The 72,089-nt window shown below is 37.3% G+C and overlaps 3 protein-coding genes and 3 long non-coding RNA genes across 6 annotated transcripts in view; 3 read left to right on the top strand and 3 right to left on the bottom strand.

Annotated features, from left to right (window-relative positions):
• Positions 1–12,693: 12,693 nt before the first annotated feature.
• Positions 12,694–20,674, bottom strand: LOC140171039 (uncharacterized). The gene is given in 5 exon segments (XM_072194219.1): positions 12,694–13,009; positions 13,042–13,222; positions 13,225–13,572; positions 16,648–16,901; positions 20,540–20,674. Coding segments are annotated over 4 exon segments (1,098 nt in total). The 5' UTR covers position 16,901; positions 20,540–20,674.
• Positions 17,523–18,536, bottom strand: LOC140171038 (uncharacterized). Its single transcript, XM_072194218.1, has one exon. It carries the CDS (start codon positions 18,534–18,536, stop codon positions 17,523–17,525), a length of 1,014 nt encoding a protein of 337 aa, XP_072050319.1.
• Positions 18,635–20,072, bottom strand: LOC140171036 (uncharacterized). Its single transcript, XM_072194217.1, is given in 3 exon segments — positions 18,635–19,267; positions 19,270–19,716; positions 19,749–20,072. Coding segments are annotated over 3 exon segments (1,404 nt in total).
• Positions 20,675–25,437: 4,763 nt separating the features above from the next.
• LOC140171834 (uncharacterized) lies at positions 25,438–35,346 on the top strand. Its single transcript, XR_011861647.1, has 3 exons — positions 25,438–25,565; positions 26,930–26,997; positions 34,210–35,346. It is a non-coding gene; the product is annotated as an uncharacterized lncRNA (long non-coding RNA).
• Positions 35,347–45,083: 9,737 nt separating this feature from the next.
• Positions 45,084–59,652, top strand: LOC140171836 (uncharacterized). The gene is made up of 4 exons (XR_011861649.1): positions 45,084–45,514; positions 50,661–50,723; positions 53,597–53,658; positions 58,087–59,652. It is a non-coding gene; the product is annotated as an uncharacterized lncRNA (long non-coding RNA).
• A 10,630-nt stretch (positions 59,653–70,282) lies between these two features.
• Positions 70,283–72,089, top strand: part of LOC140171835 (uncharacterized) — a 5,944-nt gene continuing 4,137 nt past the window's right edge. Inside the window, exon 1 of the long non-coding RNA XR_011861648.1 lies at positions 70,283–70,368. This is a non-coding gene — a long non-coding RNA (uncharacterized lncRNA). The remainder of the gene's footprint in view (positions 70,369–72,089) is intronic.

The following is a 72,089-nucleotide window of genomic DNA, read 5'->3' as shown; positions in this document are numbered from 1 at the left end:
TGGCAGTTGTGCTCGAACTTGTTGTGTGATGAGCAATTGCGTTAACTTGCCAAGGTCACTATTGGCTGGATCCCTTTGTTGTAAACTCTCATTGTTTACATTCTGTGTTGCCATGGTAGGCACTGTCATACTCGTAGGTTGACCCATGCTTGCATTCATGAATACGGATGAATTTGTTGGCTGTTGTTGCATGTCATTGTCATGACGTGTCTTGAATTGTCCAGCTGGAGTTAATTTTAATCTCTTTTGACTGATCTCTGTCTGTATCCACCGGTGCTGCTATGGCTGACAATAGACCTGTGTCATATTGTGGTGGTATACTGATTAGCAATGGACTACTAATTGACAACTTTCCCACATTCACGGCGCTGCTGATGACGGCATTTCACTGGCATCATTTTGTGGTGTGATGTTGGTTTGTACTTGACTACTAGTAGACAATATTCCCATATCCACCGCCGCTGGTGTAGACAGCAATTGACTGGTGTCATTTTGTGGTGGGGTGCCAACTTGCACTTGACTACTAGCTGCCAATTAACATTCCCATATCCAATTGACCGGCGTTGTCATTTTGTGGTAGCGTGCGATTTGCACTGGACTAATAGTTGACCACTTTCTCATATTCACTGGCATTGCTGTTAACGGCAATTGACCGACAACATTTTGAGGTGAGGTGTCAATTTGCGCTAGACTACTGGTAGACAACTGTTTCTTTGGTTGCTGTACGTCACTGTGCGTCTCAGAGATCATGTTAATTTGCGTTTGTGCAATTTCTTGCTTTGTTGTTTTGTCACATGGACTTTCCCATGGATTTGGGCCTGTAGCGCCTTGAATTTCTTTGGTATCTTCTAACCAACGACTCACGGAAACTTTATCATCGATTAAAATTTGTGGAAGCCCTTCTGATAACGACCTGCTTCGTCTGCTCTTTGACTCGTCATCGTATTTCTCTAATGTAGCTATTTTTACTTCCTCAACATTTATTTCCGTCTCCATGTCTAGCAGCTCCCTCTTTTGTTGCAAGTCTTTTGCTCTAGTCTGTAACTCAAACTCTTCTTTTTCCAGAGCTTGCTTTAGGTATCTTGCTTTAGCCTGCAGCTCAAACTCTTCCTTTTCCAGAGATTGTTTTAATTTGAGTGCCTCGGCGCGGCATTGTAGCTCCGCTTTTCGGGTGGCCGCTTCAAGGAGGGCATACTCTGTGCTTTTCGATAGTGAAGTTCTGGATGACCTTTTACTCCTGGGAGCAGAGCTTGTACTTTTGTTACTCATTTTATTACTCTCCTTTGTGTCTCAACTTTATTTCACAATCTATTTGTTGGATGAAGGGAGCCCTCAATTGTAGCTTTTTCACACAAGTTTGCGATATGTGTGGCTTATTATGCAATGTTTGTTTACACACAATTTCGACACGAATTTATTTTCGCTAAAGCACGCTAGTATTTTTGCCGAAAAGCCTTGATTTATTCTGAAATCAAGAAAGAGTATGTCATGCATGTATATTGACCTTGATTCGAGTTCACCCTTAAATCAAGAAAGGGGTAAGTATTGCATGTAAGTATGCCTTGATTCGAATATCGCCCTTAAATCAAGAAAGGGGTATTATAACTATTGCATGCACCCTAAATCGAGTATATATTTTGTATGCGTGTATGTATGCCTTGATTCGTTACCGCCCTAAAATCAAGAAAGGGACGCGTCTTATTGTTACGCGCAAATTTGCGGCGTGCTATGCTGATGCAATATAATAGGCCTATGCGAAAAGCACCAAAAACTTAATTTTGCTTAAATAAGCTCCTCAATTGTACAATTTGTATCTTTGATACACATGCGATGGGCGTGGCTTATAATGCTGTGTTTGTTTACACACGATTTTATGCGATTTCTTGTTCAGTCTGTACCGAATCCTACCGATGTAGGCCTATTTTCGCCAAAGCACGCTTATATTTTTAGCCGAAAAGCCTTGATTTATGCTCGAAATCAAGAAAGCGTCTGTCGTGCGTGTATATTTGCCTTAAAATCCTAAAATCAATAGGAGTATGTCTGCACGTATGTATGCTTTGTTACGCGCAAATTTGCGGCGTGCTACGCAGATGCGGTATGCGAGATGCACACCGAATCTCAATTTTTGTTTAATTTATAAGCTTGCTCGAATAATTATTTGCTATATACAGAGTTTACGCACACAAAACACTGTAGAGCCTCATACTTTCTGAACAGACACGAGATGCACTGTAGAGCTTTGATTTTCATTTAAATATGCTTGCCGAACAGACATGAGAAACACGGTCACATGACTGTTTTAGCCCTGACTTATTTATTTTAGCATGTATGCTATACTGATGTACATGCACTGTCATGTGAATAGCCCTGAAATAACTTTTTAGCTTGTTTACAGACGTACTGTATTTCTATAAGCTTATTTGCTATACACATACATGTACCGATTGCTGTACAGCCCTGATTGATATCACAGAAAAGCTTGCAATACAGTATGTACACACACAGGCGTACTGCACTGTGTGTTGTCACTCGACACTGCACTGCACTATTATAAATAGAACCTTGTTTATTTGCCATAAATCTCGCCAATTTGCGACTCTACGGCATTTTATGACAATGGTTCAACTTATGAACCTTATAGCATGTCATAAACCTTTGATTTGCTTTAGAACATTTATCGTTTGTTCTACTTAATATAGGGGTTTTACCAAAACTTCGCCCTGACCAACGAACTCTTGGCCCATTTGAGACAGATCGTTCCCTACTATGCAGAAATATACCTGGGATTAGTTGAACATACGCACCAAACACAGTTTTCACTTACAAACCAATTCTTTAATATCTCTTTAATACTCGTTGATAATTCACAATACTGTTAGATAGCTATTTAGTCTGATTTTAGTGATTTAGTGTGCTTCAATGGTAGAACAAATTGTAATTACCACGGGTTAATATCCGCCATTTTGTCTGTCTGATTGTTTACACGACTTCTGCGCAAGTCCAGAGATGAGCTAAATTTAGATCGCTTATTGAATTAAGGGCGCACCACACAAACAAATGTTTAAAAGCCTAAATTGGCACCAACACATATATCAAAAGGGTTTTGCACTAAATTATTAATAATAATAAATAATAATAATGTGAATTTCTAATGCGCACATCTCCACCAAATCAATGGCGCTCAAGGCGCGATACAAAGATTAACTTAAACTACAAAATAAAAATTAATTTTCATTACAACTTAATCTACACATGAACAACAATCAATAGGTGAACAAAATATGGTGATGCACATCAGTAAAATGCTTCTTTCATTAAGTGAGTTTTTAAAGAACTTTTAAACTGTGTTAAAGATGTGCTTAGTTTAATGTGGGTTGGCTAGAGTATTCCAGAGACGTGGTGAAGCAATTGAAAAAGCCCTATCCCCCCATGAATGTTTTGAACGGGGTTCGCAGAGAAGCGATTTGTCACTAGAACGGAGCATACGAGGAGGGTTATATGGTTGGAGGAGACATTTGATATATTCTGGTGCAAGATCATTTAGTGATTTAAAAACAATGAGCAACAGTTTGTAAACAATTCTGTAACCAACCGGCAGCCAATGTAACTCTCTTAAAACTGGAGTGATGTGAGATCTCTTTCTAGTTAAAGTGACCAAGCGCGCAGCAGTGTTCTGAATACGCTGTAGACGTGCAATCTGATCTTGAGGAAGGCCAAACAAGAGGGAGTTGCCCATATCAAGCCGGGAGGTTACAAAACTGTGAACAATTTGTTCAGTAGCATGAGGACTTAAGTACTTTCTTATTCTACCAATGTTTCTGATATGGAATGATGCTGAACGTACAAAACTTGATACATGAGTATTAAGAGACATTGACGAGTCCAAAATAACACCTAGATTACGTGCACTCAATGAAGGAGTGATGTCAGAATCTCCTATTGTAATATGTGGGACATTAACTTTTGACAGCTGTTGTCGAGAACCAATTAAAACAAATTCAGTCTTTTCATCGTTCAATTTTAAAATTCTCCTGCATCCACTTACGGATCTCACAAATGCATGATTCAATACACTCAATGGTTTGATCAGCACATTCTTGGGTTGGTTTGAAAGACATGTACAACTGCGTATCGTCAGCATATACATGATACTGTAATTTGTATTTGAGGATTATCTTATGAACTGGATAGGTATAAATGGTGAACCATTGGGGTCCAAGGACTGACCCTTGCGGGACTGCATAATCATGAACAACTGGAGTGGAGGAGGAGTTCCCAACGCGAACATACTCTGGCCTGTTACTCAGATATGATTGACACCATGCAAGCGCATTACCTCTCAAGCCAATAAAATCACGAAGTCTGCTTAGCAAAATGTTGTGGTCCACGGTATCGAATGCCGCGCTTAAATCTAAAAGGATGAGAGCGGTTACGTTTCCCTCATCCATAGCAGCCAAAATATCATTTTCAACGCCGCAATAGAGCGGTCTCAATGCTGTGTTTTGGCCTGTAAGCACTCTGAAACCCATCGGAAAGATTATTTTCATTTATAACCAAACTCAGTCTAGCCGATACAACACGCTCGATTGTCTTTCCTAAGAACTCCAGATTGGCAACAGGCCTATAATTTTTCAGGACTTCCTTGTCCAAACCAGTTTTCTTTAACAGGGGTCTAATGTATGCAGTCTTGAGAGTGGTTGGAAAAATACCTTCAGCAAAAGATTTATTTACGATGTAGGTAATGTGAGGAACAAAGTCATCAATACAATCTTTGACCAGTGATGTTGGGACAGGGTCCAACTCACAGGTTTTACATGGCGACTTACAAATAATATCCCGGACTTCAACTTCACTGGCAGGTTTAAAGCTAGTAAGATAAACAGTGGTGTTTGATTCATTCTCACATGAAAATGGATCAGTACATTTGCTAGGAAAAGTATTACGTATATCCACTATCTTTTTACTGAAGAACTCAGAGAATTGCTCGGCAAGAGCATCATCAGACTCACACTGTGGAAGCACAGGTTTTGTGCTTTTTTGCAACAAATCATTTACAACCTTATACAACTGTTTTTGATCACCTGCTTTCTCATTGATTTGACCTGAGTAGTACTCTATTTTAGCCTGTTCAATTAACTTATTTACAGTGTTCTTTTGTTCACAGTACATTTGTAAATCAACTTCAAGCTTTGTACTTCTCCACTTGCGCTCAAGCCGTCTCCTTTTTGTTTAAGCTATCCGGATGCCCTCATGAAACCATGGACTATTTGGTCTCAACCTAACAGTTCGCGGTCGCGATGGGGCATGTTTGTCCAGGAGGCCACTAAGGGCAAGACTGTAATTTTCAACACAAGATTCTATATCCATAGTTGCAAAATCAATCTCAGCTAAGGACGAACTTAAGTCAGCGCTTGAAAGGCATTGATGTCAATTGCTTTGAGACGACGTGTGGTGATAGACACAGAAGGAGCTTGAGGTCTTTGAAGATTTAATGTACACATAATTGCATAATGCCATGACAAACCAGGATGAAGATAAATATCGGATACTAATTGTGCATTTTCACGAGTAATAAGCAAATCAAGACAATGGCCTTGCCTATGTGTGGGCTCTGTGATGTGCTGAAAAAGACCATTCGAGGACAACAGAGACTTAAACCGATTTGCTTCACTGTCAGTCAAATCATCAACATGTATGTTAAAGTCACCAGTAAATATTAACTCTGATGGTTGCAACAGGTAATCATCAATCAGGCTCTCAAACTCACTGAGGAATAGCCCAAAATTCCACCTACGTCCTGTACTATCATTTTCAGGGCGATATATGATTACAATGTGCACGGATGTTGAGTTGCTACTTATTTCTGCATGACATGATTCAAATGTTGAGTAAGAATTGACATCACTTTTGATTTTTACAGTTAAGTTGGATTTGTACAAAATTCCAACACCACCACCACGCCTATTTAATCTTGGGATGTGTTGAAATGTATAACCAGTCGGGGTGAGTTCAGAAATTGCTATCTCATCACCAGATGGGTATAGCCAGGTTTCGGTTATTGCAACAATATCAAGATTGTTCTCCAGTACAAGGTCACTAAATTCTGATGTTTTGTTTCTAAGAGATTGTACATTCTCTCTCTCTCTCTCTGTGTCAGGTGGCGCTGTGTAGCGCTGCTGTGGTCTTCACAAGAGTACGCCATCTCACTCGATCCGATGCCAAGTGTGTTGCACCTTGCATTCCCTGGTTAGAAACCAGCTTCACGTCATTAGTCCAAGATGTTGGTGGACGTCCTCTTCCTCGTTGCCTTCCATGGCCCCTTGCAAAATCTGTTTTCTACACCTCCATGTTTCCTGACAATATGGCCAAAGTACTTCAGCTTTCTCTCCATTATGCCGCTTCTGATGGTTAGACTTGTACCAATCTTGTCAAGGATCCAGGAATTTGTTCTCCTGTCTTTCCATGTCACTCGTAGAAGCCTCCTGTAACACCACATCTCAAAAGCATCTACTCTTTTCCTATCATTCTTGGTCATAGCCCAAGACTCGCATCCATAAGTGGCAATGGAAAACACAGTTGCACGTAAGTAGGCGTACCTTGAGGTCAATGGATAGGCCTCTGCTTTTCCATATGCTTGACATGCCCTGCACAGTTGTCCTTGCAATAGCCAGTCTTCTCTTAATTTCAGTTGTGCTGTCACCACTGTTGTTAATCATTGAACCCAGATATTCAAATTGCTTCACCTCCTCAATCTGTTGTCCATCTATCACAAACTCATCACTTTTTCTCTCTCTGTCTACAACCATTATTTTTGTCTTCTTTGTGTTCAGGAGGTGTTTTTCTTCACTGGCCTCTTTGATGCGCTTCAAAAGATCAATCAGCTCTACTCTGCTGCTACAAATAAGAGTGGTATCATCGGCGTACCTCAGGTTAGTAATTCTTGTACCGCCAAACTTCACTCCACCTTCAAACCCCTCCAAAGCTGTTCTCATTATGTCTTCAGAGTAGATGTTAAATAGGTTTGGTGATAGCACACAGCCCTGTCGTAAGCCTCTTCCAATCTTGAACCAATCTGTGTCTCCACTACTTGTTCTGACTGCCGATTCTTGGTCTTCATATAAGCAGCTGATCAGATCCACAAGATGACTTGGAAAACCCATCTTTTCATAGTTTCCCACATCTGAGGGTGGCTAACACAGTCAAAAGCTTTACTGTAATCTATGAAGCACATGTAAAGAGGAAGTCTATGCTCTCTGCATTTCTCAATCACATTCCTGATATTGACAATTTGGTCCCTAGTACCCCTTCCTTCACGAAATCCTGCCTGCTCATCAGATATTTCCTGCTCCATTTTGTTCTTCATTCTCTTGATGATGATCTTCAGAAGCACTTTACTTGCATGACAAATCAGGCTGATGGTCCGGTGATTGGCACACTCTTTCAAATTTCCCTTCTTTGGCAGTGGAATAAATACTGCCCTGCACCAGTCTCTCGGCCATTTCTTCTTTTTCCAGATGATACCACATAGACGCCACATTAGGTCTATCCCTTCTTTCCCAGTTGCCTTCCACAACTCAGAAGCTACATTATCAATGCCAGGTGACTTAGCATTTTTCATTTGTTCCATGGCAAGCTCAACTTCAGATCTCAATGGTGGAGGTTCTTCCTCACTGTTTCACACTGTACATACACCTTGTCATCTTGTGCCTCAAACAGCTGGGAACTATACTGAACCCATCGCCTTTTGATGTCTACACTTTCGGTAAGAGTGTTACCTTTCTCATCATTTATAACATCCATCCTGGGGTCCACTTCTTGGTAAGTTCTTTGGCAATACCAAAAGCTATTTTTGAGTCACCCTTACATCTTTCCATTTCCACACACTTCCTTTCGATGTAGTTTCTTTTGTCCTCCTTAACACTTTTGGAGACCTCTTTGTTTAAGCGTGCCCATTCTTCCTTTCCTCCATCTGCCTTTGCTCTCTTCCTGTCATCAGCTAGGTTTAAGGTCTGCTGAGAGATCCACGGCTGTTTCCGTTTCATCTTTCTAGGGATGTACTTCTTTGCTGTGCTCTGGACTGCTTCTTTCATGTCTTCCCACAATTCATTTGGGGTCTGCTCCTCTTCATTAACTTTCAGTAACTCATCAAACCTGTTCTTCACATCTACTGAATATTGAGTGGGAATGTTGTCAACATCATACCTGGTAGGTGGTGCATTGTCTCTCTTAGCTCTCAGTTTTAGTTTTACTTTGGCTACAAGTAGCTGATGGTCACTACCACAGTCAGCGCCTGGTCGTGTCCTGACATTTTGGAGTGATGTTCTCCACCTCTTCCTGACCATGATGTAATCGATCTGGTTTCTTGTTCTATCTCCTGGGCTCATCCAAGTCCACAGTCTCCGTGGATGATGCTGAAATAACGTGTTCCCAATGACTAGGTTATTAGCTTCACAAAATTCCTCCAGTCTGTCTCCACGTTCATTTCTGATCCCAAGTCCATATTGGCCTATACACCCAGTTTTCTCCTTCATTTTGCCAATCTTAGCATTCCAATCCCCCAGTACGATGAGTAAGTCTCTTCTAGGTATACTATCCATAACTCCTTGTACCATCTCATAGAAGTCTGTCATCTCACTCTCTGATGCATCTGATGTTGGTGCATACACTTGTATGATAGATATATTTAAAGGATGTCCTTGCAGTCTTACAGTCATCACTCTTTCATTTATTGGATTATATCCCAAAACAAGTTGGATTTGTACAAAATTCCAACACCACCACCACGCCTAAATCCGTCCTGTATGGGCACTGTGATTGTCCATGATCATGATGATTAGAGGGAGGTATTTCACATAAGTTGTCAAGATTCTGCCCTGTATGGGAACTAGGATTACCAACAGTTACCTCTGTGTGTCTCTGATTTACTATAACTGAAATAGGCCTTTGCTTATCCCTTCCAGCTCTACATCCTCTTCTAGTTGGACATACAGAACAAATATTCAAGTCCACCAAGGTATTATACACATCACTGGGTAGTCGTATTCTACCAGGATTCATGTTCAACAGCTCTCCTCTTGAATAGGAGATACCAGTCATTGCAGCCATGACCATATAGATCAATAGGAGCACAACAAAAGGATATAATAGTAGTTTAGCCATATGTGTGTGGGAGTCCAGTCAAGTAGAAAACAATCAATATATCCACTCCAACTGTGTGTTATCAGTATAGGCCAAAATGTAGCATCATACACAAAAATATGATCACAAAATACACCAAAAATGCAGAATCATCCGACATCAGAGTTGATAAGGTTGATCTAGGAGCTTAGCTCTGCACACTGATATAACTTTGGTGACCAAAAATTACTGTTAAGACATATAAATCATCAAAACTTAAGAGGACATAACCAGTGCAGCCACACAGGGCGCACAATCAATTTATACCTAAATAAAAATACCTTATAACGAAAGGTATTTAAGTTGAAACTTATGCACTACATGGATTTTTCATATTAGTTTATTTTGAAGGACTGTATAATTTTAACATTTTTGACCTACTGTGGACTAACCACTCTACAAATTATGATTTTCCCACTAGTTACAGGCCCATACACATCAACTGACACTGATTGATGATCACATGATTCAGGTGTTTCTGTTTAATGTTAAGGTTGGATTCAGGTACAGCAATTTGTCCATTTGAACTGTTGTTGAAATCTATACAGCAGATTTGCCAATAATAAAATGAATATTTTAACTTGTTTCCAGCATTACTAAATACTATTAAAAAAAATATCATCAGACATTGGAAGCAATCAAAATATGCACATTATTTAGTTTTCATCATTGTTATTATAATTAAAAAGCTACAAGGGCTACAATAGTACATGTACAATGAAACCAGTAATGAATGACACATTATTTGAATTCCTATGATCATTTTACATAAAACTCCTCAAATCTATTATAAAAGTTTCAAAATTATTGCAAAAGTTTCAAATAAATTGTGAAATAGCTTCTTGCACCCTCAGTTCATCCAATCCATAATGTGTTGGGCGGTACAAAATGTTAATAATGAAAAACACATCACACAACACCTCAAAGCAAATGAAGCAGAGAAATAAACATCCTTATATATAATCTTACCTCTGAATAAATTCCAATGTTGCTCCGATATTCTCAGGGTACTCGAAGTTAAAGACGGAGAATGTAGAGAACCACAGGGCCAATGCTGACAGCTGGTTGGTGATGAGATCAATGACTACCTTCCCATTTATTGTCAGTGAGAACTTGTTAGTGTCAAATGGTGAATCTCCTATTTAAAGTAAAGAAAGATAAAATGCATTGCATACACACAATGAAAGGAATGCCAGTTAAAGGGACAGTCAGTGATTGTACAGAGATTCAACATCCCTTTTAATGTTATGTATAGGTAGATATACCAAAGATCACTTTAATTCCAAACTTTTAGCCAAGTCTGACCTTCCGTTTAGAAGTTATGCAATATTGTGTGCATTGCATTGTTCCATAGGCTCTATGGCGAATTTCTGATGCCAGCAAGCATCAGAAAATAAAGATTTGACTCTCGTTCACAAACTGTATAGTTTGTGCAAGATTCCTTTTCAGGCTAACCTTCCCCAACAAGCAAAAAAAAAGGTATGTGTGAAAAAAAGTTTGACCTTGACCCGCAGATCTCTGACTGTCCCTTTAAGCATTCGCACATGATTTCATATTGAAAACAATAATAAATTCCAAAGCGATTATTGTTTCCAAGTAAAAGTACTACTTTTTCTGAAAGAAAATTTGATGAATTCAAATCTGTGACTATTTTCCTTCAAGTGTAGAAGAAATTTAAAACAAACTGATTTAAAACTATGACAAAATTACATATTTTGGATCTACCTGTAACTTGGTTGGACAACATTATGTTTACATTACAAGTTTGTCTCATTTGAAGGGCTAGTATGTCCTTAACTGATGAACTGGCATCTGTGCAGTTTGATTACTCTCTCAAAATTACATTGAATTAATTTATGAACTGACACAATTAGCAACCAAGATTGGCTCCAACTTTATATTGGGTGATAATGAATAAAACTTAACTTCTAAACCTCCTTTTAGCTACTAGGCCTATGTTTTTAAGCTAAAGCAATACTGACATGTCAGGCTATATATTTAGTTCAGAAAATGATCTTTCTTGGCTTTTGTCAGTTAGGCCTAAGTGTTTCCTGACTGGATTATGAGTGTTTGTTGCAAAAATCCACAAGAGAATTTCTATGCTTATTCATTTATTCCCAAAGTTTCATGACCAGGTTTTTGCTCTTTGCTGGATAAAAATCAAATGTGCAAAAATTTAGGTACTTTCCAGAAAAATGTAATTCAAAGATTATTAAAATGTCAATTTAACCTCTCAATGAGCTAAGTCAATTGTCTTTACAAATTTTTAAAGGTAGAAAGCAAATTGATTTTAGAGCTTATTTTTTAGACTACTCTCAGAAATAAGGGTTCTAAAAGGGTTCTTCACTTGTCCTCTATATGGCACCCTTTAAGGTTCTAAAAGGAACCACTAAGACACTCTAGGGAACCTTTATTGGTTCTTAATGTAACAAGCTATAGAACCTTAAAGGGTTCCTGAATTTTCTGTAACCTTTTTGAGGGTTCAATAGCCAGGGTTCCATATACTGGACAAAAAGGTTTCAGTTGGCACCCCTTTTTCTGAGAGTGTAAGTGATAATCGATAGCCAATAAAGCCACAATGAATAGAACTTACCATGGGCAACAAGACAAGGTGTTGCCGGTAACTCCAGTGTTTCAATGGTAGAAGCTGAAGTACTTGTCAAGGTCTATTTGAAATATAAAAGAAAATCAAGTTCAGTAAAACATAATTACAAAGTAGCAATGGTATCAATGTGTACATGATCTGATATCGAACATTTAAATAATCTCTCCCCTGAAATGTGGCCACTTCACAGCACTGAAAAAAAGCTAAAGGAAAAAAATCAATTCTAATGCCTTTCACTAGGAATGCGACAAACAGCGTTTTGAAACTAAACTTGCAAATTAAATGATACAACATAATATTGTAGCTCAATTTATTGGGAAGAGTATTGTCCTAGTATACAAAGGTTGCCAGTTCTAAAAAATGCACTATTTGAATGTAGGTGTTTTTTTTCAATGTTATGCACCAGCCACGTCTCTGGGGAAAGATATAATATCAATCCAGAGGAAAAAAGGTACTTCTTTCCTAATTATCAGATATTACTTTTTGTAGATTCCTAAATCTTCCATTGACTGTAATTAAAGCATTATTATATGCAATTTGCTCACAGCTCACTAGTGTGCCCTCTATGTACATTTTACCCAATAGTTTTCAATTATTGTTTACATAAAACAGAACATTATAATATGTTGTGAATACAACAGCTGTACGAGCTACAGTTATGAAGGAATCTGCAATTACTTTTCCTTTACCAGGATCCCAGTATACCTTGTACTGTAGTATTGAATAGGAAATGTTGTAAATAAAATACTTCCAATTTACGCAAAGAAACCAACATGAAAACACTGAGGGCTTAAAAATAATATTTGTTTTAAATTTCATTATTAAAAAGACAAAATATTGGTAAATAGCAGGTTAACTAGGTGGGTGTAATTTGAAAAGAAACAGTTGGTACATATCTGTACATTTTATGCTTATTCACCTCCCTTGGAACCTTCAGGCTTGCTGCATTCTCCATTGCACACATTAACTCCAGTGAGCTGCTCAAAATGACCTAACATGCTCTTCTCCGTGAACAGAAAAGGCCAATCATTCAACATAGCTGGGATGTTGAAAGTAGTGCTGTTGATGGCTTTGCGCTGACTGGCAAATGTTTGTTCCATGTTAACGGTGACATCATCTGTTTCACCCTTCTTGTGTTGCTCTTGCATTTGTCTCTTCAGATTGAGTTCAGCTTCTTCACTACCCACAAAGTCCGGCATCCAATTGATGCAGCCATACGCATCAACAGCTTTAACAGAATCCTGTCAGATTCAGCTGACAGTTTCCTCTTATTCACATTTGGTCGTGTAATGTTATCAACCTTGTTGACAAGCTGCTTCAAAAAACTGTCATAGCCTGTTCCAACATCCATACCCCCTACTTCATCACGAAATGATTTGGGGTATTTCTCAACACGCGCTGCCAAAAGTCCAAGTTGTTTGGTTCGTGGCAGTTTGCTCCTGGCTTGTTGAGATTATCAACGATGATGCGTATCATTTCCCTTCTCAGTCTTGGTTCTGGCCGCTGACCTGCTTCCAATGCTTCCATTAACTTTGGTGGCATTTTGCTCCATGGGATGTTATCTTCTGACTCGGACACTGGTAATTTCTTAGCTCTGGTGTTAGTGCCAGCACCACTAGTGCTTGCACCACTAGGGCTCGCAACACTCAATTGGCTCTCCAGATCTAAAGATGAATCTAAAGATGAATCTAGAGATGACTCTAACCACGATTTAATTGGGAATCGCCCTGATGAGGCTGGCGTACCAGGCGTAGATGCTGATGGTGTTCCCTTTGATGACTGTGAAGATTCTGAAAAGAAATTTAACAGACAACAATCATTCATTTTTTGTAAATAAAACAATATAAATTTTAACTCCAGGGGATGAGCCTTCTCAAATGTAGATTGTATCAGTTTTTTATCAGAATATTGGCGTGTAGAAATAGATTTGACTTGATACTGGAATGAATTAGTACATGTATTTCAATGTCGTTTGAATTCTGCTGTGCATTTCTGAATAGTCAGTGCAATTTACACTTCTCAGCAAAAATGGAGTTATTTCTATAAAATACTAGGCCTACATGGATTCTTGGATATGGGTAAAGTCAAAAATAATGGCACCGTTTGGTTTTTGATGCCTGCTATCCAAATGAAAAAGACCAGCAAAGAAATTCATCTTTCAAAAATTGTGTTATGATTTTCTCTTTAACCACAGCAATTTGTAGTGTCATAGCTGTCATGTAAAAAATAATATGCCCAATTTTCTTCCCCATATGGTCAGGAGTGTTACACTTTAGCGTGACAAGAAAAGAGGTACTTGTTTTTTAATCATGCACTGTAAAAATATACAAGGTGCAAAGTGTTGCATGGGTTTTCATGGCATTTTGTGAAGTGTCTGCTATTCATAGTCACTTAATAGTCTACTTAGGAACATGTGAAGATTACATGGTGCGAAAAATAAAATATGTTCCAAAAATCACCTCTCGCCAGATTGTGTAGCATTGTAAGGTTATGATGACAGTAATAATCTATTTCAGTCTGTTTAAAGTAAAAGCAACATTTGGGCCAAACTTGGAAAAAATAAAACTTGCATGATATCCAAAACGTTTTCTTTTTAGAGCGGGTTGAAAAGAGAAATTCTGTCTCGTCAGGAGTGTTACATCAGAATTCAACTTGATTTTTTTCATACACCAAGTTGGCAATATTCATACATTACTTTTTATTTTATTAGTGCATTGGGATAGGAACTCAAAAACAAGAAAAATATTTGCCATTGCTTGAACATGTTTGCTACAGCTATCTAAATAGTCAATGTCAGGAGTGTAAACACAGAATTAATTAATTGGCAATAATTCAAATTTCTGAAGAAATTACCAGTCTGTTGGTGTTCTTTTAGCCCTGAAAATATATTCCTGAAGCCAAACTGCTGCAATCATGATGTAAAGACATTCATATTCAAGAAATATGTACATAAAAACATGGTTTTCATAGCTCGACCAAAATGTTACACTCCTGACAATCAATTGTAAGTAATATAGGCTCAACAATAAAATTGAACTAATGTAATTCAATTTTTTGCCCCTTTTTGAGATAGCCATAGATAGTGTCACCATAAAATTACAAAAACTACTTTAGAAAATGTGATTTGCAAATTTATATATTTGAGGCTATACAGTTACTGTAGCAAAGTGTCAGGAGTGTTACAAAAACATGCAAGCTGGGCTCGAAAAACAACAATGAACGTAAATCACCTAAATTCTGTGCCTTTTTGAGAGGGCCATAGATGTTGTCAACAAAAATTACAAAGACTGTTTTAGAAAATGTAGTTTATAAAATATTTCAGGCCATACAGGTAGTGTACAGTGTCAGGAGTGTTACACAATAGTACTACTTTGATGGATCCTTACACCAATTTGAAGAACAATGTGATGCTAAAAACCTCAACACAGTTTTTGCACATCATATTGCATGATATAAACTTAAACAGAAAATAATTTAAGATGTTTCTTTTGACAAATAAACACTTTTGTTCCTGATTTCCACGAATTTTTAGGTGTTTAAATGAAAATTTTAATTTTTTTCCAAAACTTTGTTTCCATGTGAAAAATTCTACATGACTATTTTAGTTTAGTGTCTAAGTAATTAATTAAAACTCAAAGAATTACATATTTGCATAATTTTGTCAAAATATAACAAGGAATGACATGGATCTTTTGTGTTATGTTTCTGAAGATTTTGGACTACTTTTGCCTATAAACCAGTTGAAAAAATATATTTAGTAATATTACTGAAGTTATTTTTTTATTTTTTCTTGAATTTAGATATGTTTTGCTTACAATAAGACAACAATTACATCTCTGAACACTGTTTGTAATTTTGACACTTTTGTCACACTTAGGTGCCATTATTTCTGATTATACCCATATGCATGTGTTTTAGATTCTGAACAGAGTCTTACTAAAAAAAAAATTATCAGTCTACATCATTAAGTATCCTTTGTGTTATTTAAGATCACAGAATTGATTCTACTCAAATGGTACACATTTTAATTGCATTTTTTTTTTTTTACATTTCACAGAATATTGCAAGACATCCAGTAGCATAACTGTGGGTAAGGGTGCCCGTGGGTGACATTGGACGGATCACGGTTGCCCTCTCAGGGTACTGGAGAGTAGACCCAAAATAAATTACAGGTGCATGCAGTGATACATGTATAGGTGTATTGACTGTATTCCCAATTTTCTTTACATTTTAAGGTGGTACTACACCCCCTGATAAATTTTGTGACTAATTTTGCATTTTTCTCAAAAAATAACTACACACTGGTAATAAAAGTTATGTATATTATAGGGGCAAGGAATCCAACTACTTCACTGAAATTTCAGTGATACAAGACAAGTGGTTCATTATATGTGTTAAAGAATTCCCAATTTCTTATTTCTCGACCCAAGGGCTAAGAGTAAAATTGTACTTTTGATTTGTTGGGAGTGGCCTTTCTTTTCCTTGTTCTTTTCTTCAATCCTGTTTCTCTCTTTTCTCTTCATATAGGCCAGCATGCTTATATAAGCTTTTAAAGCTTGGCTTAGGCATTTTGCTTGAACCTGGTCCCATCAGGACCCAAGTGTGTGTCCGCCTGGACGGACCGGTTAAACAAACAAACAAACAAACAAATGAGATACATCCTAGCGGTACCTCTTTTCTTATCATAAATAACGTACCGCTTGTCTTGAGTCACTGAAATTCCAGTGTACATGTAGTAACTGGATTCCTTGCCCCGATAATATACATAACTTTTGTTACCAGTGTGTTATTATTTTTTGAAAAAAAATGCAAAAAAAGTCAAAAATTTATCAAGGGGTGTAGTACCACCTTAACATTTTTCTTACCTGCTGAGAACTTTCCTTGCCACGCATGAACTAACTTCCTGCTTTCAACTAGTGACAACATAGGAAGGTCTGATGCTTGTAGAAAGTAGAGGTCTGATGTGCTTGTGACTCCATTAGCTTTGAAGAAATCTTTCAGTTGCCCAAGTTTTGCTTCTGTTATATTTGGAAGGACAGTCGTCACTTCAAGTTCAATTGAAATTTCTTCTATAATATCAGTGTCAGCATCACTAAGTGTTTCAGCAGTGCTAGCCATTCTGCATTGAGAAACAACTAAAAATATATAAGTATGCAATATAAATTCAAACATAAATTCACCAACAATGGCATAGGATATGTATTTGATACACTTTGTCTTGTTTTGTTTTGTCACTTTGGAAATTAATGGTACTGTAACCTCTAGATGACCTTAGTGACCTTTGACTGCAAAAATGAATCAAACAATCAAAAAAGACATACATGTATTTATACACTATTAAGACATTTTCTGGGGAGTTTTTTCAGATTTTCTATTTCTTTAACACTGAGATAAGGGATTAGATTTTTAAATGTCAAAATAAACTCCAGATGTTTTTAAAATTCATTTCTTTTTGAAACCGGATAAATGATGATTTTCATAATGTGATTTTTTACACAAATGGTGGAAGACTGTCAATAGACAAAATAGCCAAATTAGGGTGTAACGAGCTTGTCTTGAATGCCACCTTTTTGACCCCCTACATTTACAGTGTTTGATCATTCTGTTCATGCAACAACATAATGTGCATACACGGTCATACACCTAATGAAAACTTGGTTGGAATATAACTTTCCCTTTATTTTCGAGACAGTAAAAATAATCAATGTTCAAAATGTGACAGGTGCCTTTGTTTTCACATTCATGCTTCCTTTGGTTCCCTCGGTTTATTTTTCAAGGTGACAAAATGTGATCCTGATACCTTGTAATGCGACAACAGAGGATAATAGTCTAGGAGATCATTGTACTTCACACAAACAACATGATTCAAATCATCATCAGTTGCTGAAATTCTGTAGATGTTATAGTCAGGCAAAAATGTTGATGTGTACAGTCTAACCACAAAATGTACCTCAACGTTTTCAACTAAGGAAAGAAGAATTCTAGCAAATGTCCACCTTTCACTAGCATCAATTTGCACAATAAGGAACTGGCCTTTCTGGTACTTGGTGCCAAACACACAGACTTCATCAGTAACCAAATACTGTTTTATGTCATGATTGAGATGCTTGACAGCGTTCTGGATATTTACTGCATACAAATCTGGATGGAAGGATGTTCCTTTATCTAGTAACACATCATCAGGGAACATTTGACCATTGAAACAGTAAGCTTGCAACATCTGGTGGCGATGGGCAAGTGTTAATGTTATATTGATGAAATTCTGAGCATACCGTGCACACCTCTTAAAGTAAGAGTGTTTGCTCTCGAATCTTAATGTCCAGAGTCTAATCAGTGGCCCAAACATGAGAATATTCCATGCATAATGGGTCAAAAAGTGGTGCTTCGGTCTTAGTGGCTGAGGGAATAATGCTTTCCTATCTGCAATGTACTCATGGATTAGCACCTCCAAATAGGCTACTTGTGATGGTTGAAGATTGGTTGAAACAACAAATTCTACAATGTCCTTTAATTTAAGAACTAACTGCCAAACACAATCTTCTGTGTTTGGGATCAAACCATACACCATGAATGGAAAAAATCGCAGAAACCACCAGTTCTGAACGGCTTGTCCTCCTAATTTCACTTTTGAGACTGCTGTAGCTGGTCTGTTTGCAGCATCATTTCCACGAAATGGAAATCGTTGTAGGTTTTGATTTAGCAACTCCAGAGTAAACCACTTCTTGTCAACAAAATAACCTATGAACAGAGCCATGTCAAAATCAACTATTCCTTCAAAGAGGTCATGCCCTAAGCATGGTGGCAATCCTGGATTGGCTACGTGGAAGTGGGAGAGACTGTTGAATAATGAGTCTACTTTGATTCCATCACAATTCTCTCCCTTCTGTGCATCATTGTCTTGTAACTCCTGTATTGCCCTTTTGTATGATTGAGGAGTTCTATACTCCCCACAATGTTTGCAGGTCCTGTGATAATTTGGGCCTTGCTAAGCGTACAATACCGGCAATAATAATGAGCTTGAAAACTCTCTACATAACCTCCAATGGTATGTGATCCCAAATTGTCACCACAAATAACCAAAATAGTTCCTTTGACAATTATACCACTATCTAGAACAATTCCTGTGTTCTCTAGAGTTTTAATATCTGTAAGAAGTTGGCCAAAGATCGTTTTTTGGTCATACTTTTTAAGATACTTCTCTTTGCACAACATCACCAACTGTATCGAATCTATTTGTGATCTGCACCTTGGATCAATATTTCCCAGAGTTAAATACACGCCTACAACTTTATGCTTATTTCTTGATGAACCAAGAGGATTCACTAATTCAAAGGCATCTTGAAAAAGAATAATCTGTAATGCGTCCGGATTTGCTGAGTAAAATGGATTATCTTTGAATGCTTTTCCATCTTGAACATCTCTAAATTCATTGTAACCATAGTCAGTTTGTTGAGTGTGGCTTTGGAAAGATTTATCTTCGCACATCACTTTGAGTGTTTCCAAAATTGGCACATAATGACAGCAGTGCTTTTTGGTTGTTTTTGTCTTTTTTGAAGAACAATTTCCACTGGGCTGACAAATTTCATCTTTTCCTGGTAGTATTTCTGTCGTAAATAATGTGACCCAAGGGTACCAGATTCAGGGTATTGCTCTCTGTCTGTATTAATCAAATCAGACTTTGGACTGATAGAACACCCTAAATTTGCCACACCTTTTGCAATATCTTCAACAAGGTCTTGATCTGTACCATTTTGATGTAACTTGCTCTTGATAAATCTAGTGATATGATCAAGTGAACACTGTTGCAAGAAGTGCATTTCATCAACAATCACCTGGATTGTTGAATCTGGGATCATGTACTTTGCCTGTAATTTCAACAAAAATATGGCTATATATTTTGTATATTGTGCAATTCCTGGTTCATCAGTGTCATTATCATCACTAGACCAATATTATCAAATGTGTTTTGATCATCATGTAAATCTTGTTGCTGTGGGTCTTGTGCACCTGCGTGGTCATGCTGCAGTACACCAACTTCAGGACCAACAATAATATTCTGATCTATGATATACAATGGATTTACATCTTGCACACAGTAATTTTTGTGGCAACGTGATATGTGAGAGCTAAATGAAGACTTCTTGTTAAACAATTTATCACATTGACTAAATGGACAGCTTACTCGCAAACCTCCTGTTAAATGTTCTTTTGAGTGAGCAAGCAATTCTTTCAGATCTGAACATTTGCGTTGACAGAATTCTAACGTACATCGGACAGAATATACCAACATTTCTGTATTCGTTCGCCTGCAACTGATTTGGCCTATATGTAGTAAAGTAGTCATTGTGTTCTCGTGCAATGTGGGACGTTAGCCCTTTGTAAGTATAACATGTCCTTATACATGTGGGAACACAACAAGGAAATCTTGAATTTCTGTCATGGATGTGACTTCTACAATGATTTACATACTTTTTAATAGTGCTTGACTGTTTACCACAAATGCTACAAGTAGGTCGAACAATTGGCATGTTTATTGTACTGCCACTAGGCCTACTAGCACTACTATAGGCCTACTGTCTGGTCCACATTCTCCTGCAAGTTGTGCAACTGAAAAAACTGACCCGAAATTGAAGTTTGAGAAACTGACCCAAATGACCCACAGAAAGATAAGCATTGATCTATGGTACCGGTACATGGGCATTTAGATCGTACCATGCACTTAAACCATGTGAACTAAAACAACTAGCGTTTACTTGCCTGTCTCTGTTAAAGTTGACCAGCAAAGAAGCGATCTAGCAAACTTATCAAAGTAAAACACTTCGACGCCACGGTCGTCTTCTTCAAGTCCTATCGGCCGATATACGTCTCATTACAGCGCGCAACGGCTACTCCCCGGGGCTGCTCCTCTGCATGCGGTATTCTGATACTAACAGCGCATCCTCAGTTCAATCAATTATGCATAATTACCCAGGAAAACGGTCTATAAAGTATTATTACAGGAGACCTGTGAACTTACGGGTTTTCAAAAAGAAAATACATTTTTATTTGTTTGTTTCTGTAAATTTACGGATTTACCAGAACATCCATATTTTTTCTGTAAAATAACATTAATTCCGTAAAAATACGGAATGATTCCGAGTTGTTTGGAATATTTACCGTTAAAACTCTACGGAATATTACGAATATTCTGTATTTTTAAGGAATATTTTCCGTAAGAAACCTCGTTTTATTCTGTATTTTTAATGAATAAGTTTTACGGAATGAATAAATTACAATTTACGGATGTTCCGTAACCCTGCTGCCGGAATGTTCCGTAAAATAACGGAATAGTTTGCTTCTATAAAACTATGAAAATATATCTCAAAACACTTAAAAAGTGAAGTATAATGTTGAAAAACAATTAGGGTCCTATGTGTTTTTACCTGCGGTAGGATCAATTCACATTTATATTATGATTTAATTTGATATTTTTAACAGTGATGGTGTTAATTTAAAAAAAAATGGTGAAAGTCATATTTTACCTGTAAATTAACTTCATACTAATATTTTAACGGTTTAAACGTATGTTTTATTTGTAAATAAACAATAAATTACATTAAAATTAAATTATAAAAATTTGCAGATTGTATCGTTAAAAACAAACTAAACTTTAGATTGACAGGAAAACGTTAAATTGATGACTTTAGCGTCTTGAAAACGGTAAAAACTGTTAATTTTTCATGTAAATTAACGTTGAACTTCAATTGTGGTACGGGAAATTGTAAATTTACGGTTGTTTACCATAATGTTGTGTAAAATTTGTTCAAATATAGTATAAGCCGTATTTTTACCTGTAAATTAACATTCTAACAATTTTTAACAGTGTTAGTAATGCACTTTTAAAAGAAACTGTAAGAAAACGTTCAAACGCATGTTTTTATATTTAAATAAACAGTAAATTACATTAAATATACAGTCATTTGTTTAATTTTGCACATTACATCGTAAAAAAACCGAAACATTACATTGACAGGAAAACGTATAATTATACTGATTTTTTAGCGTCTTTTTGTATATAAATTGTTTTGAAAACAGGAAAAACTTTTAATTTTTCATGTAAATTAACGTTGAACTTCAATTGTGGTACGGGAAATTGTAAATTTACGGTTGTTGACCATGATGTTGTGTAAAATTGGTTAAAATATGGTATAAGCCGTATTTTTACCTGTAAATTAACATTCTAACGATTTTAACAGTGTCTGTAATGTAATTTTAAAAGAAACTGTAAGAAAACATTCAAACGCATGTTTTTATTTGTAAATAAACAGTAAATTACATTAAATATACAGTCATTTGTTTAATTTTGTATATTGTTATCGTTAAAAAATAAACTAAGCATTACATTTACAGGAAAACGTAAAATTGCTGATTTTTAGCGTCTTTTTTGTGTAAATTGTTTTAAAAACGGGAAAAACTGTTTAATTTTCATGTAAATTAACTTTCACTTATTTGTGATACGGGAAATTGTAAATTTACGGTTATTGACCATAATATGTTGTGTAAACTTTGTTCAAATATGGTAAAAAACCGTTTTTTTTTACCTGTGAATTAACATTCTAACGATTTTAACAGTGTCGTAATGTACTTTTATAAGAAACTGTAAGAAAATGTTCAAACGTATGTTTTTATTTGTAAATAAACAGAAAATTATATTAAAATTACAGTAATTTGTTTAGTTTTGTATATTGTTATCGTTAAAAAATAAACTAAACATTACATTTACAGGAAAACGTAAAATTGCTGATTTTTTAACGTCTTTTTTTGTATATAAATTGTTTTAAAAACGGGACAAACTGTTAATTTGCATGTAAATTAACTGTCACTTCAATTGTGGTACGGGAAATTGTAAATTTACGGTTATTGACCATAATGTTGTGTAAACTTTGTTTAAATATGGTAAAAACCGTATTTTTACCTGCAAATTAACATTCTGACGATTTTTAACAGTGTCGGTAATGTACTTTTAAAAGAAACTGTAAGAAAACGTTCAAAATTATGTTTTTATTTGTAAATAAACAGTAAATTGCATTAAAATTACAGTTATTTTTTACTTTTGTATATTGTATCGTAAAAAATGGGATATTTGATAAAAACATTACATATACAGGAAAATGTAAAATTCCTAATTTGTCACCGTATTTTTGTATATAAATTGTTTTAAAACGGTAAAAATTGTATTTTTTCCCTGTAAATTAACGTTCATTTTTATAGCAACACACACTATGCCATTCATATTGTGTCATCAGGGGTAGATAGCAACACACACTATGCCATTCATATTGTGCTATCAGGGGCAGATAGCAACACACACTATGCCATTCATATTGTGTTATCAGGAGTAGATAGCAACACACACTATGCCATTCATATTGAGTTATCAGGGGTAGATAGCAACACACACTATGCCATTCATATTGTGTTATCAGGGGTAGGTAAGTCATTCAAATTGTCATTTGTTATTTTTGAAATGACAAATTTGGCAAAAAACGAAGAAAACAGCCGTATTGACGAAGTTGGAGCCCCGTTCAAATACATGTAGCTAATTTATATACTGTCAGTATATAGATTTATGTAAATGCCTTATTTTGTCTTAAATATACGGCTTTCGGCTGAATCACTAGCAGGCTATGTTAGCACATCTATGACAATGACAAAGGTACCAAAATATGAATTTTGATGATTTTTACGATCGTCCAGATGAGCAAATCACTGAATCACTTTAATTGAATATTTTCTGGAATACTGCCCTCGTTTAAAATTGGGGGGGAGATTTAAATTGTGTCTCAAGCGAGGGCGACACAGTTTTCAAATATTTGGGATTGTTTGGGAGGAGTCAGCAGTATAGAGGGTATGCAATACTACGTCACTCATGACAGAGTCATCCTCATTTAAATAAAGTTCTGTCCTCCGTAAGGTACCACAGGGCAATTCGCATGATAATACAATAAAACAGAGAATAGGTATGAATGGTTGTGGAATCGATCTAGAGACCTGTCCCTCTGTCATCTTAAGCTATCTTAGAACTGTCCTCCAACATGTCTGCCATTTCAATTGTTATACCGTTCCGGTTGGTTTATTGCATAGGGTCTATAGAGGTTGTGCATATGACGTATCATACCGTAAATATGGCGGACTACTAAAATCCATTCAACAAAAGCATGATTGCAATCTACTGCGACAGTTCGTCTCACACACAACAAATTCACTGCGATCAAATAGGTTGATGACAACATTGAATTGAATGGACTGCACTGCGCCAGTGCCTCATTTCAAATATATAGTTTTAGTTTTGGTTTTGGTTTTGGTCACGTGTTTTCCTATTGTCCTGCCTAACCACTTGAATCATAAGATATCGAACTCATTGTTTCTACCTTTTGTTTAAAACCGAACATTTGTGACAGTCAGTTTCGGTTTTGGTTTCAGTTTCTTATAAGTGGTGTGGATCGTAAAATTATTTGATTTGAAGTTACCTACTCTAAGTATACAAAAGAAATGTTTAAATTCCGCAGTGCAATATTCACGAGCAGAGAAGTCGAACAAAGAAGTCTACATTTGAAAGCATTGATTTAGTTTGAAAGCATTGACATGAGACTACGAATTAGCCTAAGCTGATTTCACTGTGAAAATATATAGACCATCAAAATATTTCCACAGACATTACAATAGGCACTGGACAGATTATGACTTCAGTGTTATAAACACTATTATACACAATTCTATTTATGTGCATGTCGCATGACGGAAGATCAATATCATAGAAAGCTGGTTTAAACTAACTTTTATTCAATTTATTTATTGGAGAATAGAGAGAGAGAGAGAGAGAGAGATCGCCAGGGAAAGAGGGTATGTGTGTGTGTGTGTGAGAGGGGGAGGGGGTAAGGGTAAGGGAGAAAGAAAAACAGGGGAGAGAGCATTGGAAGTGGGAAGGGAAGGAGGGGGAGAGGGGGGCTCAAGAGTGGAGTGGAATAATAGGGAAGAGTCGATATCGAGTGTGGGGAGGGGGAGGAGGAGGATATATAGGTGGCGGAGGGAACATAGGTAAGAGGTATGGGTTGTGCTTTCCGGGGAATAATCTAATTCATAATCAAATCATCTACATCATCATGCATCGTTTATATTTCAGACAAATAAACAAACCCCCCCCCACCCCTCAATATATGCACATGATTTCTACATGTAGGTCTAGGCCTCGTATATATCCATCTTTTATGTCTCAACGATGTCTATGCATAACTTATCGGAACTTGGGTGCAATTTTATGGTGTCATGGAAGTGTGCCACCTACGGCAGAGAGCATCAAAAGTCGCCGGCGTTGATAGATATCGATAATTCAAATGTTAGCACAATAGGTTATTATATACGTATGGTTATAGGCCATTATACTTATGATTATATATACCCTCTTGTGTCCTCCCAGCACAAAAGTGTTATGATTGCATACCAGTTCATCTCCACATTTTAATCCCTTGATTTTTGGTTTCTGAACAATAGAGAAACCAAAACTATATATTTGAAATGAGGGATTGTCATTGAATTGAATGGACTGCACTGCGCCATGATTACGGTGAAGGACACCGGTTCAAATCAATCAATAATTTCACGCACAACCTCTATTTAGGAATCAATATTTTGCACCTGGTTTTCTCCCCCTTTGTGTGCTTGATGGGAGTGCTCAGGAGTGCTTTGGGCTATTTGGTTTTTCTCATCATTCTGAGTTTTGCCAGCCATACACGCAGATCTGAAGGTAAGAAATGGTGCATTATTACTTGTGTAATTTGAGTATTTGAGAAGTGAGTTGCTTTTATGCTTGATGATGCTTGACACGGTTATGTTAGCCAGATTTGGGGCCTGAATTTTGTTTTGCTTGAACAATTTTTTGGCTACACAACGTATGATTTTTTGATGAACTTGTGATTTTTGTTGAGTTGTTGTTGTTCCGAGAATTGCTGCTCGCTCCGCAAATTCCAGCGGTTTAGAATGGCTGCCGTTTGAAGCTGAAAATGAAGAAATTATATTCGCAGTTCATTCATTTCTCTAGTCGATGAAATACTCGATGTATTGAGTTGGCAAAAATGTTGGGGGAATTTAAACTGGGGGGGGGGCAAAATTATTTGCCTGGCAAAATTGACTGGGCGTGGCACAGCGTCATCATCCCAATATCTTCCGTGTCAAAAATTGCCATGATAGTAGGGCGAATCCTAAAGTTCTTCAACAGCCATGCATGGCGAGTTTGTTCGAGATTGGCCGAGCGACTCAGGCTAAGCACTAGTCCGAATAATCAGTCCCAGAACAAAATATTAATTTCTGACATGATCGTGTTCTGGGTCTGAACTGTTTCCATTCAAAATCTTGATGGCAAAATGGACAAAAGAAGCACATGGTCCTACATGCAACTGCAATTCCGCCGAAAGGTTTTTAAATTGACCGAAAATAACGTGATGTATTCAACTGTTTGAGAATATTATCATATCAAAAGAATCTACTACACCATCATTCTATTTTCATTATAATTAGGAATAAAATCAATTAATCTAAACTTACTGAGGAACTTATTGTCCCCGAGTTTACATACTTTAACAATAGAGTAACAATGTATTGCATCGCTACTCTATTAGCGATTGATTATTAGCCAATGATTGGTTTTTAACCAACATGACCAATCGCTCACCGAGCGCGGAGTATAAACTTATATTGTAAAGCTACTCAGCGGCCGGCGAGCAGTTGATAAAACACGTGCTTCAAAATAATTCTTTACCTGACGCGGATGATGTGCGTGGCAGGCGTAAAGCTTGCAAACTATTTGGCCTGGTAACATATAGGCGTGTCAATTCTTAATTAAATTTCATGTATTTGTTTTATACCCATTTTGTTTTTGACCAAAATTTTAAATGTCCCCAGTGCAATACGAAATAGGCCTCCATTATTTATGTCTAAACTTTACTTTTTTTGATTATTTTGTGAAAGCGCGGAGATTATATACAATAGAGATTGCGATTTCCAAATAGGATTTTTCACGGATTTCCCAATCGGTCACGGATTTTTCACGAAAATGTCTCCAGGTAATATTGTATAATTATTGATGTATATTACGCTTATTCTTCGTTCCAGAATTTACCCTCTGCTTTTCTGCATTGAAACACTTTGTGTGACGTTGAAGTGAACCTAGTCCTGCGTAGGTAAGTTGATCAATGAGGTTGTGACTGTACGCCCGTCCAGGGCCGTCGCTAGAAGGGGGGTATGGGGGTGTGACACCCCACCCCATACTAATTTTTTGTCGGCAAATAGTGACTGTTGTCGTCAAAACCTTGTGACTGTCGGCAAATGTAGTCAAAGGTATGCGTGATTGTCGGCAAATTGCAAGAGTCATATAGAAGATTAATGTGTAACGAAAGTGTGCTTTTTCGTAATAGACAATATTGTTAATGTTTTAGTAGTTACTAGTCAAAATTTTTGAATCCTACCCCACCCCCCCACTTTTTAGATTCTTGAGCGCCGTCCTGGCTAAAAAAATGGGGTCTACAAATTACAAAATATTTCCGTCGGCAAAACATGCTGTACACACCCAGAATCATATTGGTCTAGCGACGCCCCTGCGCCCGTCTTAACTATTCAAAACACTCACTCTACTGTGATGATGTCTGGTCACTTATTTAGTCAGTAGGCATATTGACGATTCTACACGTACAAAATGTACGCGCGGACAATGCAGAAGGTGCAAAAAAAAATCCGGTTTCACATTAACACCATGTGGCCTATGCATTCCTATGTAAGCCAAAAAATTAAGGTACCAGTTATGTTCACCTGTATATCCTAAACAGACAGATATGTCATAATTGGAACCAGGAGCCAATATAGCTGTATCTTTTGGCTCGAATTTAAGACCTCATGCGTTGAAGATACCCAATTTAAAAGTTGCAGTTTGCTGCATTAAAATGCCTATTGATGTGTACACATTAACGAGGCATAGGTCTAAGAAAAACATGCATTCGTGAACAAGAGAACTAGCGCTGCGCTTCCATTGATTAGCACGTTAAAACTAGGGTAGTGCTTTCATTGATTAGAACACAAAAGTGCAACTTTTGATTTCGTTTCTTTATTAGGTTTTTATATCACCGTTTCTTTAATTCTCAACCAATTTCAACAAATAAGGTCTGAAATCAGAGCTAAAGAGTACAGGTATTGACTGCTTGTTTTAATTTTGACATATTTGTCTTTATTTAGGATATACAGGGGTGAACATAACTGGTACCTTAATTCTTTGGCTTACTGTATTTGAATTGTTAAATTATATTGACAAAATCGTATTATATTTTTGACCCCCATAGACATGATAGTCGGGCTCATCACATAGTAACGCATTATATTAAAGCCATATTATAACATTTGCTGAGGAGAACGCCCTCAAAAAATTCTGGTTTTTACACGATTGTAAGGTACTTTAGACCCCGAGGATCGTACCGTATTTTTTGAACATGCATGGGCGCTAGTAGTAAATTCCAATTTTCTATGCTTTACCTCACTTGTTTCGGCTCAAAATTAAAAGGGTCATGTCTGACAGTAAGAGCAGGGGGTGACACTAAATTCACGGCTTTTGTTTAGCCACGCAAACCTATGGCAAATTTTGTTGGCTTGCTCTCAACAAAGTGAGGCAAGGTATCGATCGGTTATGAATAATTCACATCAACTCTTACTCAGCCCATGTGATTGAGGTCACCACATAAAGGTGTCGTAAGTTTAGCGAATCGAACCTGTTGAAGATAGTAAAAGCGCCCCAAGCAAGGTTAGACCGGGAGGAAGTGGGTCAACTACTATGATCCCATCAGGCCAGTGATTTGTTTCTGCAAGAAAGTCTTTTAATTTGATAAGGGAATGTCTTGTTGATAAAGTAATGTCGAAATTAAGACTAACTATCGATAATACAAAGGAAATATACGACAAGCATAAGATTCAAAACAAAACTGATCTCTAAATATAATTAATCGTTTTCGTGAGCACCCCCCCCCTCCCTTCCCTTGTCTTTTGGTTATGTTATGTAATGTTGATTTATTTTGTTAATTTCATTTGATTTCAGGGAAAGGCTAACTTTCAGACCTTTTTGGTCTTCCAACCTTTTCCTCCATATGTACCGTGTTTTTATATATTTTTTGTAATGTCTTTGATTTTTATGGAAATAAAATATGAATGAATATGAATGAATATGAAATACAGTGAGTACTTGAAGTCAAAAATCATTTGACACTTCACGTGACCTTCCAAAATGGCGCCCGCGACAATAGTATTTGCCATGTGCTTCCTCCCTGTGGAAAAGTATCCCGAAAAATATGAATCTGCACTAATACACTTATTGGTGTAGCCTGCCAGTATGAATTATTGTTGAAAAGTAGAATAGCGCCGTGATTTTGACATTTAATTGTATACCGCCACTAATAATCCAAAAATCCGATCTTTATTCATCACGTCTATTTGCTCATTTTCTTACATTGAACTATTATTAGGGATGCCCATGTCAATACAGTTTCCACTAGAACGATTTTTCATTTACTGTGTGCGTGCACTCACACACGTATTGTCTATGGAGAAACTGATCGATACAAGAAATCCCAGGCCTGTTAAATGGCGTACATACTTGTTTTGATCCAAATGTAGGCCTATATCAGGGTGTTTCAAGAAATTCCTGATTCCACCGGAAAACATTAACCAAACTTTTTCCTGTTTGGTCAGTAAATAGAGAGGACCTTCCTTCATGAAGAGATCAACTTTTTTTAATGAAAAATTTAATGAGATGAGAACTACAACAGATTGAAGTGACACCATTCCGTGCATCAGGTGTTCAAACGCAATTATCTCCGAATTTGGAGTGAATCAGACAAGCAAACTTACATACTCATAAAATTTAACTATTTTTGAAGACAAAATGTGTAGGATGTTATGAAATTTAAGAATGTTTAAGCCTACCGCGGCCCATCTCAAATCATGCACTTCCCCATGCACTTCTCACTACCATGTCTATTTCATATGCTATCCATCATGGCTTCCATGCACACAGTGTATTGCTCAATGTAGTAAAGATAACCTTTGAGTTGGAGCAAATTTCTCAAAATTGGTAGTGATTAATGTTACCAAACTTATGCCATGATGAAATATAATAATTTTTGAAGATAAAATGTGCTGACCTTAAAAGATTGAACAATGTTTAAGACTACCGCTTCTCATTTGAAATAATGCACTTATTGTTCATCTCCTCTATGGAGATATTTCCATGGCGGCCATCTATGATCATGCTTGAGGTTTCACCAAACAAACCATGGGTTTTGAGGTCTTATATTTTTTGTTGGTTGTATGTCAACAAAATCGATTAAATTTTCAGGATGATCTTATTTTCATGTTGTTATAAGCAAATATAATGTTCCAGATAAGCTAGTTAATAAATACATTAAGAAAAAGTACCTTAAAGTTGCACTTTCTGTTAGTATTCCTTTTTGGACTTTTAACTTTTTAACATGTTCTAGCAGCCCTATATAAAACCATATCTCTGGAATGAAACGTCCGATTAAGATTATTTAAACGCCAAAATGTTTCTTTCATCAATTCCCAGCCAATAAGTTAGGTCTGAATCAATTTAAAAGTACCTCAATTTTTAGTGGACATGCCTACTATTATAGGCACTTCAACATCGATATAACCAGCGTACACCACAAGATCCCAGAAAAAAAATCATAGGCTCACGTCAAGCCGTCTGTACACCTGTCTTCAATCATATAATAGATTGAATACAATACCGTTCATACCGCTCTTTTCAAAGTGACTAATCTTACAGGTGCAAGTGATTAGCATTTCTTTGACATGGTTCAATGCATCGGTAGGTCCTACCGCATGAACGTGAGTGCGGGCGATATAGTCAAAATTGTATTCATCTATTGTTATGGTAGTTAATCCGATTTAAGTACGTCACTTCGCCAGCGTGCGTATAAACGTATTCTGTTAGGGAGTAGCCTACATTAAACAATTACAATTTCAAACTTTGTGATTGGCAATAGGCCCCTATACCGGTAGGCCTACATTAAAAAGTATGCATGGGTGACACCCAGGAGCGATTATAGTATTTGTTTCCTAACTACATCATATTTTCATTGTTTCCGTTTGCCATAATTTAACCAGGAATAAAAGCAAAACTCACTGAAAAATAACATTTGCTGAAAAATCAACTAAGTTTAGGGAGTGTTCAGAAATACTTTGGTGGGGGACAATATATTATTTCGTGTTACAATTTGTAACCCCCTATCCCCTCTTCGTGAACCCAAAACTTTGTTGACCCCCGGTCTCACAAGTTAATGGACCTAAAACTGTTATGACCCCCACCCTCATATTAAGTACAAAACTAATTTTAATAACAATATGGTATTAACATATGAATTGGACACATGCAAATTACGGAGTGTCCCATCCTGATTTAATAATCCTTGGTAAGAGGTAACATTTTATGGAAAATAAATACTAATCTATTTTTACAGAAATGTTATAATATGGCTTTAAATAAAGGAAAACTGTAAAGTGGCGATTTGTAACGAGCTTATGATGTTGTGTTGCACCAATTTCTAATTCACTCTTTAAAGACTGTTCCTAAGTGTTCAAAGCACTTTGTACTATAATTTAAACTGGCCTCAAAAAGAAACTGGCCTCAAAATTCTATCCATAAAATGAACAAAACTACACACATGATTGCTTCAATACTCTATTCTAAAAACATGTCAGTATAACCAAGCAGTTGTCCAACTGACACAACAGTAACATGCACTGACACGGAACAGCTTCCGGGACCACATTCACAGGCGAATTGGAACCCAGCAAAAGAAATATGTAAGAATGCGTAAAAGATCCTTACACAGGTGATTATTTCCAAAAGAGTAAGTGGAATAGTGTGGAACGAGGCTGCTGCTTCCGCGTTTCACACGGAGTAGAAACAGGTCTTGTTCCACACTATTCCATAATTTCTATTTACCCACAGATTTCTTGTGTTGGGTGCCAATTATTGTGCTGTGAATATGGTCCAGGAAGCTGTTCCATGTCAGTGCATTTTGCTGTAGTGTCAGTTGGACAACTGTTTAGTTACTGAATAGTGTTTAGAGTAGAGTATTGAAGTAATCAGGTTTGTATCATTTTTATGGACAGGAATTTAAGATATGACCTTGTGAATAATTATAAGTTTCTATTTGAGGCCAGTTTACTTCACGTCGGTATGCGAAACGGAAAAAAATGCCATAAACATAGGAAAACGTGCAGTACATAGTGGCTTATCCACTATACGCCACTATGTGATAAACAATTTACGAAAGAAGTGTATCATATAGTTGCGTATCGTGGTCATGTAATCACGATACGCCACTGTGATGCACCTTCTTCGTAAAAAGTGCATCGCATAGTGTCGTATAGTAGATACACCACTATGTGCTGCACTTCCACTTTTTGTACCATTTTCTTACTGTACGCCAATTTAATTAATTACTAGTTGATTACTTAATTTTCATCTTTGGGACTTGGACGTAATTGAAGAGAACGGTATTTAAAACCCCAGAACAATTTTTGTTGGGTCATTTTGACAAGAGCCTATTTATTTATTTTTTAAATGACAAGGCAATCGTATCAAATTTTATCATTTTGATGAGAATATCTGATTCAGTTTGCAATGCAAGAAATAGCTGACATTGGAAAGGGGTATTTTTTGCCCAAAATGGACCATTTTATGCCTACTTAAGGGATCTGGAATGAGCGTTTTGAGCGTTTCGACAGTATTTTTTGTGGGACATAAAGAGCACAACAGACATATCGAATTGCATTCTGAATATCTTTCCGATATCAAATAATTTTCATTTTTTGAAATTCACGATATAATACACATTTTATGACAAATTGTTAAAATTTGATATTTTTCACATTTTACAAATCTAATGACATATTCTTAAAGTGTATGTAGCTGGGAGGAAAAGCCGACGATCAATTGAAAATTTTGACCTTTCTTATTGAAGATAAGGATTTTTCCCAAAAAAGACCTAATTTTTTTGTGTGTTTTGGGAAAAAAAATACATATCTTCAATGCGAAAAGTCAAAATTTTCAATTGATCGTCGGCTTTTCATCCAACCTACATACACTTTAAGAATAAAGTTTACTTCGAGTACTGATAAATATCAAAAATATCAATTTTTAATCATTTGCCATAAAATGTGTATAACATTGCGAATTTCAAAAAAACAAAATTATTTGATATCAGAAGGACATTCTTCGTATTCAGAATGCAATTCTATGTCTGATGTGCTCTAATGTCCCACAAATACTGTCCAAACGTTCATACCCCACCCCTTAAGATTATTTCAAAAGGTCATAAGTTAAAACACCATAGGTCACAGAAAAAACAACTTTAATCCAATTCATAGATAATCAAATAACCCATAATTTTGTGTGCAGAACACCACACCACTCTTCGCCATACATACGTTCTCCCAGCCACATTTCCCTAACATAATATGAAATTAAAAAAAAAAAAAGAAATTTAGTTCGGCAGAGGCGCCGGCGGGGCTCGAACCCAAACTGCGTCGCTTTTATGTAGGCCTATACAGTATCGCCAAATCACCAGCGCCTTAGACCACTCGGCTACAAGGACTTGATATCATTGTGAAAATTTAAACATAAACTGAGCTCAAAAAGAAACTTATAATTTTCACAAGGTCATATCTTGAAATCCTGTCCATCAAATTGAACCAAAATTACACACAGTTTACTTCAATACTCTACTCTTAACACATGTCAGTAACCAAGCAGTTATCCAACTGACGCAACAGCAAAATGCACTGACATGGGACAGCTTCCTGGACCACATTCACAGCCCAGCCCTGTTTCATGAAAAAAAAGTGTATGAAAAGAAGAAAGCAGCACCGTTTTATCATCTGTGCAAGGATCTTGTGTGCATTCTCACAGATTTTTTGTCCTGGGTGCCAAATGTTGGGCTGTGAAAGTGAAGGAAGTCCAGGAAGCTGTCCAATGATAGTGCATTTTGCTGTTGTGTCAGTTGGACAACTGCTTGGTTACTGATGTGTTTTGAGTATAGTATTAAGGTAATCCTGTGTGTAATTTTGGTTCATACCACGTGACAAGCAAAGACAGAAAACGTACCATATTTTGGAATTTTATTTGTTTAAAAACATTAATGTGTATTAATAGCGCTCAATTGTTGATAACTGAGTGTTTTTGTGGGACATGAGAGCACATCGGACATATCAATTGAATTCTGAATACGAAGAATGTCCTTCTAATGTTGGGCCCATCCTTTTGGTACGGTATCTAAATGGAGCCACTAACATAACTACTAATAACTGGTTTTGTTTTGCATTAACAGGTCATGGCTACACCAGACAAAACCCGTTTTGTTGTTCTCATTTTGGTGTTTTCACCGTTGCTAACCCTGGCCCAGCACCGGCGGCCTGCAGAAGAAAAGGGACTGGAAGATGCAGCTACTTTGCTTTTGCGTGAACTGCAGCTGGCATTCCTCGGCCAAGCTGACCTGGGAAATGATCTCGAAGAACGCGGAGTATCCAACCAACACGGTAGGCGCACTACCAGAAATGGACAAACGTGCAAAAAAGGCAGTGCAGAGGGGATGAGAGGGTGTTGGTACTACGACGAGTCGTATATTTGGTGTTACATTACTGATGATGGGGATTGGGAATCTTGCTGTAAAGACGAGTGTAAATGGTACGATGATAAGCCTGGCTTATTCGGCGGCTTATTTAACGACTTGCCGGTAGTCGGTGACTTATTCGACGACGCGGGGTACTGGTGCCATGACGGGGACGATACTTTAGCAACTTGTACTCCGAATTAACTGAACATCTCGTACTTTCATTGTAGATTCAACGAGCACCAGTGATTATTCGTGTTTTATAGTTTACATCTAACATGGAGAACTATGTTCAGCATCCTTTATCATTGATTCCATTTATTTCTTAAAGGAAGTCTCCGACAATCAAAACACTTTGCCTTATACTTGAAAAATAATTATCCAAGCACGAATCACGTGATTTTATTTAAAACAAACTCATATTGGTCATAAAAATGAATAACTTGAAAACAGCCGTTCTCAACCGCGATACCAAATTCCCGGGCACTGAAATTGTCTAGTGCAATGACGTCCCATACAATGAAGACAATTGAGCGCAAAATATAACCATTACGTCATTGCACTAGAAACTTTCGGCGTGGGAATTTTGAATATTGCGTGTTGAGAGCCGGCTGTTTTCATTCGTTTTTACTTTTTACGGTTAATATGGGTTCAAGTTGTTTTAAATAAAATGTGATTCGTGCGTGATAATTATTTTTCTAACATATATGGCATAATGCTGTGATTGCCGCGGAGACTTTATTCAAACACACATAATTTATAAAAAGACATGTAAAGTAGTAAACATTTATGAAATTGCAAACGTTTATAAAATAAAAACAAGTCAAAGGAATAGTTGTAACCATGTAGGATGTTTCGTTACTTGATTCTGGTCAATATAGACCCTATGCAATAAACCAACCGGAACGGTACAAAAATTGAAATGGCAGACATGTTGGACAGTTCTAAGATAGCTTAAGATGACAGAGGGACAGGTCTCTAGATCGATTCCACAACCATTCATACCTATTCTCTGTTTTATTGTATTATCATGCGAATTGCCCTTACGGAGGACAGAACTTTATTTAAATGAGGATAACTCTGTCATGAGTGACGTAGTATTGCACCCCCTCTATAATGTAATGGGTATTGACCTTTATTGGCCAATGTTGTCAATAAACAAGCATTTTAGACGGTGCAAACAATTCTTTTAACTTATATTCGATGATGGGGGTGTGTGGACACCTGTAAAACTAGGCGTCTTTTGGCGAGATTTGACACTGAAAAGGGGGTCATTGGGTGAGAAGGCCATTGGGCTATTACAGAAAATAGATGCACACCACACCCCCTATAGAAAAGTTTGGATTTCCGAACTTTTTGTCCAATCGTGACTGTTGGAAATCCAGACTTTTAAAATGTCCAAAGGCAAAAAATCCGACAGAAAAATAGTTCAAAATCAGAAATCCGTAATTTGAAAACTCATTTTGGACATTTCCGTGATTTTTCCTTCATTTAATTGGATTAACAAGCTTATTCAAGTGACATTGGGGTGACAGGTGGTGTGCACTTATTTTCTGGAATAGTCCATTCCGTGTGACTGGGAACAATTTTACCATAAACATGATAAAACGAGCTATATGATCATCTTAATGGTGAGACTGGAAACATTACCAAAGCAAACTACAATCTACGAAATAAGTCCTTGGAACGCTTGGTACACTCTGTCGAAATTCCGTGCAGAATTTCATATGATCATGGAAATGACGTATATTTTGCCTGGGAACAAGCATGACATCTACAACAATGATTTACCCTTCCCCTCTCCCCATCAATCAATGTTGGAACACATTGGGAAACCGCTGAAGACGTTGGCATTTCTCAACATTGAACGGGGGAGAGGGGGTGAGAGTCTTCCGTTATTTACACGCAAGCGTTCCAAGACATATTTCGTTGATTGTAGTTTACTTTCAAAATGTATCAAAATTTGAAGAATTCAATTACCATCAGGCGGCGAATGGCATGATCGAGCCGGCAACTTGTGAAACCGCCCGGCCGTATGGCATTTTCCATATACTTGGTTAGTTTTGTGGGGTTCATTATCGAACCCCAACGGTTTTAGCTTGTATTTATATTATTTATTAACATAGGCCTATTTGTTTGTGATATTTCAAGCGTTTTAAAATGTCAAAATAATCCCATTTCAATTACACGGTTGACGATAAAAAATTACTGAATTTGGAGAATGCACGGCGACCACCACCTGATTACCATATAGGGGCCTATAAGCTCATAATGGGCTACTGATTCCAAAAAATAAGTGCACCGAGCCGAGAGGAATAACTTTTCAATAAAAGAAATTTTTCCAAGTTTGCTTTCTAAAGACATCTGGAATTACAGTTGCCAATGTTGAAAAAGCTCGCAAATGCAATACGCTGGCGAAGTTACGTAATAATCGGATTAACTACCATAGCAATAGGTGAAAACAATTTTTGAATATACCGCGCTGCACTGATACTTTCACGCGGTACCTCTGCATTGAACCATATCATGCTGATCATTTGCACCTGTAAGATTAGTATCTTTGAAAAGACCAGTATTGTGTTCAATCTATGATTGCAAACATATAGTGCAACCTGCTTGTAGTGCAGCGCGATATGTTCAAAATTGTTTTCACCTATTGCTATGGTAGTTAATCTGATTTATTACGTAACTTCGCCAGCGTATTGAATGATAAATCGTGGAATTGGTCCGAACACCACTATTAGCAATGATTAGGGGTGTGCATCATGGATTGAAAAGGCCAGTTACCAGATATTTGTTCAGAATAATTGAAATGGCGGCCCCAGCAGGGTGGGCCCCAGTCGGAACTCTTGCCCCTGTTGCCCCCCCTAATTGAAATGGCGGCCCCAGCAGGTTGGGCCCCAGTCGGAACTCTTGCCCCTGTTGCTCCCCCCAGTAAAACCCAAAATTACGAAAATTTCAATTTTTGCGGCAATTTTGCGCAATTTTGTTGATCCCCCCCTTCACTTTGGCCCTATGCCCCGAAAATTTTCTCGGGGGCCGCCACTGGCTGAGAGTAAAGCTGAATTTGCGGGAAAGATACTCACACATGTCATGCATGCTTAGTGTTTAGTACTTCCGTTTTCCATGTTTTCAGAGTGTCAATTGCCATACATATTGCCAACTAGCATTATAGGCTAGTTAAATTAAGAACAATTAACGGTTAACCCTGGGCATTTAACTCGCCACTAATTGCAACAGAACCCATTTAATCACCATTCATACATGGGTGAAATTTCAAAGTCAAATTTTTCAAAGAACCATATGCCTACCAATGTATTGCTCTCATAAGAATTCAGAAAAAAGTAAAGCAATAACGCCAGAGGTCACATTTTGGGGTCCATAGGCGTCTACATTTAAAAAAAAAAGGCTCCGATTTTAATCCAACTGTCTCAAATTGTTCCTTTGGCAAAAATGAATTAAATTGAGAAAAGTTGCTTTGTTTTGGATGTTTTGTATCCTAGGTAACGTCGATCACAAAATAAGTCAAGGTAAACATGGCTCAATGGACTTTGATATTTTTTGATGCGTTACCAAGGTAACAAACTATCCGAGATGGCAAACTATTCTTTTTTAATGTTCTTGCGGAAGAATCTGAGACAATTTTGATTGAAATCAAGAATGTTTTCAATTTTTGTCCCCTGTGGAACCCAAAATGTAACTTAAGAACTGCAGATCAGAGATAGGCCTAGGTCAAATTATACTTTTTATGAATCCTTATGACAATATACATTTGAAATTATACCCGCTGCATTTATAAGAGGTCATTTTGGATTAATGCAAATTAGGCACCTTTACCACTATATGGATTTTCGGGGACTTTTGATGTCCGGCCCGTGAGCCACGATTTTGGGGGGGTGCTGATTTACGGCGAACTTTTTTTTCCAGGGGGGGCAATTATGTGATAAGTGGACTTTCTTCCCCAAATTTAGACCTTTTTTTTTTAATTTTGGGACTTTTTACGGCTCTGTACGGTGCTTTTCTGAAATGAATGGGGATTAAATGGACTCTGTTGCAATTATTTAGTAGGGTGATTTCATAACTGATTGGCCTATTATGATTTATCAAGTATATTTCACCGCCAGTGAGTGAGCAGGAAGGAAATAGTGCCTTGGTTTGTCTACTGTCGGGTAATGTCATGGGCCTTTCGCCATGATGCAAGCGGATATTTGATGTCGTGTGTAGGCCTAACATATTGCACTTCTCGGCAACATCAACATTCCCTATACTGCACACACATTATTTAGTACGTCCATGGTTAAAGGTATAGGACAATTTCTTTGTTAAGGGATGCTAGCCAAAATAACCGGCCGATTTTTTTTTTTTAACTTTGACCGTTGACTAGAAAATTTACCAAAGATTCCAAAACTATTTTCCTTTTTAAAAAAAGTAGTTAAATAAATTGTACTGTTACTATCAGCTGCCAAACTTGCATGCAAATTTAATGGAGTTGTCCCCTCTCCTCTGACAGATACGAGGTGCCAAAGCCCTCTTTCAAACAGCGCCACAGGTGAACCGTTGAAGCTACACACTTCAAACCAAAGAGGTTTTAAATAGAAATAGAGTCGCAATAGATTATATAATCTTTTGTTCGTTTGATGCCGATTAGAAGTTGCGACAGGCTATTCATGAAAGTGGTACCATTGTTTCGAATAAAGGGGTTCAGCCATGAAATTGGTCACTGACCCGGCATCATATTAACGCTCTACACAACAGGCGAGTATCAATAAGTGACCACACTACAGTCATGTGTAAGGGCAGTCATGTGTAAAAGTGGTACCATTGTACTCAATGTATCCCAAATGTGTGCTTGTGTGGGTCTGAAAACTATAAGGAGGCTTTAGCTGTCGATGCAATCATCTTTACCACCCACCTGACGATAGGTGTTTCATTTAAATAAATTGAATGCTCTTGGTGATCGATTACACATTAGAATGTATGAAGGCTGCCATTTCCAGTCCATATATCTATATTACACTAATGGTAATCGCTATACGTATAGGGCCTACATGTAAGTATAAGTATAGGCCTATAAAGGTTGTTTTTAAGAAATTTCCATTTAATTTTATTTTAAGGAGATTGGTATAGAAATAGTGGCGTACCCAAAGAGGGGAGGGGGTTGGGGAGGGACAGATTCACCTCTGTGAGAAGTCTTGGGAGGGGGGAGGAGGAAGAGGGAGGTGGATATGGAGAATGAGAATGAGGGCTGGAGGAAGGGATAATAAAGACAAGTAGATAAATAGAAATATAAGGAAAATTATGGGAATGAGAGAGGGACAATGAGAGCGAGGGAGTGATAAAATGTAGGCCTAGGAAAGAATAAGTACAGAGAAGGGAAAAGAAAGGAATGATAAATACATTTAATAATAATTATTAGGCCTATATAATAACTAAACACATAACAGCACTGGGCAGCCATTCGACAATGTCAATGCCTTTATTCGTTACGTAATTAAAACGCCCAGTCACATGTATTTCACACCTACCAAACACAACTCACCCAATTTCGCAAACTGGACGTTGAATGTACACTCTCATGAATATTGATTGGCAACATTTTCCAATATGTCAGCGCTCTAATCGGAAACAATAGAACAATATACCCTGCAGAGCGTTGCTTCAAACGTTGATGATTGTCTTCGGCGACGGTTCGCTATCACACCACCACGGAATAGGCCTGGAAGCGGCGCTAGAAATTAGCATGAAGCCGCATTCATATGTAAATAGCGTATTGTTATTTAAATTTGCGCCCAGACGTATTGAGGGCGACAGTCATGTTATCCAGACAGAGAATGTCTTGATGGGCCAGGCATGTCAAATTGCTGAGTGAATGTGTATAAATCCCTTGCTGTATATGTAATAAGCTAGTATATTTCGTGTTCCAGTTTGTTATAACAAAAAAATAAGTATTATATTAAATATATTAAGTGTATAAACTTTGAAATTGACGTGAATTTGAAATGCAGAGCTCCAAATCTAGCTAAATCGTGTAGTGTGAAATTATGCTGTGTGACCCCCTCTGCGTGGTAGAATTATATTCATAAAACATTGAATTTAACATATAATATGGGCAGCCAACCACGATTTATCAACATTTAAAAGATATATTAATTAACAAAGATAAATAATCAATAGTACAAATGACAATTTAACTAGTAAACAAGTCTGAAATCTTAAAATGTTGCCACGTGATTTCCCGAACATGTGATATGTCTACATGTGACCATTATTCAGATTTACCGAAGTATTTAGAGTATGGTACACGGCTTGCAGGCAACTGTGTATTTCTTTACCTCCGTATAAAATCAATAATTCATGCTAGGAGCCAAGTAACATTCTGTCTGCTTAGTGCAGTTTGGTATTTTATTTTACTTGAGAGCATATAGAAATACATAAGGCGCCATGATGGAAAGCTATGGAAGGTCAGGTCGGGTATCAAAGGTTATTTTAACTTCAAATACTACTTGTGTTTCACACCTTGCCTCTGTCACGTATTTCCTTCATATTATTGACCTCAAGGCCTAATTTTGACTTTGCTATTGCAAAATGTCATTTCATATCAAATTAGTAGACTTTCTTTGAAAAAAAAACATATCACTGGTGCCTGATGGGAATACCCGTCCGCCATTTCATTAAACTGGATCGTTTTCGCCTGGTTTGTGCCCAGATGTATTGGGGCGCGCTATACTCTCATTGAACAGGCAAAGTTCGCAAAACTAACAACGTTGTTATTTGCCAATATCAATTAACATGATCCAAGGGTCGAACATGAATTATTCATAACGGATCGATAACTGGCCTCACTTTCTAGCTAGTAAACCAGCGGAATTTTTCATAGGTTTTGCGTTGCTAATAGAACAACCGTGAATTTAGTGTCACCCCCTTGACACCACTCTTCGCCATACATAGGCTACATTCTCCCAGCCCCATTTCGTGCGCACTGGCCTTTACGTACAATTTACCTTCATTTTGGGCTAAAATTGTTTGAAATTGGACATTTTTAGCGAGCTTCGCGCGCACTTTAACTAGGAAATTAGCAAGAATTATGGGCAAAATTCATTTCTATTAAGACCAAATTAGTAATAAAAAAGCAAATTTTTCTCGTGGAGCGAGCAATTTCTTTGAAAAAGTAATAACCCAGTTTACCATTTTCCCTCTTAGGCCACTGTATTGCCAAATTTAAAACTTATTTCCTTTGTTTTTTTGGTTTTTTTTCTTTGATTATTTGAAAGTGTACTTTTCTTTGAAAGTACATTTTCTTTTCGATGGGGGGGTGCGTCGCACCACCCGCACCTATATATATCCCCATTTTTGTTTGGCGGATTGCCCCCCCCCCCCCGGAAAAAATCCCAGCTACGCCCACTGTCCCTAAGGTCCGTTATCACTAATTACGAAAAAGGTACACTATACCTAAGGTTCGATATCACTAATTTTGAATAAGGATCGGTATTTCTACGGTCCGATATCGCTAATTTTAAATAGGGTTCGCTATCTCTAATTTTAAATAAGGTCCGCTATCACTAATTTATTGAAGGTTCGCTAGCGCTATCTCTAAGGTTCGCTATCACTAATTTAAAATAAGGTCCGCTGTCTCTAATTTTAACAATCCCGGTATCCCTAAGGTTCGCTATCTCTAATTCTAAATAAGGTCCGCTATCTCTAAGGTTCGATATCTCTAAAGTTCGCTATCTCTAAGGTTCGCTATCACTAATTTCAAATAAGGTTCACCATCTCTAATTTTAAATATGGTTCGCTATCTCTAATTTCAAATAAGGTTCGCTATCTCAAATTTTGCATTTTGATCGAAGCTCATAGGAGAATGCAATTTGAAATTAGAGATAGCGGACCTTATTTGAAATTGGAGATAGCGAACCTTATTTGAAATTAGAGATAGCGGTCCTTATTTAAAATTAGAGATAGTGGACCTTATTTAAGATTAGTGATAACGAACCTTGGGTATAGCGCACCCTAATCGAAATTAGTGATAGCGAACCTTAGAGATAGCGAACCTTAATTAATTAGGGATAGCGAACCTTAAACAAAATTAGTGATAGCGAACCTTGTGTATAGCGGACCTTTATTGCAATTAGTGATGGCGAACCTTAGAGATAGCGAACTTTCAATAAATTAGTGATAGCGGACCTTAGGCCCTATTTAAAATTAGTGATAGCGAACCTTATTTAAAATTAGTGATAGCGAACCTTATTTAAAATTAGTGATAGCGAACCTTAGAACTAGCGAACCTTATTCCCAATTAGCGATATCGAACCTTAGCAGTAGCGGACCTTTTTTTTAGGTATAGCGAACCCTTTTTCCTATTAGAGATAGCGGGATTCTGATCTCCATAGACTTTACACGTTAATGATAGCGAACCTTAGATGTCATAGTTGGGTCTGTCAATATCAGGAGTTGTTAACTATGATTAAGTGTGTAAGGGTCACGGTGTTGTGCTATGTGGGTTGTAAGTGCAATATGAAAGTCCGCAAGCTTCCGCACTATGTGGGAAGACGCAAATTCCTTGAATTTCCCGCGCGCATCGGAAGAGATGCCGATCCGTATGATAGTGTGACCGCATTGGGAATCGTTAACACCGTCGCCAACACCAAACTCGGCGAATCACAGTGACCGCATGCGTTAATATGCCTACTAAGATTTGTTAATTTCCGCATGAAGAACTTTAAAAAATCCTAGGTGCTGATATAATCTAACCCAAAATGCAAAATTCGTTTGTTTTTTAATTTTTAATTTTGTAAGAAAGCTTTTAGTGTCGGAATTTGCTTTAAAAATTCACAATCACAAAAATGTATGTCATATCATTGCAGATGAACAGTGTAGGCCCCTATATAGGCACCAACACAGCGTGATATCGCATAGTGAGACTTACTATACGAATCTGTCCTCTACTGTCAAAATGTGAAGAACTATAGGCTAATAACGACAACAAGATATTCGCGCAGCAGTTAGATAGTGAGGCGATTATTTGGTTTATGGATTACATAGGCGATTGCTTGTATTTTTAGGGGCTGTATAACTATGTGTATAGGCCTACACCAGGAGTAGTTAATGAATCATCTAAAATTATTAGTGCAGCCGAAAATTCCGAAGGCTTCCCATAATCCCATATGCCAAAATGCAAAAACTTTTGAATCCCCGGCTTACACACTGCCAAATTGGAAGCTCGGCACACTTTCCCTAACATGTTTACGATCTTTTTAGGGCGTAATAGTCGAAACAGCACCCACCCCTGAACATCCAAATTATCTGTCACCCTCCCCCCTTATTCCTTTATTGTAGGCCTACTACCCTTTAAAGGGCCCGATCAACACACACTATGCCATTCATATTGTGTTATCAGGAGTAGATAGCAACACACACTATGCCATTCATATTGTGTTATCAGGAGTAGATAGCAACACACACTATGCCATTCATATTGATTTATCACAACACACACTATGCCATTCATATTGTGTCATCAGGGGTAGATAGCAACACACACTATGCCATTCATATTGTGCTATCAGGGGTAGATAGCAACACACACTATGCCATTCATATTGTGTTATCAGGAGTAGATAGCAACACACACTATGCCATTCATATTGAGTTATCAGTTATGCCATTCATATTGTGTTATCAGGGGTAGGTAAGTCATTCAAATTGTCATTTGTTATTTTTGAAATGAAAATGTGGCAAAAAACGAAGAAAACAGCAGCATTGACGAAGTTGGAGCCCCGTTCAAATACATGTAGCTAATTTATATACTGTCAGTATATAGATTTATGTAAATGCCTTATTTTGTCTTAAATATACGGCTTTCGGCTGAATCACTAGCAGGCTATGTTAGCACATCTATGACAATGACAAAGGTACCAAAATATGAATTTTGATGATTTTTACGATCGTCCAGATGAGCAAATCACTGAATCACTTTAATTGAATATTTTCTGGAATACTGCCCTCGTTTAAAATTGGGGGGAGATTTAAATTGTGTCTCAAGCGAGGGCGACACAGTTTTCAAATATTTGGGATTGTTTGGGAGGAGTCAGCAGTATAGAGGGTATGCAATACTACGTCACTCATGACAGAGTCATCCTCATTTAAATAAAGTTCTGTCCTCCGTAAGGTACCACAGGGCAATTCGCATGATAATACAATAAAACAGAGAATAGGTATGAATGGTTGTGGAATCGATCTAGAGACCTGTCCCTCTGTCATCTTAAGCTATCTTAAGCGGGCTTCAGACTCCGAGTATTGTACGTACAATATTGTATGTACAATATGTACGTTATTTAATCTATTGCCATTCTATTTCCAGTAATGTTTAAGTTCTAACGAATGTTTGATGACGAAAAATCGATAATATGTTACATACAATATCTAGCAGAAATATATTATCGATTTTACGTCATCAAACATTCGTTAGAACTTAAACATTACTGGAAATAGAATAACAATAGATTAAATAACGTACATATTGTACATACAATATTGTACGTACAATAAAAATCTGTATACTGCTTTAGAACTGTCCTCCAACATGTCTGCCATTTCAATTGTTATACCGTTCCGGTTGGTTTATTGCATAGGGTCTATAGAGGTTGTGCATATGACGTATCATACCGTAAATATGGCGGACTACTAAAATCCATTCAACAAAAGCATGATTGCAATCTACTGCGACAGTTCGTCTCACACACAACAAATTCACTGCGATCAAATAGGTTGATGACAACATTTAATTGAATGGACTGCACTGCGCCATTGTCATTGAATTGAATGGACTGCACTGCGCCATGATTACGGTGAAGGACACCGGTTCAAATCAATCAATAATTTCACGCACAACCTCTATTTAGGAATCAATATTTTGCACCTGGTTTTCTCCCCTTTGTGTGCTTGATGGGAGTGCTCAGGAGTGCTTTGGGCTATTTGGTTTTTCTCATCATTCTGAGTTTTGCCAGCCATACACGCAGATCTGAAGGTAAGAAATGATGAATTATTACTTGTGTAATTTGAGTATTTGAGAAGTGAGTTGCTTTTATGCTTGATGATGCTTGACACGGTTATGTTAGCCAGATTTGGGGCCTGAATTTTGTTTTGCTTGAACAATTTTTTTGGCTACACAACGTATGATTTTTTTGATGGACTTGTGTTGTGATTTTTGTTGAGTTGTTGTTGTTCCGAGAATTGCTGCTCGCTCCGCAAATTCCAGCGGTTTAGAATGGCTGCCCTTTGAAGCTGAAAATGAGGAAATTATATTCGCAGTTTTACGTTTTTATCCATTTCTCTAGCAGATGGAATACTCGATGTATTGAGTTGGCAAATTTGTTGGGGGAATTTAAACTTGAGGGAAAAACAAAATTATTTGCCTGGCAAAATTTACTGGGCGTGGCACAGCGTCATCATTAGACGTTCGCCTTTTGTATCTCTTTCCTTGTTGGAAAGGTATAACGTTGTGGAGATAGGAACATGTACGACCATCCGGGACCTACTCTGCCATGTTTGGCTGAGTAACGCTACATTGAACACGGTCTTTTGTGCCTATGTAAATTATCCTCTGACAGGTATTGTGTTGAGAAATGACCTCACGACTTTCACGTGCTTGGAATTGTACCATTGACATTTATCAAATTTTGACGTTCGGACAACGATCGGATCTTTCTATATATGCAGATCATATTCGTTAGCCTGATATCTGGCCTTTAAACTTACCAATATTCTTCAGAAACTTGCTCATACTTCTTTACGGTATGAAATAGACGACATTTGTGTGATATTGGCAATGTCAAAGGTTACGATAATCTGGACTATTCTACTTTACGGGGGAGTCCGAAAATGAACTTTGGCAGGGGCTGAAATGCATTTTTACTAGCGCAATCTCTGTTTGTAACTAAAGCATTTGGAGTTCCAAGACAATCCAGCGTGTATTTTTTATTCCAACGGGCGGCCGGCCGGTCGGACATGCGTGAGTTATTCTCGTTTTATACAGGTGTTTTACGTTTCATGTTAATTTACTATTCCTAGTCCACTACTCCGTCATTTATCCACCCCACAAGTAAAATGGACATGACGACCTCGGGATGTGGCGAGGTCAGATGCGGTTGCATGATGGTATAATTGAAGACCGAATTAAAGACTAGTTTGTGTCTGACGTCAGGGCAAAGGCGCGACGTGATTGGTTACTGACCTGCGCAGTACGGCATTTTTGGTCTGGTTGACAGGACGTCATACGCAAACTAGTCTTTTCAATTCGGTCTTCAATTATAGGGAAGATTTCGCATCAGGTCAAGAGGTCAAATGATGCCAATGTTGTAAATAACGGAAGAACCGAACAATTCCCTCCAAGTAAATGCAAGCGTTTTCACGGCAAATCAACAGGGATCGTCGAATTGAAGGTAACACAAATGGGTACAATATGATGGTCAATATTGAGGTTCATTTAAATAGGTAGGGAAAGTGTGCATAAATATGAAAAATATGTTTTTTCAAATGGAATTTTACAGCTCTTGCGGTGACCCACGAACACGATGAAAAGGTCAATTATCATCATTTATTTGTTCTGTTGCGTTCAACCATCTCCAACAATTTTTTCAATGTAAGTGCCTCTGGCCCTAGTGGAAGTAAAAACGGATACTATGGCCAGAGTTCTAGGGCTAGTCATCATCCCAATATCTTCCGTGTCAAAAATTGCCATGATAGTAGGGCGAATCCTAAAGTTCTTCAACAGCCATGCATGGCGAGTTTGTTCGAGATTGGTCGAGCGACTTAGACTGCGGAACTCGGTCCTCAATGATAGCAAGGGGGTGACACTAAAGTCACGGTTGTTCTATTAGCAACGCAAAATCTATGAAACATTCAGCTGGTTTACTAGCTAGAAAGTGAGGCCAGTTATCGATCCGTTATAGCTCGTTATGAATAATTCATGTTCGACCCCTTGGATCATGTTAATTGAGTTTGGCAAATAACAACGTTGTTAGTTTTGCGAACTTTGCCTGTTCAATGAGAGTATAGCGCGCCCCAATACATCTGGGCACAAACCAGGCGAAAACGATCCAGTTTAATGAAATGGCGGACGGGTATTCCCATCAGGCACCAGTGATATGTTTTTTCAAAGAAAGTCTACTAATTTGATATGAAATGACATTTTGCAATAGCAAAGTCAAAATTAGGACTTGCTGTCAACAATATGAAGGAAATATGTGACAGAGGCAAGGTGGGAAATACAAGTAGTATTTAAGTTATAATAACCTTTGATACCCGACCTGACCTTCCATCATGGCGCCATGATTCGTCTTATGTATTTCTATTATGCTCTCAAGTAAAATAAAATACCAATCTGCAGTGAGCAGACAATGTTACTTGGCTCCCAGCATGAATTATTGATTTTATACGGAGGTAAAGAAATGCACAGTGTATGTGCATGATGTGCAAGCATACTCAAAATATTTACGGTAAATCTGAATAGTGGTCACATATTGACATATCATGTGTTCGGGAAATCACGTGGCAACATTTTAAGATTTCAGGCTTGTTTACTTGTTAATTGCCATTTGTACTCTTTATTATTTATCTTTGTTAATTAACATATATTTTAAATGCTGATAAATCGTGGTTGGCTGCCCATGATATCTGTTAAATTCAATGTTTTATGAATATAATTCTACCACGCAGAGGGGGTCACGCAGCAGAATTTCACATCACCTGACTTAGCTATATTTCGAAGCTCTGCTCTTCAAATTCATGTAACTTTCAAAGTTTATACATTTAATATATTTAATATGATACTAATTTTTGTTATAACCAACTGGTACACGAAATATACTAGCTTATTACCTGTACAGAAAGGTGATTATCAGCCTTCACTCAGCAAATTGACATGCCCGGCATATGCAGCCATTCTCTGTCTGGATTACATGACTGTCGCCCTCAATACGTCTGGGCACAAATTTAAATAACAATACGCTATTTACATATCAATGCGGCCTCATGCTAATTAAAGCTGCCCCATCCAGGAGTTCATCTATGATGATAGTCAGTCGCTTATCTTTTGGTCGTTATATGACTATCATTTGAGGACTGAGTTCTTACCATACATATATGGAAACGTGGTCTCTTTTGCTCTCAAGAATTGTCCACTGGCTCGTACTACAGCAAATCACTATGTCGATTTCAGCCGGAAAACGGGCGATGGTCATATTTTAATTTCTAAAAAAAAATCCAAAAAAGATACCAACACGGGCCGTTCAGCATTTAATAGGTTATAGTATTTCCTAACTAAGCTGTGAAAGTCATAAATGTAGGTTATTGTCGCAAGGCGGACGGAAATTACAAGCCCACAATTCCTGAAACCAATACTCCTGAACGGATTGGCCGATGATGGCGGGGTTTTCTATGTTCTCTTCGTAATTTATTCACAAAAAATATTATGTAAAAGTTTTTCTGATTGGTTAAAAAATTTCGTCGGACGGTAGGAAAACGTGAAGCCCCATCCAATCACGATAGTTGTGACATGAGCCGATCACACGAAGACCGTAGGATAGGAATGACTGCGCATGCTCCAATGAACTGGACGCTACCTCGCCATTCATGAGTACGGGGAACACATGCAAAATATTAATAAATTCAACTGTTGTAATTGAACATGTTTTAATACAATAAGATTCAAATGTAGGCTTACTACCAATAGTAACTAATTTATGCCTTTGATATGCTTCCGTTAGAGTGATAAAAGTATTTTGAACATGAAAATTAATGCTTTATGGTCTCATTGTTTATGTAGGCCTATTGATTTACCCGTGCAAGAAAATGGTATTGCCCATGCGATAACAATAGCCTGTCCTTGGAATCATTGATCTGTGAAATGTTAACGTGGTAAACACACAATGCACTGATAATGCACATAGCTTGGAGCACATCGTTCAGCATTTAAAGACTCTTTTGCACTAAAACATTTCCATATTTCCTCGGCTTCCGAGGTGCAGTTTCAGACAATAGGTTGGATTATTGGGGCAGAGGTTATCTTTTGAATTCTTTCATGACCACTGAAGCATAGTCAAGCCTGCCAAGGACACTCGGCGTGAATTGAAAGACCATGTCACTCGCCACAAAAGAATGTCAAAGGTCACCCGACACCAATTTGATGTACTTCCGCGCCTCGGAAAATGATGTTTAAGGTTTAGGACTACGAGCGACTAAGGCTAAGCACATCACCTGAACGATATAAGATACAACGTTTCCATTCACCAGCCGAAATTACACGTTTTTACGATATGCGCATGCTCATTACCCTCTTTAAACGTTGCCAACACAAGAAAATTGGATTTGTTGTCCATTTTGTTTTCAATTAACTGATTGGAAGTTCAATTAACTAAGATACGATTATCATATTCTTTCAACACATGTAATTGCAATTCCGCCGAAAGGTTTTTAAATTGACCGAAAATAACGTGGTGTATTCAACTGTTTGAGAATATAATCATATCAAAAGAATCTACTACACCATCATTCTATTTTCATTATAATTAGGAATAAAATCAATTCATCTCAACTTACTGAGGAATGTGATCTTATTGTCCCAGAGTTTACATATCATTCAACAATACAGTAACTCGCTACTCTATTAGCGATTGATTTTAGCCAATGATTGGTTTTAACCAACATGACCAATCGCTCACCGAGCGCGGAGTATAAACTTATATTGTAATAGAAGCTACTCATCGGCCGGCGGGCAGTTGATAAAAACACGTGCTTCAAAATAATTCTTTACCTGGCGCGGATGATGTGCGTGGCAGGCGTAAAGCTTGCAAAATATTTGCCTGGTAAAATCTAGGCGTGTCAATTAATTAAATTTCATGTATTTGTTTTGCATCAGTTAAATCTTCCTCTTCATTGTTTTATACCCATTTTGTTTTTGACCAAAATGTAAAATGTCCCCAGTGCAATACGAAATAGGCCTCCATTATTTGTTTGTCTAAACTTTACTTTTGATTATTTTGTCAAATGAAAGCGCGGAGATTATATACAATAGAGATTGCGATTTCATTTTTCACGGATTTCTCAACCGGTCACCGATTTTTCACGAAAATATCTCCTAGTGATAAATGTATTACGCTTATTCTTCGTTCCAGATTTTATCGTCTGCTTTTCTGCATTGAAACATTTTGTGCGACGTTGAAGTGAACCTAGCGTAGGTAAGTTGATCAATGAGGTCAGTTGTACGCCTGTCTTAACTATTCAAAACCACTCTCCTGTGATGAGGTCTGGTCACTTATTTAGCCAGTAGGCATATTGAAGATTCTACACGTACAAAATGTGCGCGCGGACAATGCAGAAGGTGCACATTTTTTTTCCGTTTCACATTAAGGGAAGGGGTATGAACGTTTGGACAGTATTTATTTTGGGACATTAGAGCACACCAGACATATCGAATTGCATTCTGAATACGAAGAATGTCCTTCTGATATCAAATAATTTTGATTTTTTGAAATTCGCAATGTAATACACATTTTATGGTAAATCATTAAAATTGATATTTTTGATATTTAACAGTACTCGAAGTAAACGTTACAAATCTGATGATTTATACTTAAAGTGTATGTAGGTGGGATGAAAAGCCGATGATCAATTGAAAATTTTGACCTTTCGTATTGAAGATATGGATTTTTTTCCCAAAACACCAAAAAAAATTAGGTCTTTTGGGGAAAAAAATCCATATCTTCAATATGAAAGGTCAAAATTTTCAATTGACCGTCGGCTTTTCCTCCTGCTACATACACTTTAAGAATATATCATTAGATTTATATAATTTACTTCGAGGACTGTTATATATCAAAAATTTGAAAAATATCAAATTTTTATAATTTGTCATAAAATTTGTATTATATTGTGATTTTCAAAAAATGAAAATTATTTGATATCAGAAAGACATGCTTCGTATTCAGAATGCAATTCGATAGGTCTGAGGTGCTCTCATGTCCCACAAAAAATACTGTCGAAACGCAATAAACGCTCATTCTAGATCCCTTAAGACCATGAGGCCTACGCATTTTGCATGAAACAATCGGAACGGTATAATAATTGAAACGGCAGCCATGTTGGATGACCGTTTTTAACTTCGGAACAGGTCTCTAGATCAAACAACCAACTGTACAATCCCACACCCCCCCAACCCCGGCACAAACCCACAAAGACACAACAACATTCAATATAGGCCTATATGAAGGCAACCTATAAGATTACTGGGGCTTGGGCAGTGTTGTAATAAGACCAGTAGGCCTAGTGTTATAAAAGTGAATCAATTTTGAAAGTCGACGTGACTTTGGCCCCCTGAAAATGTGGTATAGTGCGATAAATTTCATCTTTGCGAGGGCGCTGTTCAAAATGTAAATGACTTGTCAATTTTCTGGATGTGCATTGTATTTGTCTTATATTTAGCAGCAACTAACTACAAAAAGCAATTAATCTGACAAGAATGTGAATTGAGGGGGGGGGGGGGCTAAACTTGCCAATTTACAAAACATTACATTTTTTCGCATATTTCATGACCCCGTGACACGACGCGCAATAACAGACATTTGATTTTCTGTACTTTTGACAAATTGGGTATGCAATTAGTGGTTAACCATACAAGGATTCAGACCTTTCTTTCTTTATAAGGACGGTACAGGCTCCCAAGGATGAAACTTATTTCAAGGGCAGTTTTTGGGACCAACTTTAAATGGCTGCCACAGAAATTCCGTAAGAGCTATAGACCTCAAACAAGACAAGGACTAAATTAAGCCTTAATTAGCAGGTCAGTGAGTCTCTCCAGTGTAGGAAGTTTTTAGCCTTTTGTTATAAACATGTTTGCAATTGGCTTATAGCCATCATATGCTGACAATACACATAACTGATTGGTTAATCAAAGCTAGGTAGGCAGGTCATGGTCAGTATACTTAATGTTTACTTTGTGATTAGGCCTATCTGTATAGAAAACTATGCAGCAAGTTACAATGGGCGATTTACTTCAGAAAAAATTCAATATAACTACATTGCACAAAACTAAGTCCATTATCTATAGTTAATTGGATGTTTATTGACTCTTTAATAACACCCCAATGTGTGTATAAACCTGATAATACATGTATATATTTTCTGTTACAAAATAATAATTGGGGTTCATAAAAGCAGGGCTATGAGACAAATATCCCTGACAAAAGTTAGCAAGAACAAGACTAGCTGTGTAATTCGTTTACTTTAGTGATAAGGCATCTTGTCATCTTGCATCTGTATAGAAAATTATATTCAACAAATTTAAGATATTGCTAACATGCAATAATAGTGGACATTTTGATACAATTTTCTTCGTATTTATAGCCAAATTTGTTTCCTGTAGGTGGCTTAAAAACATTTATGCGAAATGAGATCCTGTAGGTGGCTTAAAAACCTAAATGCAAAATGAGGTTTAAAAAAAAAATTGTTTTCCAGAGTCAAGACACATATATCATTAAGCCTCATATCACTTATTTATTGTCGTATTAAAGTGCAGAGTAGGTTAGATATGAATATTAAATGTTAGACCAAAGTACTAGAGGCCTACATCTGATCCGTGAACTTGTCTTTTTAAAAGACAAATTCTTGTTAATATTACTACAGGTAAAATATAAAAATCTGAGGGTCAAGGGGAGCCCTCCTTGATTTGATATGGATTGACCCTTAAGTACTCCTGACAAACTATCAAATTTGTTTTGTTGGGTGTTTTTTTTGGTCATTTTTGCCCGCATTTTTGACGACAAACTACTCAAACTACTCAAATTTGATAAGTTGGGTCATTTTTGAAAAGAACCTATTCATTTTTTAATAACAAAAAAATGAGGCAATTTTATCAAACATTACAAACTAGTGTACGAGATCAAATTAAACCCTTGCATGACATTTCAACCCATAAATACCCAACTACATACCATGCACCGTTTACAATAACATTATGTATTTTCCCGGATATCTCAACCGGTCATGTATTTTTCACGAACTTGAAAAATAATATCTCCTAGTGATAATGTATTACGCTTATTCTTCGTTCCAGATTTTATTGTCTGCTGTTCTGCATTGAAACATTTTGTGTAGTGATCCTAGTCTCTTACCCAGGTAAGTTGATCGATGAGGTTGCGATTCCCATGCGCCGCGATCGTACTAACGCCCGTCTCTAGAGGCACGTCCTGTGCATCCCCAGGACTAAACCAAACCCAACTTTTTAGGTTCCTAAGATGACCCCAAAACATAATCAGGATGTTCCCAAAAATATAAACTGGCCCCAAGGGGGTAAAAGGTCATCGAACTTTGCATAGGGTCAAAATGTTAAACTTGCCCAAATTGTGTTAAAAACCATTCCAATGTATTCCCCTAGTCACAAGGATTCAGAAAATGTATAGTTTGATCTATCTAGGATGTACCGTTCTTGAGTTATAACCAAAAAGGTCAAAGGTCACGTTTTTGCCGCTATGGGGGTCGAAAACATCAAAGTGCTCCGATTTTGCCAAAAGAGGTGTCAAAATGTTCGTTTTGATGAAACAAATCTAATAAGGATAGGATTGCACCATCTTGGATGTTTCGTTACCTAGGTAACACAGCAAAATAGGTCAAGGTCAATAGGCCTCAATGGTACCGGTAGGGCCTACTTGACCTATTTTGCTGTGTTACCTAGGTAACGAAGCATCCAAGATATTACAATCCTATCCTTATTTGATTTGTTTAACCAAAACGAACAATTTGACACCTCTTTTGGCAAAATCGGAGCACTTTGTTGTTTTCAACCCCTATGGAGGCAAAAATGTGAGAACAATACGTCCTAGATAGGTCAAACTATACATTTTCTGAATCCATGTGACTAGGGGAATACATTGGAATGGTTTTTAACAGTTTGAGCAAGTTTATAATTTTGACCCTGTGCAAAGTTCGATGACCTTTTACCCCCCTTGGGGCCAGTTTATATTTTTGGGAACATCCTGATTATGTTTTGGGGTCATCTCAGGAACCTAAAAAAGTTGGTTTGGTTTAGTCCTGGGGGATGCACAGGACGTGCCTCTAGCTCCCCGAGTATAAGGGGGCACACCACCATTAGGCCTACGCTTCCCATTGAAATAGGCCTACATGCAAAAAAGCCTCTCGGAAATCTCTTCTAATTATTTCCCTGCAATAGAGCAATGAAACTGGGCATGGTTATGGGATGATCCTTTTAAGCTTTAATATATTTTCTTTTGCACATAGATCGCCAATGTCAGTTTTTTGAAAATTTGACATTTTTACCCCATCCCGTGATTTCAAAGCTGTTGAAAGCTCAATTCTTGGGATTTTACATCGATACATGATATGCACGATTAGTCCGCCAGAACACATTTAAAATCATTTTTTCTGCACGTAATTTCATCAAAACCGTTTCAGCTTTAGAATGTCATCAAACAAACGTATCTCAGACACATTATTTGCTGAAAAATGTAACAAAAAGCTAAATTTCTACGTTTGATGAGGACTATTTTGCGGGTTACACATTTGGCCGCGGAATCTTATGGAGGTGTGCTCCCTCTAACGGTGTCGGGTCAGCCATAGCCAGTAGGCCGCATATTAAAGATGCTGCACGTACGAATTGAATGAACGCACGAACAATGTGGAAGATACACACAATGTATCCATTTTACAATAAGACCTATGCATTATGCAATTAAATAATTGAAACGGCAGCTATGTTGGATGACAGTTTTAAAATGCCCCCGGAACGGGTCTCTAGATCATCCAACAACCATCAGTGATACATAGGCCTAATACCGGTATGGTACCTACCACATGTTTATTATATTATCCCACTGGCGGCCTCCTACTAGTGGACCGAACCGACAATCTTATCAAAGTGAATCGTTTCAGCTTCATTCTAACAAGTAACTATTAAAATTGACAAGATCTCGACTCATCATATTTGACAAGATTATCCATTTCATTTTGACAAGATTCTGTTAAGTCCCTCTTTGACAAGTCGGATGACAGAGAAATCTGTTATGTCCCCATCTGACATGTCTGTATAGTACCTTGTCAAATTTGACAATTCAAAAATTCAAAACCGGTGTTAGTGGTTAGTTCATAATAATTTGGCCCTACTTGAGAAAGTAAAGGTTTGGTCATTGAGTTGGACTATTCCAGTTGAAATCAACTCATTAACAACAATAAATCAACAAGTTTTCAAAGTATATGATTTGTAGAATGAACTTGTGCAAAACATCAAAGTGTTATTTTCATTCATACACTCCTATATCAAAGCAGCCAATCAGAAAAGCTGTTAGAAAAGTACGAAACATGCATTGATTGTGTATATTGTGCACTCCGCGTACTACGCGCAGTGTTTCGCGCGCGTTCGCGTCGCGTAGGATTGATTCATTTTTCGGGCGGGTTGATGCACGGTTTTCCAACATTTTTAGTGATAATTTGTTTTATAGAAAAAGCAAAAATCACGTGTTTTTTTCTTGTGTATGAAATAGATTAATGAACGCGTATTACTTATTGGGAGAGAAATTAGACAAAATAATGCACTTGCGCTGATGTTGATGCGTCTAATGCACTCCCACCTTCGGGGCTCGTGCATTAGACGCATCAACATCAGCGCGCGTGCATTATTTTGTCTAATTTCTCTCCCAATAAGTAATACGCGTTCATTAACCTATAAATAATATATTAAGGGTAGATGCGGTATTGTTGGTCGAAGCAGCAAAAAAAAATCGATTTTATTGTCTGAATCAATATATTATTGAAAATAACACTTTGATGTTTTGCAAAAGTTCATTCTACAAATCATATACTTTGAAAACTTGCTTAATTTATTGTTGTTAATGAGTTATGTACATTTTACAAAAGTGTTGTTTCAGCCCTCTTTACAACATAACTCAAGAACCACAGGACCTATAAAAGCATTTCTGTGATATTTGAATTCTTCTACATGCTCGCAAGGAAATGAGCAATGCAATTTTTGCCGAAGCGCACTACCATTCGTAAGATGTTGTGAACTACCAAATCGCAACACTTTAAAATAGTGTATTACCTTAAGGGGTGGGGTATGAACGTTTGGACAGTATTTATTGTGGGACATTAGAGCACATCAGACATATCGAATTGCATTCTGAATACGAAGAATGTCCTGATATCAAATAATTGTGATTTTGATGTTTAACAGTACTCGAAGTAAACTTTATAAATCTGATGATTTATACTTAAAGTGTATGTAGGTGGGATGAAAAGCCGACGATCAATTGAAAATTTTGACCTTTCGTATTGAAGATATGGATTTTTTCCAAAACACCAAAAAAATTAGGTCTTTTTGGGAAAAAAAATCCATATCTTCAATATAAAAGGTCAAAATTTTCAATTGATCGTCGGCTTTTCCTCCCAGCTACATACACTTTAAGAATTAATATGTCATTAGATTTATAAAAAATTTACTTCGAGGACTGTTAAATATCAAAAATGTGCAAAATATCAAATTTTAATAATTTGTCATAAAATTTGTATTATATCGTGAATTTCAAAAAATGAAAATTATTTGATATCAGAAAGACATCCTTTGTATTCAGAATGCAATTTGATATGTCTGATGTACTCTCGTGTCCCACAAAAATACTGTCGAAACGCTCAAAACTACCTCTCCCCCGGACCCATCCTCGGTGGATGTTGAATTTAAGCTTAAAACTAAAATTGGCCATGATGTAATGCATCTTTAAATGGATCTGGCTTGTGATTGGTCGCACAGATCTCGTTATGGTTTAAATACTCTATATGGTACATAACTATGCGGCCTTTGTGTCGACGGGAACATGAGCGCGTCTTGTACCATGCTTGTTATTTCCAGGCTTTGTGCGTGCGGTTAAATTGGATTCTAAACAAGTATGATTGACAGTGTTTGTGTTAGGGATCAAAGTCCCGTTTAAAATTGAAAGTCCATAGTTGGTTTTAACTGGGACTTATATGTGATTAATAAACTGGTAGATTCTAAAATCAGAATTGTTCAGTATTGAAGTGCTTATATAATGACATTATGATGTTGCATTCAATAATATAAGCCTACGTATACTTTACTTTTACTGTCACTGTCACTAAACTTTTTCATAACAATTTTATACTAGTATTTTGATGTAATAAATATCAATATAATTTCGAGTTCAACTGAATGCTTTCATCATGATTAATAACATGTTTTATTTATCAAAAAACGACTATAGCATAGTCTAACTGTTGGTCGCTGTCAGCAAAAAAAATAAGTTCACACCATCTTGCGAATGGTAGTATGCTTTAGCAAAAATTGCATTGCTCAATTCATAGCGAGCGTGTAGAAGAATTTAAATATCACAGATATACTTTTGTAGGTCCTGTGGTTCTTGAGTTATGTTGTAAAGAGGGCTGAACCAACAACACTTTTGTAAAACTAGCAATTTTTCAAAGTATAAGATTTGTAGAATGAACTTTTGCGAAACACCAAAGTGTTATTTTTCAATAATATATTGATTCAGATAATGAAAATCGTTTGTTTTGTATTAACAGATCATGGCTGCACCAGACAAAACCCGTTTTGTTATTCTGATTTTGGTGTTTTCACCACTGCTAACCATGGCCCAGCCTCCAGAAGAAAAGGAACTGGAAGATGTAGCTGCTTTACTTTTGCGTGAATTCCTCGGCAAAGCTGACCAGCGAAATGATCTCGAAGAACGCGGTGTATCTAATCAATATGGAGGTAAAACTACAAGAAATGGAAAAACGTGTAAATCGGGCACCGACGAAGGGATGACAGGGTGTTGGTACTACAACGAGTCGTATATTTGGTGTTACACTACTGATGGGGGTTGGGAATCTTGCTGTAAAGATGAGTGTAAATGGTTCGATGGCTTATTCGGCGGCTTATTTAACGACGTGCCGATAGTCGGTGGCTTATTCGACGACGCGGGGTACTGGTGCCATGACGGGGACGATACTTTAGCAACTTGTACTCCGAATTAACTGAACATATCGTACTTTTATTGTAGATTCAACGAGCACCAGTGATTATTCGTGTTTTATGGTTTACATCTTACATGGAGAACTATGTTCAGCATCCTTTATCATTGATTCCATTTATTTCTTAAAGGAAGTCTCCGACAATCAAAACACTTTGCCTTATACTTGAAAAATAATGATACAGGCACGAATCACGTGATTTTATTTTAAACAAACTCATATTGGTCATAAAAATGAATAGCTTGAAAACAGGACTGGTTCTCAACCGCGATACCAAATTCCCGGGCACTGAAATTGTCTAGTTCAATGACGTCCCATACAATGAAGACAATTGAGCGCAAATAACCATTACGTCATTGCACTAGAAACTTTCGGCGTGGGAATTTTGAATTGCGTGTTGAGAGCCGGCTGTTTTCATTCGTTTTTATGGTTAATATGGGTTCAAGGTGTTTTAAATAAAATGTGATTCGTGCGTGATAATTATTTTTCTAACATATATGGCATAATGCTATGATTGCCGCGGAGACTTTATTCAAACACACATAATTTATAAAAAGACATGTAAAGTTGTAAACTTACATTTATGAAATTGCAAACAAGTCAAAGGAATAGTTGTAACCATGTAGGATGTTTCGTTACTTGATTCTGGTCAATATAGACCCTATGCAATAAACCAACCGGAACGGTATAATGGCAGACATGTTGGAGGACAGTTCTAAGATAGCTTAAGATGACAGAGGGACAGGTCTCTAGATCGATTCCACAACCATTCATACATATTCTGTTTTATTGTATTATCATGCGAATTGCCCTGTGGTACCTTACGGAGGACAGAACTTTATTTAAATGAGGATGACTCTGTCATGAGTGACGTAGTATTACATACCCTCTATAATGTAATGGGTATTGACCTTTATTGGCCAATGTTGTCAATAAACAAGCATTTTAGACAGTGCAAACAATTCTTTTAACTTATTTTCTAACTTATATTCGATGATGGGGGTGTGTGGACACCTGTAAAACTAGGAGTCTTTTGGCGAGATTTGACACTGAAAAGGGGGTAATTGGGTGAGAAGGTCATTGGGCTATTACAGAAAATAGATGCACACCACACCCCCTACACAGCAAAAACACTGTTTAAAATGTCGCTGTTTAAAACGATGTTGTTCAAACTTTGAACAACATTGTTTAAAAGACAGTCCTTGAATTTTAAACAGTGTGTGTTTAATTCATGAATAATACCAAAAAAGGAACTTTTAAACAACGTTGTTTAAAAAAGATCGCATTTTGCAAAAGGGGGGTTTCCTTCCTTGAAATCAGGGTCAGATTCATCATGGCGGGTGACTAAATGTGATTGACTTGCTCCAAAAGTGGGAAATGCCAGACCTAATTGATACATTCAGGGGTAAGTGTTTGGTTTAAATATGTTGTTTGATGTGATAGAGCCTTATTATACACAGCAAAAACACTGTTTAAAATGTCGCTGTTTAAAACGATGTTGTTCAAACTTTGAACAACATTGTTTAAAAGACGGTCCTTGAATTTTAAACAGTGTGTGTTTAATTCATGAACAATACCAAAAAAGGAACTTTTAAACAACGTTGTTTAAAAAAGATCGAATTTGCAAAAGAGGGTTTCCTTCCTTGAAATCAGGGTCAGATTCATCATCATCATGGCGGATGACTATGTGATTGACTTGCTCCAAAAGTGGGAAATGCTAGACCTAATTGATACATTCAGAGGCGAGTGTTTGGTTTAAATATTGTTTGATGTGATAGAGTATTATATGAACACACAGTTGTGTGTTGTACATGCTAAATGATGCAAGCTGTGCAGTAGTATGCAGCCGTGACTAGTACAGTGTTGAGTGTAAGCTTAACCACAGCAAACAATATTTAAACCAAACACTTACCTCTGAATGTATCACATTCACATTGCTCATGCACAGATGCATGGGGCTGATGTGCATGTTTTACAGTCGGTTCTTCTTGCCCATTCTCCCAAGTAAATTGATTTCAACAAACAAAAATATTTAAAACTTTTAAACAACAATTTTAAACAACTATGTTTTAAACAATTGTTTTAAACAACAGCTTTAAACAACTATTTCTTTTAAACATTTGTTGTTTAAAATACTTTAAACAACTGTGTACATTTAAACAACTAATGTTAAACAACCCAGATGTTTAAAAACTGTTGTTTAAAAAATTGTTTACAATTTTAAACAATTGGATGTTTAAAGTTTAAACAACCCAAGGTTGTTTAAACTTTGAACAGAAGTTGTTAGAGTGACCGGCGTAAACAGTGTTTAAATTTTTTAAACGGTTGTTTAAAATATTTTTTACTGTGTACAAGTTCGAATTTCAGAACTTTTTGTCCAATCGTGACTGTTGGAAATCCAGACTTTTAAAATGTCCAAAGGCAAAAAATCCGACAGAAAAATAGTTCAAAATCAGAAATCCTTAATTTGAAAACTCATTTTGGACATTTCCGTGATTTTTCCTTCATTTAATTGATTAAGGGGTACTACACCCTCGATAAATTTGTGTCTATTTTGGATTTTTCTCAAAAACTAATCACACACTGGTAACAAAAGTTATGTATATTATTGGGGCAAGGAATCCAATTACTACACTGGAATTTCAGTGACCCAAGGCCAGCGGTTCGTTATTTATGATACAAAATAAGGTACCGCTAGGATGTACCTCATTTTCGATCATATATACGGAACCGCTTGTCTTGAGTCACTGAAATTTCAGTACAGTAATTGGATTCCTTGCCCCAATAATATACATAACTTTTGTTACCAGTGTGTGATTAGTTTTGAGAAAATGCAAAAATAGTCACAAATTTACCACAGGGTGTAGTACCCCTTAACAAGCTTATTCAAGTGACATTGGGGTGACAGGTGGTGTGCACTTATTTTCTGGAATAGCCCATTCCGTGTGACTGGGAACAATTTTACCATAAACATGATAAAACGAGCGATATAATCATCATCTTAATGGTGAGACTGGAAACCTTACCAAGCAAACTACAATCTACGAAATAAGTCCTTGGAACGCGGCGAATGGCATGATCGAGCCGGCAACTTGTGAAACCGCCCGGCCGTATGGCATTTTCCATATACTTGTTAGTTTTGTGGGGTTCATTATCGAACCCCAACGGTTTTAGCTTGTATTTATATTATTTATTAACATAGGCCTATTTGTTTGTGATATTTCAAGCGTTTTAAAATGTCAAAATAATCCCATTTCAATTACACGGTTGACGATAAAAAATTACTGAATTTGGAGAATGCACGGCGACCACCACCTGATTACCATATAGGGGCCTATAAGCTCATAATGGGCTACTGATTCCAAAAAATAAGTGCACTGAGCCGAGAGAAATAACTTTTCAATAAAAGAAATGTTTCCAAGTTTGCTTTCTAAAGACATCTGGAATTACAGTTGCCAATGTTGAAAAATCTCGCAAATGCAATACGCTGGCGAAGTTACGTAATAATCGGATTAACTACTATAGCAATAGGTGAAAACAATTTTTGAATATACCGCGCTGCACTGATACTTTCACGCGGTACCTCTGCATTGAACCATATCATGCTGATCATTTGCACCTGTAAGATTAGTATCTTTGAAAAGACCAGTATTGTGTTCAATCTATGATTGCAGACATACACAGGTGACTATTACAATCTGCTTGTAGTGCAGCGCGATATGTTCAAAATTGTTTTCACCTATTGCTATGGTAGTTAATCCGATTTATTACGTAACTTCGCCAGCGTATTGAATGATAAATCGTGGAATTGGTCCGAACACCACTATTAGCAATGATTAGGGGTGTGCATCATGGATTGAAAAGCCCAGTTGCCAGATATTTGTTCAGAACAATTGAAATGGCGGCCCCAGCAGGGTGGGCCCCCAGTCGGAACTCTTGCCCCCTGTTGCCCCCCCCCCTAATTGAAATGGCGGCCCCAGCAGGTTGGGCCCCCAGTCGGAACTCTTGCCCCCTGTTGCTCCCCCAGTAAAAACCCAAAATTACGAAAATTTCAATTTTTGCGGCAATTTTGCGCAATTTTTGTTGATCCCCCCCATTCACTTTATTCCTATGCCCCGAAAATTTTCTCGGGGGCCGCCACTGGCTGAGAGTAAAGCTGAATTTGCGGAAAGATACTCACACATGTCATGCATGCTTAGTGTTTAGTACTTCCGTTTTCCATGTTTTCAGAGTGTCAATTGCCATACATATTGCCAACTAGCATTATAGGCTAGTTAAATTAAGAACAATTAACGGTTAACCCTGGCATTTAACTCGCCACTAATTGCAACAGAACCCATTTAATCACCATTCATACATGGGTGAAATTTCAAAGTCAAATTTTTCAAAGAACCATATGCCTACCAATGTATTGCTCTCATAAGAATTCAGAAAAAAGTAAAGCAATAACGCCAGAGGTCACATTTTGGGGTCCATAGGCGTCTACATTTAAAAAAAAAAGGCTCCGACTTTAATCCAACTGTCTCAAATTGTTCCTTTGGCAAAAATGAATTAAATTGAGAAAAGTTGCTTTGTTTTGGATGTTTTGTATCCTAGGTAACGTCGATCACAAAATAAGTCAAGGTAAACATGGCTCAATGGACTTTGATATTTTTTTGATGCGTTACCAAGGTAACAAACTATCCGAGATGGCAAACTATTCTTTTTTAATGTTCTTGCGGAAGAATCTGAGACAATTTTGATTGAAATCAAGAATTTTTTCAATTTTGTCCCCTGTGGAACCCAAAATGTAACTTAAGAACTGCAGATCAGAGATAGGCCTAGGTCAAATTATACTTCTTATGAATCCTTATGACAATATACATTTGAAATTATACCCGCTGCATTTATAAGAGGTCATTTTGGATTAATGCAAATTAGGCACCTTTACCACTATATGGATTTTCGGGGACTTTTGATGTCCGGCCCGTGAGCCACGATTTTGGGGTGGGGGGTGCTGATTTACGGCGAACTTTTTTTTCCAGGGGGGGCAATTATGTGATAAGTGGACTTTCTTCCCAAATTTAGACCTTTTTTTTTAATTTTGGGACTTTTTACGGCTCTGTACGGTGCTTTTCTGAAATGAATGGGGATTAAATGGACTCTGTTGCAATTATTTAGTAGGGTGATTTCATAACTGATTGGCCTATTATGATTTATCAAGTATATTTCACCGCCAGTGAGTGAGCAGGAAGGAAATAGTGCCTTGGTTTGTCTACTGTCGGGTAATGTCATGGGCCTTTCGCCATGATGCAAGCGGATATTTGATGTCGTGTAGGCCTAACATATTGCACTTCTCGGCAACATCAACATTCCCTATACTGCACACACATTATTTAGTACGTCCATGGTTAAAGGTATAGGACAATTTCTTTGTTAAGGGATGCTAGCCAAAATAACCGGCCGATTTTTTTTTTAACTTTGACCGTTGACTAGAAAATTTACCAAAGATTCCAAAACTATTTTCCTTTTTAAAAAAAGTAGTTAAATAAAGTGTACTGTTACTATCAGCTGCCAAACTTGCATGCAAATTTAATGGAGTTGTCCCCTCTCCTCTGACAGATACGAGGTGCCAAAGCCCTCTTTCAAACAGCGCCACAGGTGAACCGTTGAAGCTACACACTTCAAACCAAAGAGGTTTTAAATAGAAATAGAGTCGCAATAGATTATATAATCTTTTGTTCGTTTGATGCCGATTAGAAGTTGCGACAGGCTATTCATAAAAGTGGTACCATTGTTTCGAATAAAGGGGTTCCGCCATGAAATTGGTCACTGACCCGGCATCATATTAACGCTCTACACAACAGGCGAGTATCAATAAGTGACCACACTACAGTCATGTGTAAGGGCAGTCATGTGTAAAGTGGTACCATTGTACTCAATGTATCCCAAATGTGTGCTTGTGTGGGTCTGAAAACTATAAGGAGGCTTTAGCTGTCGATGCAATCATCTTTACCACCCACCTGACGATAGGTGTTTCATTTAAATAAATTGAATGCTCTTGGTGATCGATTACACATTAGAATGTATGAAGGCTGCCATTTCCAGTCCATATATCTATATTACACTAATGGTAATCGCTATACGTATAGGGCCTACATGTAAGTATAAGTATAGGCCTATAAAGGTTGTTTTTAAGAAATTTCCATTTAATTTTATTTTAAGGAGATTGGTATAGAAATAGTGGCGTACCCAAAGAGGGGAGGGGGTTGGGGAGGGACAGATTCACCTCTGTGAGAAGTCTTGGGAGGGGGGAGGGAGGAAGAGGGGAGGAGTGGATATGGAGAATGAGAATGAGGGCTGGAGGAAGGGATAATAAAGACAAGTAGATAAATAGAAATATAAGGAAAATTATGGGAATGAGAGAGGGGACAATGAGAGCGAGGGAGTGATAAAATGTAGGCCTAGGAAAGAATAAGTACAGAGAAGGGAAAAGAAAGGAATGATAAATACATTTAATAATAATTATTAGGCCTATATAATAACTAAACACATAACAGCACTGGGCAGCCATTCGACAATGTCAATGCCTTTATTCGTTACGTAATTAAAACGCCCAGTCACATGTATTTCACACCTACCAAACACAACTCACCCAATTTCGCAAACTGGACGTTGAATGTACACTCTCATGAATATTGATTGGCAACATTTTCCAATATGTCAGCGCTCTAATCGGAAACAATAGAACAATATACCCTGCAGAGCGTTGCTTCAAACGTTGATGATTGTCTTCGGCGACGGTTCGCTATCACACCACCACGGAATAGGCCTGGAAGCGGCGCTAGAAATTAGCATGAAGCCGCATTCATATGTAAATAGCGTATTGTTATTTAAATTTGCGCCCAGACGTATTGAGGGCGACAGTCATGTTATCCAGACAGAGAATGTCTTGATGGGCCAGGCATGTCAAATTGCTGAGTGAATGTGTATAAATCCCTTTCTGTATATGTAATAAGCTAGTATATTTCGTGTTCCAGTTTGTTATAACAAAAAATAAGTATTATATTAAATATATTAAGTGTATAAACTTTGAAATTGACGTGAATTTGAAATGCAGAGCTCCAAATCTAGCTAAATCGTGTAGTGTGAAATTATGCTGTGTGACCCCCTCTGCGTGGTAGAATTATATTCATAAAACATTGAATTTAACATATAATATGGGCAGCCAACCACGATTTATCAACATTTAAAAGATATATTAATTAACAAAGATAAATAATCAATAGTACAAATGACAATTTAACTAGTAAACAAGTCTGAAATCTTAAAATGTTGCCACGTGATTTCCCGAACATGTGATATGTCTACATGTGACCATTATTCAGATTTACCGAAGTATTTAGAGTATGGTACACGGCTTGCAGGCAACTGTGTATTTCTTTACCTCCGTATAAAATCAATAATTCATGCTAGGAGCCAAGTAACATTCTGTCTGCTTAGTGCAGTTTGGTATTTTATTTTACTTGAGAGCATATAGAAATACATAAGGCGCCATGATGGAAAGCTATGGAAGGTCAGGTCGGGTATCAAAGGTTATTTTAACTTCAAATACTACTTGTGTTTCACACCTTGCCTCTGTCACGTATTTCCTTCATATTATTGACCTCAAGGCCTAATTTTGACTTTGCTATTGCAAAATGTCATTTCATATCAAATTAGTAGACTTTCTTTGAAAAAACATATCACTGGTGCCTGATGGGAATACCCGTCCGCCATTTCATTAAACTGGATCGTTTTCGCCTGGTTTGTGCCCAGATGTATTGGGGGCGCGCTATACTCTCATTGAACAGGCAAAGTTCGCAAAACTAACAACGTTGTTATTTGCCAATATCAATTAACATGATCCAAGGGGTCGAACATGAATTATTCATAACGGATCGATAACTGGCCTCACTTTCTAGCTAGTAAACCAGCGGAATTTTTCATAGGTTTTGCGTTGCTAATAGAACAACCGTGAATTTAGTGTCACCCCCTTGACACCACTCTTCGCCATACATAGGCTACATTCTCCCAGCCCCATTTCGTGCGCACTGGCCTTTACGTACAATTTACCTTCATTTTGGGCTAAAATTGTTTGAAATTGGACATTTTTAGCGAGCTTCGCGCGCACTTTAACTAGGAAATTAGCAAGAATTATGGGCAAAATTCATTTCTATTAAGACCAAATTAGTAATAAAAAAGCAAATTTTTCTCGTGGAGCGCGCAATTTCTTTGAAAAGTAATAACCCAGTTTACCATTTTCCCTCTTAGGCCACTGTATTGCCAAATTTAAAACTTATTTCCTTTGTTTTTTTGGTATTTTCTTTGATTATTTGAAAGTGTACTTTTCTTTGAAAGTACATTTTCTTTTCGATGGGGGGTGCGTCGCACCACCCGCACCTATATATATCCCCATTTTTGTTTGGCGGATTGCCCCCCGGAAAAAAATCCCAGCTACGCCCACTGTCCCTAAGGTCCGTTATCACTAATTACGAAAAAGGTACACTATACCTAAGGTTCGATATCACTAATTTTGAATAAGGATCGGTATTTCTACGGTCCGATATCGCTAATTTTAAATAGGGTTCGCTATCTCTAATTTTAAATAAGGTCCGCTATCACTAATTTATTGAAGGTTCGCTAGCGCTATCTCTAAGGTTCGCTATCACTAATTTAAAATAAGGTCCGCTGTCTCTAATTTTAACAATCCCGGTATCCCTAAGGTTCGCTATCTCTAATTCTAAATAAGGTCCGCTATCTCTAAGGTTCGATATCTCTAAAGTTCGCTATCTCTAAGGTTCGCTATCACTAATTTCAAATAAGGTTCACCATCTCTAATTTTAATATGGTTCGCTATCTCTAATTTCAAATAAGGTTCGCTATCTCAAATTTTGCATTTTGATCGAAGCTCATAGGAGAATGCAATTTGAAATTAGAGATAGCGGACCTTATTTGAAATTGGAGATAGCGAACCTTATTTGAAATTAGAGATAGCGGTCCTTATTTAAAATTAGAGATAGTGGACCTTATTTAAGATTAGTGATAACGAACCTTGGGTATAGCGCACCCTAATCGAAATTAGTGATAGCGAACCTTAGAGATAGCGAACCTTAATTAATTAGGGATAGCGAACCTTAAACAAAATTAGTGATAGCGAACCTTGTGTATAGCGGACCTTTATTGCAATTAGTGATGGCGAACCTTAGAGATAGCGAACTTTCAATAAATTAGTGATAGCGGACCTTAGGCCCTATTTAAAATTAGTGATAGCGAACCTTATTTAAAATTAGTGATAGCGAACCTTATTTAAAATTAGTGATAGCGAACCTTAGAACTAGCGAACCTTATTCCCAATTAGCGATATCGAACCTTAGAAGTAGCGGACCTTTTTTAGGTATAGCGAACCCTTTTTCCTATTAGAGATAGCGGGATTCTGATCTCCATAGACTTTACACGTTAATGATAGCGAACCTTAGATGTCATAGTTGGGTCTGTCAATATCAGGAGTTGTTAACTATGATTAAGTGTGTAAGGGTCACGGTGTTGTGCTATGTGGGTTGTAAGTGCAATATGAAAGTCCGCAAGCTTCCGCACTATGTGGGAAGACGCAAATTCCTTGAATTTCCCGCGCGCATCGGAAGAGATGCCGATCCGTATGATAGTGTGACCGCATTGGGAATCGTTAACACCGTCGCCAACACCAAACTCGGCGAATCACAGTGACCGCATGCGTTAATATGCCTACTAAGATTTGTTAATTTCCGCATGAAGAACTTTAAAAAAATCCTAGGTGCTGATATAATCTAACCCAAAAATGCAAAATTCGTTTGTTTTTTTAATTTTTAATTTTTGTAAGAAAGCTTTTAGTGTCGGAATTTGCTTTAAAAATTCACAATCACAAAAACGTATGTCATATCATTGCAGATGAACAGTGTAGGCCCCTATATAGGCACCAACACAGCGTGATATCGCATAGTGAGACTTACTATACGAATCTGTCCTCTACTGTCAAAATGTGAAGAACTATAGGCTAATAACGACAACAAGATATTCGCGCAGCAGTTAGATAGTGAGGCGATTATTTGGTTTATGGATTACATAGGCGATTGCTTGTATTTTTAGGGGCTGTATAACTATGTGTATAGGCCTACACCAGGAGTAGTTAATGAATCATCTAAAAATTATTAGTGCAGCCGAAAATTCCGAAGGCTTCCCATAATCCCATATGCCAAAATGCAAAAACTTTTGAATCCCCGGCTTACACACTGCCAAATTGGAAGCTCGGCACACTTTCCCTAACATGTTTACGATCTTTTTAGGGCGTAATAGTCGAAACAGCACCCACCCCTGAACATCCAAATTATCTGTCACCCTCCCCCCTCATTCCTTTATTGTAGGCCTACTACCCTTTAAAGGGCCCGATCAACACACACTATGCCATTCATATTGTGTTATCAGGAGTAGATAGCAACACACACTATGCCATTCATATTGTGTTATCAGGAGTAGATAGCAACACACACTATGCCATTCATATTGAGTTATCAGGGGTAGATAGCAACACACACTATGCCATTCATATTGTGTCATCAGGGGTAGATAGCAACACACACTATGCCATTCATATTGTGCTATCAGGGGTAGATAGCAACACACACTATGCCATTCATATTGTCTTATCAGGAGTAGATAGCAACACACACTATGCCATTCATATTGAGTTATCAGGGGTAGATAGCAACACACACTATGCCATTCATATTGTGTTATCAGGGTAGGTAAGTCATTCAAATTGTCATTTGTTATTTTTGAAATGAAAAATGTGGCAAAAAAACGAAGAAAACAGCAGCATTGACGAAGTTGGAGCCCCGTTCAAATACATGTAGCTAATTTATATACTGTCAGTATATAGATTTATGTAAATGCCTTATTTTGTCTTAAATATACGGCTTTCGGCTGAATCACTAGCAGGCTATGTTAGCACATCTATGACAATGACAAAGGTACCAAAATATGAATTTTGATGATTTTTACGATCGTCCAGATGAGCAAATCACTGAATCACTTTAATTGAATATTTTCTGAATACTGCCCTCGTTTAAAATTGGGGAGATTTAAATTGTGTCTCAAGCGAGGGCGACACAGTTTTCAAATATTTGGGATTGTTTGGGAGGAGTCAGCAGTATAGAGGGTATGCAATACTACGTCACTCATGACAGAGTCATCCTCATTTAAATAAAGTTCTGTCCTCCGTAAGGTACCACAGGGCAATTCGCATGATAATACAATAAAACAGAGAATAGGTATGAATGGTTGTGGAATCGATCTAGAGGCCTGTCCCTCTGTCATCTTAAGCTATCTTAGAACTGTCCTCCAACATGTCTGCCATTTCAATTGTCATACCGTTCCGGTTGGTTTATTGCATAGGGTCTATAGAGGTTGTGCATATGACGTATCATACCGTAAATATGGCGGACTACTAAAATCCATTCAACAAAAGCATGATTGCAATCTACTGCGACAGTTCGTCTCACACACAACAAATTCACTGCGATCAAATAGGTTGATGACAACATTTAATTGAATGGACTGCACTGCGCCATTGTCATTGAATTGAATGGACTGCACTGCGCCATGATTACGGTGAAGGACACCGGTTCAAATCAATCAATAATTTCACGCACAACCTCTATTTAGGAATCAATATTTTGCACCTGGTTTTTCTCTTGATGGGAGTGCTCAGGAGTGCTTTGGGCTATTTGGTTTTTCTCATCATTCTGAGTTTTGCCAGCCATACACGCAGATCTGAAGGTAAGAAATGGTGCATTATTACTTGTGTAATTTGAGTATTTGAGAAGTGAGTTGCTTTTATGCTTGATGATGCTTGACACGGTTATGTTAGCCAGATTTGGGGCCTGAATTTTGTTTTGCTTGAACAATTTTTTTGGCTACACAACGTATGATTTTTTTGATGAACTTGTGATTTTTGTTGAGTTGTTGTTGTTCCGAGAATTGCTGCTCGCTCCGCAAATTCCAGCGGTTTAGAATGGCTGCCGTTTGAAGCTGAAAATGAAGAAATTATATTCGCAGTTCATTCATTTCTCTAGTCGATGAAATACTCGATGTATTGAGTTGGCAAAATGTTGGGGAATTTAAACTGGGGGGCAAAATTATTTGCATGGCAAAATTGACTGGGCGTGGCACAGCGTCATCATCCCAATATCTTCCGTGTCAAAAATTGCCATGATAGTAGGGCGAATCCTAAAGTTCAACAGCCATGCATGGCGAGTTTGTTCGAGATTGGCCGAGCGACTCAGGCTAAGCACTAGTCCGAATAATCAGTCCCAGAACAAAATATTAATTTCTGACATGATCGTGTTCTGGGTCTGAACTGTTTCCATTCAAAATCTTGATGGCAAAATGGACAAAAGAAGCACATGGTCCTACATGCAACTGCAATTCCGCCGAAAGGTTTTTAAATTGACCGAAAATAACGTGATGTATTCAACCATGGAAATAGTAGATGAGAAGGAATCTCAACTAACCATCATCAAAGTTCCAAACACATTGCCGACATGTACATTGACGTTTCTATACACGTCAACCGCTATAGTTATATCATAATCCTCGGGATTATATCCCAACACGATGGTCATCGGGGACGTAACATTTCTATGACATGACATTTTCAATTCTAAAGCTGCAGTCAAGCGACCAATGCTTATGGACTAAATGCGGCCTTGTGAGCAGGAAAGGGCGGGAAATATGAATGCATTATGGTACAGATGGGATAACATAGCCAAAAATAATGCCTTGTGGGAAGGATGTATTACCAAAATCGGAAGTAGAAACTCATATATTTGAAACATTTAGGGCAAATTTTCCTATGGGGCGGTCTGGGGCACATATGAAGGCAATTTGATAGAATTGATTTTCCGTTTGTCTTATGATAGAATCTGTTCCCATTTTTCGGAAACAATCGGAACAACTTGTTTTATACCTTTACATTTTAATTGAATTTGGGGTCAGCGAAAATACGATTATCCTTACAAAATGTATAACTTTTTTAAAAGTGTCTTTAGTCGAAAATACAACGTATTTTGATTAAATTTCCCAATATTTGTATTGTTTTGACTTCTCTGCATCTGAAAATGCAGAAATCTGTTGCAAATGTTTATAAAATCCAGTCTAATTGAACGTTAAAAGTGCGCTTCATCAACGAAGGTCACAACAACCGGTTCAAAATTTGTTTGTGCGCAAAGATTTATCGCTATGAATTTCCAGTTATGCTACCAAATCACGCTGATGGCGGCAATATGAGTGTCCTCAAAAGGGAATTTGTTGAGTCTTCCTTTGTAATGAAGAATAGATAAGCGGGATTAGTCACAGGCGATCGATTTCGTTGTGATTCCTTCTCATCTACTATTTCCATGATTCAACTGTTTGAGAATATTATCATATCAAAAGAATCTACTACACCATCATTCTATTTTCATTATAATTAGGAATAAAATCAATTAATCTAAACTTAC

This window comes from Amphiura filiformis, chromosome 15, assembly GCF_039555335.1.
Source record: "Amphiura filiformis chromosome 15, Afil_fr2py, whole genome shotgun sequence".
Taxonomy (NCBI): domain Eukaryota; kingdom Metazoa; phylum Echinodermata; class Ophiuroidea; order Amphilepidida; family Amphiuridae; genus Amphiura; species Amphiura filiformis.
The sequence above is the reverse complement of the archived record's forward strand: the minus strand, read 5'-3'. Positions and strand labels throughout refer to the sequence as shown.

Coding starts and splice junctions, on each gene's coding strand:
- LOC140171038 (XM_072194218.1), bottom strand. CDS start 18,536: ATGGCTCTGTTCATAGGTTATTTTGTTGACAAGAAGTGGTTTACTCTG.